Source organism: Mytilus californianus, unplaced genomic scaffold (genome assembly GCF_021869535.1).
Source record: "Mytilus californianus isolate M0D057914Y unplaced genomic scaffold, xbMytCali1.0.p SCAF_50, whole genome shotgun sequence".
NCBI lineage: Eukaryota > Metazoa > Mollusca > Bivalvia > Mytilida > Mytilidae > Mytilus > Mytilus californianus.
The window spans coordinates 278,810-350,898 of NW_026262702.1; the positions used below are offsets into that span (position 1 = coordinate 278,810).

The window sequence follows — 72,089 nt, forward strand, 5'->3', positions numbered from 1 at the left end:
TGTGTTGTGAAATAAAACTACTTATTATATTTTGATATGTTCATAAATAAAAACTTAAACTATGTTCCGATACGATTAATATACTGAATAGTTTTTTTTTTTAATTTCAGGACTTTCGTAATTAAATTACATGACTGTGTGGTTGTTTAATATTTTAATCTAAATCTTAAGCATGTCTTGATCATTTTTGCATATAATATATGAAACATCTGTTCTCAACTGACTTTTATTTCATATTTAAAGCAGCATCAACATGCAGTATAACTCAATTTCAATATGACATCAATTCAGGTGCTACTCGCAGTCTTTGTGATCCCCGCTGTGTGTGGAGCAGGTAAGAGCAATGTATTAGCCATTTTCTTTATTGTTTATGCCTACCTTGATTCAGTTTTGCATCGGTAATGTGCTCAAAAAATGTATTATACCAGTTTTAAAAAATATAGCATAAGGTAAGAGCCAACAATTTTGATGACCAAATTCTAAAAGATTTCTTCTGGAATTATTTCTGTCACATTTTAAATTTTTAGGTTTTGATTTCAAATTTCACTGATTATTTAATGAATAAAATAACATTTTGCTACAGAAGCGCTCTTCTGGATTTACCTTCATAACGAACACTCAAACTCTTACATTTGAAAGCAAATGATGTAAAAATAAAATGAACGTTAAGACCTATAGAAAAAAGTAAAATAACAAAAATACGGAACTCCAAGGGAAATTCAAATCAGAAAGTTCTTTATAAAATGGTAAAAATCAATGCACAAACCTGGTTTTATTGCTGGCTAAACCTCTCACTTGTGTGACAGTCGCATAGAATTCCATTATACTGACAACAATGTGAGCAAAATAAACAGACATAATAGGTAAAAATGTCAACAATTGGGGTACAGCAGTCAACATTTTTATATAATCTTAATCACTATAAAAACAAATAAGTTAAACTATTTCAACAAAGGATAAGAAAATGGCATTTAGACACTTATACTATCATACGGACCTTCAACAAATAGTCAAATTCATCGAATTACATCATTTTTAGGTCCATTTTAATCATATGGCTTTTAGTGTTTCAATGTTTTTAGACAGCACTGGCTTTCAAATATTTAGGTTGAGCATATGTGTGATGTTTCATTTGAACCTCAGTAATACCAATGAAATATTTCCTCTTAAATCTAAGATCATTTATTTACCGATAGATATATATATATATAAAAAACCAACAAAAAAAACCCAAAAAAACTGATCGATCATATATCTTTCTCTGATTGCAGTAAAACGAAGAACTGGAATTCCGAAAATATTTATAAAACAAGCCAACCCTTTTGAATACGGATTTACAACAACACCTCATTTTAGATTAACAAAAAAACAACAACAATAAAAACGCTTCTTTTTTAGTAAACTGTTTTATCCAGGTATAATACCACCATTGATTTCCCTCATTAGTCTTTGTTAAATTTGCACTTATCAAAAAATTGTGCAGAATTTATTTTTATTTCAAAAAATGAAATACTTGGCATGAGTCAAGTTTTATCCTGTCCAGTACTATAGACAAAATTTCATATTTCATTGCATATAAGAAAATAACCATCACTGGAAGTTAATCAATCAAATTTCACCCCCTTTATTTTTCTGTGTACAAGCTTTAGTAACCATGTAACCTCAAGTTTCCAAAATATTCTATAGAAACTCCAAATAAAACAAAAAATAATGATGCTTTGAAACACCCAAGATATATGTTTATGACTGATTTTTTTTAACTGCAATGAAATGTAGGATTAATGTCCCACAACTGTCAAATTCAATGGAATATTTTTTTTCGACCCTTTTTCGTATGCAACCGGATGTGACGTACTATGATTTGGTGGTATTATACCTCCAGTATTTCATACGACTGTGGTTGCATGAACATCTACCCGTTCATTATGCTGAATATTACTTCAAACCAGGGAAAAATTTTAAATTTTGAATGAACAATTAGATGTGATATACTATACTTGTATTCAGTGTAAAGCGGTTTAATGATTCTATGATATTAGGAACTTTACTTCATATGAATATCTGGACGGCATTTAAGCTACTGAATCCCCAATATTACATAAGTTTTCATTCAAAATAGGTCTAAAACCACAGAATAATCCACGTAACCTATTCAAAATATACTCTGTCGGGAATCAAACCAGTCCATCGGGTTATTGTAAAGCTTCCAACAGAAAGCACTATGTAAATCAAATGGGGTTCTTACAAATAACAATAATTTGTGAGAGCGCATACAATCAATATCTCTTTCCCCATGGATGCAACTGTAATAGACATTAGAATTCTTCTCCCTTTACACAAATATGCCTTATTGTTAAAACAAACCCACACAAACACTACAGATTAATCAACACAGTTTTCCCTTGAACAAAACATGAGATGAATCCGATGCTCCAAATTTGAGAGTAACTCTGGCTCACTAGTTGCATCCTATAAAAAGACATACAACTTGAATATGTAACAACCAGCGTTCAATCTTGAACACCTGTAAAAAGGAATGCATAAATTGTGCTCTAAAGGGAAGATGAATAAATGGACGCCGTAAAGAATTACTGTGATCGGAAGTCAAAATCACATTTAGTTTTACACAATGGATATATTGAAAAGATATGATAAAGCGTATCGTTTTAAAATATGATATTAATCCCAATTTCAAACAAATATGAGTGTAACATGACATTGATTGAGAAAAGGTATGTTATTGCATTCAATGGAAGTACTGCATATATTATTTGATTTTTGAATATTTCCACTTCTTTTTAAACTTTGCAAGCAGATATGGCTTAACTTTCTGTAAACACGTTTGGTTTTTTGTTTAAGATAGTAATTTACAATCATCAGTCTCTTTTGTATTTTAATAGACTTTTATTTGAAATTTGTATTGCTTTACTCATACTTCCTTTCATCAACATAACATTTTCTAAATTATATTTTAAAGGTTACTCTAGCGATTATCAGCCAAAATGCTACAAAGTGGGAGGATATTGCGGGATTGGAAGTTGTCGCAAAGGGTTCAAATTTGCCACAAAGTACTCATACGGGTGTTCAAGCAATGCAATATGTTGTCTTATAGGTAATTAGTTATATCAAAATTAAGCATTTTGTACAATCATCGTTGTTGTTTCATTAGAGATGTGCATTTTGTTTGATATTAAATTACAATTTACTTTTGAAAATCTTTTTTATTTACATTTGTCAAAACTATCATCTTGTAGATACATTTTACAACAATTACCAAGGACAACTTGATAACAGAGGTAGAGGATATTGCACTAATAGTGGATGTCGATCGGGATATAATTATTATGACAACAATGGGTATTGTAAATATGGCAATAGGTCTTACAAGTATAATTGCCACTATTATACAGGATGCTGTCTCCCACGTGAGTATTAATAACATTATATATCAATTTTTTACCGAAAGAAAAATACATTCTAGATACTGTTGAAATGCTTGTATTCTAGAACTTCTTCAACATGAAGTAGATTTATTTGTTTAACAAAATCTAATCTTTGTTACCCATCCCTGTGTTAACAAACATTCGGAAATTTTTATCGACAGTGGTCTATACCTTCATGGTTAATTGGCTCTTCTATATTTTTATTTGAGCGCAACAGATGAGTCTCATGTACACAACATAAATTATCAGTATGGTATCTCATCAATTAATAAATATACGAGTCCGAAGACATAATAGCAAACACAAACAATATTTGCCCAAGTTAATTCATGAACATCAGCAAAAACTTTATCATCCTACGAATGAAAGTAACAATATCATGACCACTGTTAAAAATATTACCGGGAAAAAATAAACCAACTTTGAAAATGACTTTTGAAAAGATTCAAGTATTAATTTTATACATCCGTAAGGTGCAATATTTTGGCTACGAACGTTCCTGATTGAGTGATAACTCATGAAAAGCACTTCGGGTGCATAGAAATTTACAGAGTGTTATTTTCATACACTAGGTCGACACCGCTGCTGATGGACTGATAGTACCCAAGGGTTTCACCAATTCAGTAGTCACAGCTTCGGTAATACTGAAATGATTTAAAACATACCATTCTTAAATTGATAAGTTGATAAATAAACAAGATATTAAGAAATAAGGTTTAAGCTCACTCAGGCAAATTTAATCTTAAGTGGACTTGGACATTCTTTTAATGTTACTATCTCTTTTAATCGGACTTATGATTTCAAATGTTCATCTGGTATCTTCATTGTATTTTTATTAAACTTTTATGAAATCAACAATACTTAAAACAAAAAATAAAAAACCTATAGATGTTTTCATACAGTTATTTCAACTCACCTGAAACCTCACCTTCAACTTTACTCAACATTATACAAACGTAATAACAAAGCGTTCTTTTATAAGAGTACAGTTAGATTAACGGCTATACTACATCATTATCGTAATAGAAGTGGACCTAATTCAAGTGAGTGAAAATTACTTGTATACTTATAAACGTCTCGTGAAAGCGTACATGAGAACTACAAACGTAAGGCACGATATACTTTACATCAAAGTGCATAATAATACCCCAAAGTCGTTGAAAAGCTAGCTTAAATCCAATGAAGAAAGAGAGTTATGATAGCGAATTTGTTTTATGTATTATGACTATATTAGGTAAAACATCAAATGTTGATTTTATTCATCCATCACATATATTTAATCATTCATCTTTGGTATGTAGTAAACATCTTAGTAATATTTAAATTGTATTTCCTAATTTTAAACAGTATTCTTTTTCATGTTTTATTTTTATTTTCTTTGGCTTTTAGGTAACCCATACAGCAAACTCCATTACTACTGCACCAACAATTACGGATGTCCGAAAAATTACTATTTTTATAACAACCATGGCTACTATTATTATAATAGCAAGGACTACTACGATTGTCATTCTTACAAAGGATGTTGTATTCGTGGCAAGTAGTTTAATCTTTATTAGTCTATTTTGCCTGATAACTTAACTAGCATTTACTATAAAATGCTTATACGGTGACCTATATTTGTTAATTTCTGTGTCATTTGGTCTCTTGTGAAGAGTTGTCTCATTTGCAATCATACCACATCTTCTTTTTCATATTATGCAACAAGTCAGGTGGTTGATACAAACAATAATGAATTTAAGAATCTGTTTTTATTGACCGTTTAAAAAAAACTGGATTTAGAACTAATGTACAAGTGAATCATATTATATAAAAACACCCTTGTCGTTTGGCACTTGTTTTAATAATGTTGATTATGTTATAATTTCCTAATGTTTTATTTTTGTTTTTTAGGTTAGAAAAGGTCAAACCATTATTGAACAGTTCGTCGATGAGACATCTAACAGTGCAGTCGATGATTAATAATGATTTCAAATAAATATTTTAAGTTCCAAGTGGTAATATTAAAATCGTCCGTTCGAAAATTTTACGGACGCCATCACGGACGAGTTGGTTGACCGTTAAGGAATATCTGTTTCACAAAGGACAAAGGATATTGTTCAATTGTCGTAACTACAATCCCGTCCACTTTTCACCAAATTTGACCTACCGAATAAGACTTATCACCAGGTTTGTTCTTACATGAGCAGCACGATGGGTGCCACATGTGGAGTAAGATCTGCCTACGCTTCCGGAGCACCTGAGATCACCCCCAGTTTTTAGTGGGGTTCGTGCTCAGTCTTTGGTTTTCTATGTTGTGTTGTGTGTACTGTTGTTTGTTTGTCTTTTTATTTTTAGCATGGCGTTGTCAGTTCCTGTTGTTTTTTTATTACAACATGAATACATCATTTTGCTTTCCTAAATAATTTGATAAAGACATATATATTATTCGAAAGCACTAAGTTATGTATGTTTCATTCATCTCTGATACCACTATAGGATTACAAAAGCTACAGTTTAAATCCACGAGGCAAAATGTACCATGAAAAAATGAATAAGGCGAAACGTTGTGGATACGTAGTCAATGATACAATAGCAAACCAAACTTTACAGATCATCATCTTCTCATTTGAAACCTTTTTTTTTTTTTTTTTTTTTTAAAGTTTTTGCTATAATATTGTTTACATCAGTTTATGAATGTATGATATGTCTTTAAAAGAAAAGTCGAAATGATATTGAAAATAAATAATCACCAAGGAATTATGATGTAGCTTTAAAATGCACATGACAACCACCTTCCGAGCATTTTAATTCATCATTTTGCTTTCCTAATTAATTTGATAAATAAATATTCATCGAAAGCACTAAGTTTTGAATGTTTCGCTCATCTCAGATACCACTATAGGTTTACAAAAACTACAGTTTAAATTCATGAGGAAAAATTTACCATAAAAAATAATATTATTCTTTGAAAATATATAAGACAAAACGTAATACGTAGTCAATTATACAATAGCAAAATGTCGTCATTAGACCGATATCTGTACAATATGTTAAGTGTTTGTCATCAAAATTAATATATTTAAAAGTTACCATAAAAATACGTCATCATCATCAATTTGCCTAATGGCAACATTTGAGGGCAAAACGACAACCACTCTTTAGGTGCCTGACTTTAGGTAGACACGTGATCATGCGACGGGGGTGGACTAGTATTTTGCAAATCAGCATCTTCTCATTTGAAACCTTTTTAAAAGTTTTTGCTATAATGTTGTTCACATCAGTTTATGAATGTTTGATATGTTTGTTAAAAGAAAAAATAAAATGATATTAAAAATAAATAATCACCTGAATTATGATATAGCGTTCAAATGCACACGACAACCGTCTTCTGAGCGTTTTAATAGCTTCGCCATTTATTCCTGATTGCTCGCCTGTTTTAAGCGTTGTGGCTCCAATTCCAATTCTAAAAAAAATGCAATTTAGGATTATGACTTTTGATATAGCTGGCAGTTGATTTCGGGTAAAAGATGATAAACTGTCAAAATAAATATAAAATTATCACTAACTGAAACCAAATGACGGGCATATAAAAACCCATCAAAGATACCAGGCTGATAATACGTACTTCAAAGATAAGACTGGACAAATAGTTGCGTTATCTGTATATTCATTTATGACGATGCACGTCGAATGACCACTCTGATCTGTTTAATTTTCTTAATGTCAATTTTGAGTTGATGATCCTGACAATTACAGTCCTGCAGTACTAGAGACAGATCTATTACTTGTTGCAAAATCACTCACACATAACATGGCAAAAAATGCTACTATAAATGAATATTGATAATAAAGATTAATAAATTGATGTACAAATACTAAGGGAGCATCTGCTATCCGTCGTAGGAATGATAAAGTCATTAGTGCCGTGTAGTCTTATTGTAGGTTTGTTCTAGGTAAATCCTTATGTATTTTCGATATGACAAAGTTCTTTGTAGTATCCCTTTGGTTAAGTGCATTGTGAGAAAAAAATGTGCCACTTAGATAGGATCTAACTGAAGCTGCATATAAATGTATCAAGGATAAATAAGCTATGAATTGGACTAACTGTTCCACATGAACTGGCAATACTTTCTCCAGTGTGTAATGAAGAGGGAATGAAGCAAGAACAGTTCTAGCTCTTGGATAGCTTTTCGGTGTATTTTGAATAAAGAATCGGAAAATAGTCGAACAGATTTCACTTTTATAGATTCCATAAATATAAGAAGATGTAGTATGAGCGCCAACGAGACAACTCTCCATGCTTGTTTTGAAATTGGAGTTTGTTTCATAACTGCATTTGAAGCTGCCATGTAATGTCAAGAGCTAATCCACTTTGGCTGTAAAAAAGGATGTCGCCGAGGGGCATATAAATGCTTAAATGTAGCACCTGAATGCACAGCATTATGCAACTGTTCATCGGAATGTGAGAGAGAAACTTCATGAGACTGTGCTTAAAGTTGGTTACACTGCATTTGGATATTATTTAATTTTTTTTTAACTAATTTGAATATGTTTTAAAACAATTGTAATGCTAAATAATTACTTTTGAGGCGCCATTTTTATTGTTGTCTTCTTATTGAAAAAGTAATACTTGTGTTGTATCATAAAAGGATTTTACGCATAGTTTTTTCATTGCAAGTAAATTGAAAGATTTCTAAAGTCAAGTAAACATTATTAACTTTAACTGTGAAAATGTCCACCTGATCATAGGCGCCATATTGAAATCATTGTATACCACATCAATAATGTATATGCACATATAGTCAGATTTTGACATTTTCGACTGCGCCATTTTGAGTTTTACCGCCATTATGAAATTAATATATGTTCCCTGGTATTGTTAATACAATGAAGAGCTGTGCCAATATCAAATGCTATGTTTCACGAATTAGTTAACTCTCTATACCACATTGATAGTGTATATATACGAATACTATCAAACTTTGACATTATTTTGCGGCGCCATTTTGAATATTGGCACCATTTTGATGATTGTCTGTCATTATAAGATTGATGATATATTTTTTCTACTGCACTCTTACATATTGTTAGACTTAATCAAAGGTAAATTTGGTGTTGAAAACCTTATGTCAGCCATTTTTCATTTGGTGGCCTTATTGGATTTTTTTCGTGCCACCATATCTGTCTATATCGCTTATTCTTTCACTTTGCCAAGTGTCATGCTTTTATTTAATTAGACACGTGATCATGCGACGGGGATAGACTAGTACTTTACAGATCATCATCTTCTCATTTGAAACCTTTTTTAAAGTTTCTGTTATAATGTTGTTCACATCAGTTTATGAATGTTTGATATGTTTTTAAAAGAAAAAATGATATTAAAAATAAATAATCACCTGAATTATGATATAGCGTTCAAATGCACACGACAACCGCCTTCTGAGCGTTTTAATAGCTTTTTGTTTTATAAAATGACCATAAACCCACTTATTCATGGTATGGCATCAATATTTCTGACCTGACACTACGTACTTTTTATTGCTTAATTCTTTAGAATTTAATATGCAATGTTTTGGGTTCTTTCGGGAATGTTCCCAGGTAAACCCTCATCAGTGACCGACCTTTATGTATTTATTTCGTATCTAGTATAGTAGATAGATGTGTGTCTGTTTCATAACAGGTTTTTTTTAATTTATTAACTACACGTGCATATAGGTCTACGTTGTAGCTAGTCTTTTTACAGACTGAAGAAACTGACCAAGTTGATCAACACTATTGTTTAATTATTCATATATATATAAAGACTTATTGTCTTTTTTTTTATCACTAATTAATTCAACATTAGTCTACACGGGATCTAGTAGAGATAGTATTTATCAATGTTATATTGTTGAATTCAGGGTATACAGACACACATCTATCTACTATACTAGATACGAAATAAATACATAAAGGTCGGCCTCTAATGAGGGTTTACCTGGGAACATTCCCGAAAGAACCCGAAACATTGCATATTAAATTCTAAAGAATTAAGCAATAAAAAGTACGTAGTGTCAGGTCAGAAATATTGATGCCATACCATGATAAGTGGGTTTATGGTCATTTTATAAAACAACATTGCATATTAAATTCTAAAGAATTAAGCAATAAAAAATACGCAGTGTCAGGTCAGAAATATTGATGCCATACCATGATAAGTGGGTTTATGGTCATTTTATAAAACAACATTGCATATTAAATTCTAAAAAATTAAGCAATAAAAAATACGCAGTGTCAGGTCAGAAATATTGATGCCATACCATGAATAAGTGGGTTTATGGTCATTTTATAAAATAATTAAAGGAGAAGGGACTAGAATTCTTAGAAATACTAGCAACAAGGACGAAATTAATAAACGTATTAAACTGTTTAATGATAAATTATCCAGACGGGGATACACGAAAGAATTCGTCAGTCAAATATCTTAGAAATACTAGCAACAAGGACGACGTATTGCTGATCGAGACACTATACTATATGCACAATGTAATAGTATACATTTCTATATGTATATAATACGGTACATCTTTCTTTATGTATATAACACTGTACATCTTATACAATAAACATGTAACTAGTTATGTAAATAACATAGATCTACTATATAGCTATCACTATTTACATAAGAAACAAAGATATACCTGAAGCATTAAATTAATGAATAAAAATAAAATAAAATAATACAGAAACAAAATGTATATATATAACATAAAAGACACTGATATATATATATACTGGAAAATGATACCGAATCATATTTGACTAAAACATGGAAGTTATACTATTATATAGCAAACAACCTTATGTCATCACTATAACATAGTCCTTAAACATACTTGAAATATTTGCAATTGGACGTTCAGCAACAAACAATCAATAATTCATCACTCTGAAAACCTAAGAAGGTAACATGGAAAATAACTACAAACTAATATGATTGTCAATGTACTATGGAAGTTATACTATTATACTAACAAACAACCTTATGTCATCACTTTATCATAGTCCTAAACAAACATGAAATATTTGCCACTGGATGCTAAGCAACCAACAAATCTTTAATTCATCGCTGTATCATGTCAAACCTTAGAAGGTAGCATGGAAACCTACTACAAACTAATATGATTGTCAATGAACTATGGAGGTTATACTATTATACTAGCAAACAACCTTATGTCATCACTATATCATAGTCCTAAACATACATGAAATATTTGCCACTTGATGCTTAGCAACCAACAATCGTTAATGTATCGCTATATAATGTCAAACCTTAGAAGGTAGCTTTGAAACTAACTACAAACCAATATGATTGTCAATGAACTATGGAAGTTGTACTATTATACTAGCAAACAACCTTATGTCATCACTATATCATAGTCCTAAACATACATTAAATATTAGCCACTGGATGCTAAGCAACCAACAATCTTTAATTTATCGCTATATCATGTCAAACCTTAGAAGGTAGCATGGAAACTAACTACAAACCAATATGATTGTCAATGAACTATGGAGGTTGTACTATTATACTAGCAAACAACCTTATGTCATCACTATATCATATTCCTTAACATACATGAAATATTTGCCAATGGATGCTAAGCAACCAACATTCGTTAATTTCTCGCTGTATCATGTCAAACCTTAGAAGGTAGCATGGAAACTAACTACAAACTAATATGATTGTCAATGAACTATGGAAGCTATACTATTATACTAGCAAACAACCTTATGTCATCACTATATCATAGTCCTAATTATACATGAAATATTTGCAACTGGACGTTAAGCAACAAACAATCTTTAATTAATCGCTGTATCATGTCAAACCATAGAAGGTAGCATAGAAACTAACTACGTACTAATATGATTGTCAATGAACTATAGAGGTTATACTATTATACTAGCAAACAACCTTATGTCATCACTATATCATAATCCTAAACATACACGAAATACTTGCCACTGGACGTTAAGCAACCAACAATCGATAATTTATCGCAATTTCAAAACAAAGAATGTTACATGAACTAATTACAATCTAATATGATTGTCAATGAACTATGGAAGTTATACTATTATACTAGCAAACAACCTAATGTCGTCACTATATCATAGTCCTAAACATACATGAAATATTTGCAACTGGACGTTAAGCAAACCACAATCAATATCTCATCAATATGTCAAATCTAATAACGTAACATGGAAAATAACTATAAACTAATATGATTGTCAATGAACTATGGAAGTTATACTATTATACTAGCAAACAACCTTATGTCATCACTATATATATCATCGTAATAAACATACTTGAAATAGTTGCCATTGTTCTTTAAGTAACCACAATCAATAACGCATCGCTGTATCATGTCAACCCTTAGAAGGTAGCGTGGCAACTAACTACAAACTAATATGATTGTCAATGAACTATGGAAGTTGTACTATTATGCTAGCAAACAACCTTATGTCATCACTATATCATAGTCCTAAACATACATGAAATATTGGCAACAGGACGTTAAGCAACTACTATCGATTATTATTATTATGTCAAGCCGTTGAAGGTAACATGGAAACTGATCACAAATAAATATTATTGTCAATAAACAACGAAAGTTATACTATTATACTAGCAACAGCTCGTTGGCGTTTCAATGGGCAGAGTTGCCTCTCTGGAAATATTTGAATATTGCTATAATATATATATAATTATAGACATAAAACAGAGAAATATCCTACAAAAATAATATTAAATTCCACTAAAGAATGAGAATTGATGGATTTAATATATTTAATGAAGAAGGTGAACAAGGTGAACAAGGTGAACAACTATTTGAAATATTACATTGTTTTAATTCCTTCTGAAGGTACGAAAATTCTTAGAAACAATAGCAACATGTACTAATGAATAATCGTATTTATGCGGTCTATAGTGTAAATGTCTTGCAGATTTCACCCTAACAAAACAATTAGACTAAGTAAGCATAGATGCTGACAGCAACTTCGAAAGAAACCAAATATTAGAAAACAAATGGCAGAAATATTTTGAATATATTAAGACGGTAATAACAAAATGTTGGTATATAATTCGGAAAGATCCGATTGCCAAAAAATAAATAAAAAACTATCTTAATCTAAACCAGATATTGGTTTAAAAAACAATAAGAATATTGGCAACATGATAATGAATCATTAAGCCGAAGACATTGATTCACAATACCCCACCACGGGAGGCTTTATTATACAATCATTATACTGTGAAACAGATGTAAAATACGTGATGCCGATTTATTTCAAGAGATCACGTACAAGGGATAACAGAATGGTTCCTGTTATATTCATGCATATACCCGACATGGTATCTACACAAACCTCTTTAATTGTTAAACATGGAGACATTTGTATATTATCGACAGTCTACGGTGAATTCAACAGTATAGCACTGATAACTACTATCTCTATTAGATCTCGTGTAGATTTATGATAGAAAAGATTACGAGAATAAAGACAATTAGACTTCTCGTTATATATATGAATAATTAACCAAAGGTGCTGATCTACTTGGTCAGTTTCTTTAGTCTGTAAAAAGACTAGCTACAACGTAGACCTATATGCACGTGTAGCAAATTTGAAAAAAAAACTGTTATGAAACAGACACACATCTATCTACTATACTAGATATAAAATACATATATAAAGGTCGGCCTCTAATGAGGGTTTACCTGGGAATATTCCCGAAAGAACCCGAAACATTGCATATTAAATTCTAAAGAATTAAGCAATAAAATGTACGTAGTGCCAGGTCAGAAACATTGATGCCATACCATGAATAAGTGGGTTTATGGTCATTTTATAAAACAAAACAAAAAACAAAAAAAAAATATTTTTCCTATTGATTTAATATGTTTTATAGATAACCTATGCAGCAAATTAAGTTATTACTGCACCATCGAGTCCGAATGTCCATTTACTATTTCTATTACAACAAAGGCTACTAATAATTTAAAAAGAAGGACTACTTAAATTGTCGTTTTAACAAGAGACTTTGCATTTGTGGCAAGTAGTAATATAAGACAAGGAGATGCGGCGAGACAACTATTCACCAGAGTCCAAACAACGTCGATGTAAGCAACTATAGGGAATCTTACGACCTTCAACAATAAGCAAAACCTATATTGCAGTTAGCTATAAACATGAAAAACGTGAAACAATTCAAACAGGAAAACTGACGGCCTTATTTATAACAATACAATTTGCGAAAAACAAATATGACAGACATGACGCAACCATAACCACTGAACTACAGTTTTTTGAATTTGGGACAGGCACATCGAATGTGGTGGGGTTAACCATGTTTGTGAGTGCTCAAACAATCTCCCTCACCTGTGACAATGATGTAACAGTACCATATAAGAACAGACGGTCAAAAGCAGTTGTAATTGGATAAACTCAATAGAGCGGTACGAAGCAAAACTGAAGCAAAATTTAAGTAATGTCTTTATTAGTCCGTTTTCTCAGACACCTTTACCTCTAATTTTGTCCGAGTTCATACTGTAGATATCAATATATAAAGCTACATTATTGATTATATTTAATGATATGCTTTATTTAGCGTTCCTTATTGATTCAACCAAGAAATTTGCACCAAACTGTTTTCACTAACACTTTCGATTTACAAACAACCACAGTAAATTGATATCAGACAGGCAAAGATTACCGTCAAGCATAAGCTTTTATTTCATTACGAACAATGAGAGCTATTGGAATATGTAAATTAGAAAAACAACTCATGATAAATATAAAGAAAAAAAGACGAGCATTTTCAACTATATATTGGTCTCTATACAATATATAAGGGTGTGGTTCTACAAAAACGTGTAAATAAATAAATGACTTCATAGTCACCAAAGATCTACCATCAACACAAAATTCTCAAAAATTTAAAAAATGGTTTTTATTCTTTTTAAAATTTCAACCCTCTCCTTTTAAAAGCAACCAGTGTTTCAATTAGGTTTGCTGCTTCCCATATGTTTATTTGAATTTCTCATTCCAAACTTTCGACAATGTAATGTCTGAAAGTAGATAATTCAAACTGTATAAAAATAAAAGAACAAGGTTTAAATGTCTACCGCTTAGCACGTATGTTATCTGTCAAAGGGCAATTACAAAAACAAATATATTAATTTGTTTTTTACAATTTAAAATTTCCCCTATAATTAATATTTCCAAGGGTATAACTTTTTAAGAATAGTTGATCGTCACTGATTTTCGATCTTGTCCGATATATTGCTGATCTAAACCTTTGATATGAATTTCATAATGATTTGGCAAGAATTGTACACTTACAAGACCTGACGGACGGACGGACGCCCAGTATGTCTGTGTCTCCCACAACGCGACGAACGGGAACGTTAAGAAGAAGCGGTATGATTTCCAATGAGACAACTATTTACCGCAGATCAAATGACATAGATTTAAGCATCTTTTGATCTCTGTGTGGTCTTCAATCATGAGCAAAACCCATACCGTATAAAAAGCTATAAAACGTCCTGGCATGAAAAATATGAACCGATTCAAACGAGAGATCTAACTGCCTAATTGAGTACAAAACAATGGACAAAAACAAATATGAACAACAGCGACCAACGAAATCACTGCATTACATGATATTGACTTGGAACAGGTATATACAGGTATATACTGAATGTGGTGGGGTTAAAAATGTTTAAGTGCTTAACCCTGCCCTCATTTTTGACAATGGTGTAATAGAACACCGAAAGATCAAACTCTGATTTATATTTGATGCAGCAATTGATGGTAATTTTTACTTTGCTTGACTTTTTACCATTCAAGAATATTTTAAACGAGCAGTCTTATATAACACTTCATAGAAATACACAAATATTGCGTCTTGACATATATAATTTGTAAAAAATGGACAAAAGCAATGCTATTCATTAATGTTAAACAAGAATAAATTCCAAAATTTTTAAACAGTGTTGTTGTGTATACAATACACCTATTTTATGAATGAAATACGACGTGGGAAATCGTTTTTTGGATGTACAGGATGACAAAGTATTTAAATAATTTTTTTAGACGTCAGTGCTGCATCGATATGCTAAAAATATGTTTATTCATATTAATTCTCTGAAGAAAAAAAACGCAGATGAGCACTTACAAACAACTGAATTTTTAATTTTCTATTTTGGCATTGTGGTATCTCGTTAAATCATAGGTTCCAATTCGAATAAAATTCAGATCTATTTTTACTCGTTTACTTGTCAAAGCATATTCTTGTCATCGTTACAATTTGCATAGCGAAATCTTAGAGGTTAAATTAGTTTCATTAGATTGGTGATTAATCATCACTGACATCAACAGAGCAACAGATAAAAGGTAAAAAAGACCGTTACATGTATTCCTTTTTTTCCATAAAAACAATGAACTATAGCTGGTATTATAAGTTAATGTGTGATATATATATATATATATATCACCGACTGGTAATTGAAGGTATGTATGTATATAAAACAGTGCTTGTTTTACGCATGAATAAATAAGAAAACACTTGTAAAAATTCGAGAAAAATAAGTTTCATGCAGATGAAGAAAAAGAAACGTTTAATATTATTTGTAAAAAAGAGATGTACAAATGCTTGGAAAGCTAATTGATAAATTACAAAAAAAGTAATGAATACAAGTATAGAAAATGGAATTATATGTACTAGTACTTATCCATCAATAACTACCATACGTGTACTACCTAAATAAATCTTATATTACCTTTAGGTATAATACAGTCTTGCTTATAATATATTTACTGTTATACTTAAATTGTCGTGAATAATTACAAAATGAAAATATACTTTTGCATAACTATGTTATTGCATTAAAATGCGTAAAAGGTAGATTAAATCAAGCAACAAATATTTCATAAATGTATCCAATAATGTCAAATAAATTACTTGAAATCAGTTTAAAAATTTCTAAATCCGGTGTACCGGAATCATGTTGTACTTTGAATAATGAAAATGATTCTGGAATCATCTTGTCTTTTAAATAAATGAAAATCAAATGCATTTCCATTTAATAGTGGTCGTGCGACGAAAGAGTTGCGTTCGTTTTACTGACTTCACCTTTGTAAATATAAAAGTGTCATCTATCCCTAGTTTTGACCGAAATCAGATTACCAATTTGAAGAGAGAATTGCATTAGGGGATGAATGGGATATACAGGTAATACGAAAATGAGGTAAAAACTAAACGAGACATACGGAGGAAGGTTAAAGCTGTTCTACAGTAAAAAGGCTATTTATTCATAAAAGAAATCATTAAAATTTGAAATTTTTTGAATTTTAGTCAAGAAACTATCATACCCAGAACTAATTTTGATCATCCCTTATAGCATCCAAACTTTTAATTTCTGGTGTCTCAGAACCCCCACCTGGTAACCATGGTAACGGGCGACATTCAAAGATGGCGTGTGAACTTTCAACTTCAAGAGCCCGGTGCATCCCAAAAAACTACACCAATGAATGAAAATAAAGTTGTATTTGGTGCATAAGGATGTTATCTTTCCTGTAACAGCTGTTTCTTTCTTAAAATATGCCCTTTTCTAATAAAAAAATAACAGAATTGCCATACAATCCAACCATGCCCACACCAAAAAACAACTTCCTTGTCAATCTCAAAAGTGTAATGTTCATTTAAAAAACAAGAAACAGCAATCTTGGTATTCATGAGCTTTCCAAGAATAAATAATAAAGTTTTATAGAGATTAATAAATATTAACGGGGTGCGCAAATGCAATCTTTATAAATGAATGATACTCAAGTCCTTTCACGGCGAAATTTAAACACTGAAATGATTCAAATCGATTATTCCCCTTTACGGTGTCAAAGTGCCGGGAAAGAAATAAACGACATTTTGATAGTTTTTGACTAGAAATGGACACATTAAAGATGAAAATCAAAGTTATTTTTTTCATTTTATACTTGAATGTGTTCATGAATCTTGAAAGAATCACGGTGCATACGAATGTCATGAGGGGAAAAACAGTGGTGAAACTCTAACGTTATACTTTGTAATCGTGAGCTTTCGTTACCTTATGTTCATTTCTAACTCCACATATGTGCCGACTGTAAGTAAAATTAACTTGGTTAATTTCTTTACTTCAATTCTCATAGGCCTTTTTACGACTTTAAGATGACCGAGGATTGGTATAGAAAGATAACTATCCTTGACGGCAATAAAGTCTTTCTAAAACAAAATGATTCTCCTGATAAGAAAAAAATACATTTAAACAGCACTAGTGCATGGAAGTATGAAGTCCCTTCTATCAAACTCATGTTTCATGAGAAATATTAATCTGCTCAGCCCTGATAAAGTTTTTTTTTCAATGTTTTTTAAAAACATTTTCAAATAGGTAGTTCACTGAAACTAGTATGGATCAGAAAACTGTAACATGTGTAAATGGATCTTTTTAGAAACAATATCGACTTTAAGATAGAATTTCTAGAGCTATAGATCATTTGTTGAACATGCATCATTCATGCATTGCAGTCTCTTCAGTATAAAACATTGTGAATCAATAAATTTGAAAACATGTACATGCATTGGTCCAGGATTAAAACCAGAAAAAATATAATACTAAGTCATGCAGGTAAAAAAGAACTTATTTTCTATTGTTATAGAAAAAAATTAAAATAAGAGATTTCCTAAAAGAGATGAAACTATTTGTTTATTCAATAAAGTTGTTTGCATGTGAAAGTCTTTACTTCTTGAGTTCATTATGAGTATTAATTGATTATTAAATACATAATGTCTATTTCAAAAGTATCATAAAAATATTATGATAATTTTTCATTCATTTCAAATAGTTTTCTCAAAATTAATATCAAAAGCATTGTATATGTCTCATTAAACTGATAATCCTTATCACAATACATACAATACTTTTTTGTGGTTTTCTGTGATCCATAATAAATGCAGACATATATCATCCTGCTAATTTTCATATGTTTATGTTGTACTGGAAAATTCTTTTTTCCTTGATTCATATTTCAATTCACATATAACATGCAAAGAATATTCCTGTATACATGTAATATATTGTGAATTACAATATATATATCAGTAAGCACATACAGTTACCAGCCTGCCAAATATGATGTTTGAATTATAATTCTCAATCATTTCACTGTTTATGTTTATATCCAAAATCATCTCAAAAACTGCCTTATGATAAATAAATTAATGATGTGAACATTTCCTTTTATGTGTTGATCTTACAAGAAAGAAGTGCACAGTCATTTCCTCTGATTTAATACTTTTATTTCTTTGTCTTCAATGTTCCAGAGTCAGTTTGAACAGTTATGTAATTCTTCCCTTTGTTATCATACTGAAAATTGCTTCATTCCACTAGTCACATGTAACATGGCATGGGTTATTTCATATTCAGCACTGTTATAGTTTTGTTATATGTCCTCAAGCTTTTATCTTTAAAACATTCATTTCACTTTTTTCATGCATAGATATAAAACTATCTCAATATATGGTTATAAATTGTCTGACAATTTCTGTGTGTGTGTTGATCTTCAAAGAAAACAAGTGGTTTCTCTTTTTCTCTGATTACTTTTTCCAATTTCAGTTTGTAAAAACTTTTATAACATTATTGCTTCCAAGTCATCTTAATACATGAACTGAAAAAAATTATGTAAACATTTAGTGGCATTTTAAAGTTATTGGTATTCATGTTATGATACAAATAGAAAACTTCAGTCAAAATTTTGTGTTCCTAAATCATTATGGAATTCATAGTAAACTTGGAAAAAAGTTCAACATTGATTTTAAATGAACTTTTGATTTATGAGTTTTCTGTAAAAGTGCAGTAAAGTTTTTAACTACAGCTTACTTTAACTGATATCTACCCATCACAATGCTTTACTAATGTGTTATTAATTAATATGACTTTTTCAATATTGAGTGGATGTAACTCAATACATCAGAAAAGTTATATATACACCTAACATATGAGGGTCTGAATGGTGTTTACAGAATAGATAATAATCCTTATGGGCAAAAAGTGCAGAATAAAGGGATAACAAATTAAAGAATAAAAAAGGACCAATAATAAAAGAAAATAATGGGGTGTTAAAATACAGAGAATAGAGAATAATGGGCAAAATAGATAAAGAATAGAGAAAATGGTATAAAAAAAGAATAAAGAACTGAAGGACCCCCAGCAAGATTTGTACATTATAATATTAATACTTACATTGTGTAGACCTCTTGTTTGATAATATAGAAACTACATGTCTTTAGGCATTAACATGTCAATTTCATGTGTGCATGGTGTAAATAAATCTGCAAAAGAAGTTACAATAATTACTGAAAGGTTTCAAACTAAAATTTATACACACCAAATTGTAACTAAACATAAATAAGATTGATGTAAATTGTTTTAAAAGATGCTTGTCAAAAAGTAAAATCACAAAAATACTGAACTCCGAGGAAAGTTCAAAAAGGAAAGTACCCAATCAAATGACAAAATCAAAAGTTCAAACACATCAAACGAATGGATAACAACTGTCATATTCCTGACTTGGTAAATGCATTTTCTTAGGGGATGAATGGGATATACCGGTAATACGAAAATGAGGTAAAAACTAACCGAGACATACGGAGGTAGGTTAAAGCTGTTCTACAGTAAAAAGGCTATTTATTGATAAAAAAAAATCATTCAAATTTGAACTTATTTTGAATTTTAGTCAAGAAACTATCATACCCAGAACTAATTTTGATCATCCCTTATAGCATCCAAACTTTTCATTTCTGGTGTCTCAGAACCCCCACCTGGTAACCATGGTAACGGGTGACATTCAAAGATGGCGTGTGAACCTTCAACTTCAAGAGCCCGGTGCATCCCAAAAAACTACACCAATGAATGAAAATAAAGTTGTATTTGGTGGATAAGGATGTTATCTTTCCTGTAACAGCTGTTTCTTTCTTAAAATATGCCCTTTTCTAATAAAAAAATAACAGAATTGCCATACAATCCAACCATGCCCACACCAAAAACCAACTTCCTTGTCAATCTCAAAAGTGTAATGTTCATTTAAAAAACAAGAAACAGCAATCTTGGTATTCATGAGCTTTCCAAGAAAAATAAACAATAAAGTTTTAAAGAGATTAATAAATATTAATGGGGTGCGCAAATGCAATCTTTATAAATGAATGGTACTCAAGTCCTTTCACGGCGAAATTTAAACACTGAAATGATTCAAATCGATTATTCCCCTTTACGGTGTCAAAGTGCGGGGAAAGAAATAAACGACATTTTGATAGTTTTTGACTAGAAATGGACACATTAAAGATGAAAATCAAAGTAATTTTTTCATTTTATACTTGAATGTGTTCATGAATCTTGAAAGAATCACGGTGCATACGAATGTCATGAGGGGAAAAAAAGTGGTGAAACTCTAACGTTATACTTTGTAATACTCTTCAGTATAAAACATAGTTAATCAATAAATTTGAAAACATGTACATGCATTGGTCCAGGATTAAAACCAGAAAAATTTTAATACTAAGTCCTGCAGGTAAAAATAAACTTATTTTCTATTGTTATAGAAAAAAAATGAAATAAGAGATTTCCTAAAAGAGATGAAACTATTTGTTTATTCAATAAATGTGTATGCATGTGAAAGTCTTTACTTCTTGAATTCATTATGAGTATTAATTGATTATTAAATACATAATGTCTATTTCAAAAGTATCATAAAAGTATTATGATAATTTTTCATTCATTTCAAATAGTTTTCTCAAAATTAATATCAAAAGCATTGTATATGTCTCATTAAACTGATAATCCTTATCACAATACATACAATACTTTTTTGTGGTTTTCTGTGATCCATAATAAATGTAGACATATATCATCCTGCTAATTTTCATATGTTTATGTTGTACTGGAAAATTCTTTTTTCCTTGATTCATCTTTCAATTCACATATAACATGCAAAGAATATTCCTATATACATGTAATATATTGTGAGTTACAATATATATATCAGTAAGCACATACAGTTACCAGCCTGCCAAATATGATGTTTGAATTATAATTCTCACTCATTTCACTGTTTATGTATATATCCAAAATCATCTCAAAAACTGCCTTATGATGAATAAATTAATGATGTGAACATTTCCTTTTATGTGTTGATCTTACAAGAAAGAAGTGCACATTCCTTTCCTCTGATTTAATACTTTTATTTCTTTGTTTTCAATGTTCCAGAGTCAGTTTGAAGAGTCATGTAATTCTTCCTTTTGATGTCATACTGAAAATTGCTTCATTCCACCAGTCACATGTAACATGGCATTGGTTATTTCATATTCAGCACTGTTATAGTTTTGTTATATGTCCTCAAGCTTTTATCTTTAAAACATTCATTTCACTTTTTTCATGCATAGATATAAAATTATCTCAATATATGGTTATAAATTGTCTGACAATTTCTGTGTGTGTGTTGATCTTCAAAGAAAACAAGTGGCATGGTTTCTCTTTTTCTCTGATTACTTTTTCCAATTTCAGTTTGTAAAAACTTTTATAACATCATTGCCTCCAAGTCATCTTAATACATGAACTGAAAAAAATTATGTAAACATTTAGTGGCATTTTAAAGTTATTGGTATTCATGTTATGATACAAATAGAAAACTTCAGTCAAAATTTTGTGTTCCTAAAACATTATGGATTTCAAAGTAAACTTGGAAAAAAGTTCAACATTGATTTGAAATGAACTTTTGATTTATGAGTTTTCTGTAAAAGTGCAATAAAGTTTTTAACTACAGCTTACTTTAACTGATATCTACCCATCACAATGCTTTACTAATGTGTTTTTAATTAATATGACTTTTTCAATATTGAGTGGATGTAACTCAATACATCAGAAAAGTTATATATACACCTAACATATGAGGGTCTGAATGGTGTTTACAGAATAGATAATAATCCTTATGGGCAAAAAGTGCAGAATAAAGGGATAACAAATTAAAGAATAAAAAAGGACCTATAATAAAAGAGAATAATGGGGTGTTAAAATACAGAGAATAGAGAATAATAGGCAAAATAGATGAAGAATAGAGAAAATGGTATAAAAAAAAAGAATAAAGAACTGACCCCAGCAAGACTCGTACATTATAATATTAATACTTACATTGTGTATTGTTTGATATTATAGAAACTACATGTCTTTAGGCATTAACATGTCAATTTCATGTGTGCATGGTGTAAATAAATCTGCAAAAGAAGTTACAATAATTACTGAAAGGTTTCAAACTAAATTTTATACACACCAAATTGTAAATAAACATAAATAATATTGATGTAAATTGTTTTAAAAGATGCTTGTCAAAATGTGAAAAGATCTACACAAAGAAACAGAGACTTCAGATACAAATTTTTATGTGAATCAATGTTACAAATAAACATTTTATATAATCTTATGACTATATAAACATAAGAAACAAGAACCAATGAATAAAGACAAAATTTAAATGTACACAAAAAGGGATGATTCAAAATGATAGTATGATGACTATCAGATTTAAAACCATAAATGAAAAGTTGTTTAGCAGTTATGGCCATGATAATAAATAAAAGTTCTAATTTTTAACATATCTTAACATCTCACGTGCCTGCCAAGCCATTAGTATGATTGCATGCACAGTGTCATTTATGCATATATTTTTTGTTTTTTGTTTGTTTTGTAATATATTAAACATTGGAATAAACACCTAGAAAGGAAATAATTTTCATGTGCAATCAGCACAATCTGAAGATTTATGCTCAAATATACCTAAAAGATCTTTTAAAAAATGTTTAAGTGTTTGCCTCCAACATAAAATTCGAATCAGGACATGCATAAGAGGCGAATTAAGAGGAGAGGGGGAAAAGGGGGGAGGGGGCTGGCGGGCATTGTGCTTGGACTTTTAACAAATTCCATCCCTTACGTTGCATTGTTGATAGCCATTAAGGGCCCCTATTTAAATGTGCATGGCAGGCACTACAAAAGTCAAAAAGTCTGAAAAGACCAGTTTTTGTCTGAATTTGCATGAATTTTTACTCGACATTCTTAATTTGTCTGAATAATTTTTAAAAATTCTTGACATAGTATGAATTTGTCTAATAAGGTTTCGTGATTTTTCTTGACAAGTGTCTTGACAGTATGAACATTGTCTTAAAATTTCTCGACACTTCCTGTATCATCTGATAAGAGTCTGGATTAGTCTCGACCAATTCTTGACTGTCTTAACTTTGTCTCGATCTGTCTTGACATATTCTTGACATTCTAAATAATGTCTGAATATGTCTCGACACATTCTTGACAGTCTTAAATATGTCTTGACACTATCTCAACAGTATAAATTTCGCCTGAAATGTGAACAGACTTATTCTGCACTGTTAATGACATTCTATTGCTTTTATATACTCCTTTTTATTATGGCTAAACTAAACTTTGAAGAATCAAGGATTAATTTGGTATAGTAAGATACCCTTTTGGTATACCCTGAATGTAGTTTAATTTTGATTTATTTTTATTAAACATTGAAGTAATTGTTTTCACTTGGAATATTAGTCCCCATGTAGTTTAATTTTGATTTATTTATATTAAACATTGAAGTAATTGTTTTCACTTGGAATATAAGTCGAAGATATTGACAAACAGCATTTAGATTTTTGCCGTTCGCTAAACTGCCAGTCAAATTTGCTTAACTAAAATAGGTGTCTTGTATCTCTTTTGGATCCCACAATTCATCTTTTGGGTTTGTGTGGCTAAAATAAGAGGGGGGGGGGGGGGGGGGGGGGGGGGGGGGGGGGCTTTCGTTTAGGTCAAAGAATTTGTTCCCATCTTGATTCAAAAACCTTATTCATTTTTTAGAACAACCCAAAAACATTTTTTATTCAAATTTGAGTGGTGAATTTTATAATTTTTTATCAAAAATAAATATTTGTGATAACTCCTTTCTGAAAAGAAAAAAATGTTTAGATCTATATTATGCATGTCTGTTTAAGAACCATTTCATAAGACCGATGATTTCTATAGAAATCATTGATGGGACTCATTATAAATACATTTTTTTATTATTCCTGGAGTAGATAATAATTTTCTTTTAATCTTTGGGAATTATTCATTTTGTTTTTATGTTAAAATAATTAACTTCATAATTTTGATGAAGAAAATCCATTTCAATTCAATTTTTTTTCATCAAAATGATGATTTTCATTTTCATCTATCAACAAACTTTTTAAATTGTAGTGGCATGGTCGGTCAACTGATAAGTTGTATGGCTGATTACAGGTAAAGCAATAACTTCTATTTGACAGTTGCGTGTACTCTGGGGTGTGGAATACCTAAATTTTATGGGGAACATCCTGTCCATGTGTAATACTTAATATATTCCAACAGATGACATTACACAAATTTTTCTTCTGTTAAATGAATGATTTGTATATCATCATAATTTGCTATTTATATAAACCACATTTTGGTATAATAATTATTTACCATATCAACATTGAATATTATGAATGTAGAATGAAATATGTTTACAGTATGATTGGTTTGAATCATTTAATTTATAAGATTTAGGAATCAAAATTTGTAATTATTTAAAAACCCACATTGAAATTGTTTTATATCAACACACCCACATTTGAATTATTTTATACTTTAGATTTCATAGCCATATTTGCATTTGTAAAAATATTTATATACCCAAATTTTCAATTACTTCATGTACTTTACATGCCCAACTTTTAATTTTGTTGTAAAGAAGTGTAACTTGAAACAACAGTAAATCATATAAAGAGTAATAAAGATTAAAGTTATATCATGAATATTGGTCATGATTTGTAAAACTCAGAACTATCAAGTAAATTTAAGACACCATTCAAAATGTTCAGAATATGTCAAGCCATACTGAGAAAAAATAAGAATGTCGAGAATATGTCGAGAAATTACAAGACAGTATTCAAATGTCAAGAATTTGTCAAGAAATCTTAAGACTATATTCAGAATGTCGAGAATATGTCGAGTAAATTTCATACAAATTTAATATAAATGAGAATTTGTCAAGAAAAATTAAGACACAAGTCATACTTTTGGAGAATGTCGAGTAAAAGTTCATGCAAATTAAGACAAAAACTGGTCTTTTCAGACTTTTAGACTTTTGTAGTGAGGACAGTCTGCAAAATGTCGACATAAAATAACTTGGTCAATGCCAATGGTCAATGAAGATATAATTGTTTATAAGCGAGTTAAATAGTGTTTACTTGCATAAATAATTCATAGGAAGTTTGTCTATACAGACTTCCCTCGTCATGTTGACAGAGAAACGTATAACAAATAACCCCGTTTTTTAAGTAAACAATACGACTTTCTCTACATTCATACTACTCAATCGAGACTCAATCATCAGTGAAATGAATATCGACGATCCTCGGTAGTAGAAAGCTAAAATAATTTAAAACAGACTTACCTCAAAATATAAGCAACATTCTTCTATATTAACGTGTTTGGACTGTTGACACTGACTTCTATCATAACAAGGTGCCCGATCAGCTGTTCGTGACAAGCTCGAACTTGACGTCGACGAAACGTGTTAGCCAATCACGTGTCGAATAGTTTAGAAAATGACGTCATATTTAGATTGCGATGCGATCATCAAAAATTAGTGCCTATTTTTTTAAAAGTGCATTAACCTGCCTGAGTAAATCCAAAGAACACGAGAGGTCGACATTCGATCTTAAAAATACACTTCTGTTTTTAAATCGCCCAAAATCTTCAAAGTACTTATTATTTTTTTTCTAGATTTCAACCATACCCATTAAAACTTTTATTACTGTAAGCGAAAAACAAAAACATGAAATGACAATTAGTGTAACAAAACAAAAAAAAACTATATTAAACATAAAAAAAAATTAAACAATCAAAGAATGCTCGAATTTTTTAAAAAGTTTACCTATTTATATATTTGATGCTGTCAAATATCTAATATTGGTGACTGCACGCCATTGTACTAAATTCATACACAAGATTGCAATAGCAAAGGCATAAACAGAACAGGAAAACACAATCGTAATACATGCCAAAAATGACATTTTTTATAGATATTCAATGAAATAAATTTATAATTCAGATAATTCAGGTGTCTTCCAAACTATAAATAAGCGAATTTATGTTCAGCCTCTAACATACAAGTGTATCGGTTGAATAACAACGGTATGGTTACAATCTGGTCAAAAAAGGATTAAATAGAAAAATTTTAAAAACAATTCCTAAAATTATAATCTTTATTAATTCATATAAAGGTAAACAAAAGTTGAGAATATCGTTTTATTTTGTGTGATCGTCTTTTTTCCTTTGGATATGTTGTTGACTAACTTTCTTCGACTATGGGGTTTTCCAACCCCCATCCCCCTATTGGTATCTTTCTAGCGTTTTAAACTCCAAATTTATTTCCCTTCTAACCAATTTCGTTTAGCGCAAATCATTTCCTGAATTTCGAGCTGTCCCTGTATGTGATTTTCTTTTACCCGTATGAAATTAGAAATGATAAAAATGTATCGTTCACACAGAATTAAAATTCCTCAGACTTAGAAAAATACCAGAAAAATATCAAAAAAGAGGTTTTGTTATTAAGAACTTGCTTTAAAATGAACTGGATTGAATTCCATTCTTGCATCCAAGATTCGTGGAAAGAATGCCTTGTCACAAAAATTAAGAGCAAAATATTAAAAAGTTGCGTTATCTCAAGAAAAATTGTACTTTCACTGAAATACCGGAATGCCCCATTCATAAAGAAGATATAATCCGATCCATTATTCTTATCTTTAAAAACATAAATTTTGAATGCTTGATTTGTTTGTTTTATATATAAGTGTTAAATTGTTTCCAATTAAGTGAGAGAAAAACATTTGCATACTGTAGATTCATTTTTTTTTTCGAGGGACAACCAATTTTCGTTGATTTCGTGGTTCTAGGTTAACCAGTCATTAATACGTCCAGCAATATACACATTTCCACAGTCTTGTATGCAGATTTAATCAAAACCACGATATCAAATATCTACGAAAATAAAATTAATTTTCCTCATTCCACGAAAATTAGTACCCACAAAAATAAATGAATATATCAGAACAGGTTCGATACTTACTTACCTCTTACATATACAAATACTGCTGATTTCAACCAAAACTTCGTTTTCATTTTTTGCAATTGACATACAAAGTAGACCCATTGAAATATACGAAGATAATTCGTCATCAACAATAACTGAATTCGCTTGGTGATTTGATCATTATAACGAAAAATGGTCTAACATTAAATAAACCCATGTTAGATTGAATGAGAAAAATCCAAATAAAAAACATCATAAAATATTCCTTTTTGTTAAAAGATTGACCTTTTTGCAGTTCAGAAAATATCATAAGTTCAAAAATCGTAATAAGAAATATACCGAATTCCAAGGTTGATCAAAACAGGAAAGTCAGCTAGAACAGACAAAAACAAAACGCTCGACTATATCCACGAAATGAGCTAAACATGTCATATTCATAACTTTGAAGAAAATGGGGGTTAAACTTGGTTTATCAGCAACTAGTCCTCCCACTTGTATGGCAATTGAATAGGAGTCTAAAACTAGTTTGTTTAAACTAATAAAACCTGGCTTGTAAATATTCTCCTGCCGACTGTCTGAAACCTAGAAAATGCATTGATTTTACTTTTGTTAGATTCCCACCTGATTGTTATGATTCATCTTTGTCCCGATGAAATAAGTTTTTGCAGAATGTGCAGTATTCTTCTTGTTTACTATTGTTTATACGTGAACTGGTTGTGCAGATACCTGGAGTAGTAAATTTTGTTCAGGCCTAGATATGCTTTGATTTATTCATGGCTTTGTACTACAGTTAAGGGTTCAACAGAATGTGATGAAAATAAAATTGTCATCAGTTATGTGTAGAAATGAATTTGGCATATTTTGTAATCATATTGTCATAAATTCTGAAACTGCAGATTAATTTTATGTTTTGCATGCACATTGCACGCAATTTCATACTGATAATTGCTTCCTTTGTTAATGTGTTGTGAAATAAAACTACTTATCATATTTTGATATGTTCAAAAATAAAAAACTTAAATTATGTTCCGATACGATTAATATACTGAATAGTTTTTTTTTTCATTTAAGGACTTTCGCATTTGAATTACATGACTGTGTGGTTTTTTAATATTTTAATCTAATTCTTAAGCATATTTTGATATTTTTTGCATATAATATGTGAAACATCTGTTCACACCTGACTTTTATTTCATACTTAAAGCAGCATCAACATGCAATATAACTCGATTTCAATATGACATCAATTCAGGTGCTACTCGCAGTCTTTGTGATCCCCGCTGTCTGTGGAGCAGGTAAGAGCAATGTATTAGCCTTTTCTTTATTGTATATGCCTTCAGTGTTTCATGTTTGCAATGGTAATGAACACAAAAGATGTATTATACCAGTTTTAAAAAATATAGCATAAGGTAAGAGCCATGATTTTTATTAACCAAATTCTAAAAAATATCTAAATATCATTTGCATTTTTTAGGTTTTGATTTCAAATCTCACAGATTATTTAATGAATAAAATAACACTTTTCTACATAAGCGCTCTTCTGGATTTACCTTCATAACGAACACTCAAACTCTAACATTTGAAAGCAAATGATGTATAAATAAAATGCACGTTAAGAGCTATTGAAAAAAGTGAAATAACAAAAATACCGAACTCCAAGGGAAATTCAAAATGGAAAGTCCTTTAGAGAAAGCTCAAACACATCAAACGAATGGAAAACAACTGTCATATTCCTGACTTGGTACTGGTATTTCTTTATGTAGAAAATGGTGGATTAAACCTGGTTTTAAAGCTAGCTAAACCTCTCACTTGTATAACAGTCATATAGAATTCCATTATATTGACAACCTTGTGTGATCAAAAGAAACATACATTATAGGTAAAAATGTCAACAATTGGGGTACAGCAATTAACATAGTAATATAATCTTAATCACTAGAAAAACAAAAAAACTATTTCAACAAAGAAAAACACAATGGCATATAGACACTTATACGACCATACGGACCTTCAACAAAGAGTCAAATTCATCGAATTACATCATTTTTAGGTCCCTTTTGATCATATGGCTTTTAGTGTTTCAATGTGTTTAAACAGTACTGTCTTTCAAATGTTAAGGTTGAGCATGTGTGTGTTGTTTATTTTGAATCTCAGTAATACCAATGAAATATATCCTCTTAAATCTAAGATAATTCATTTACCGATGGATTTATATAACACAAAAAAAAAAAAAACAACAAAAATAAAAACCCAGATCCGTCATATATCTTTTTTCGATTGCCATAAAACGAAGAACTGGAATTCTGAAAATATTTATAAAACAATGCAACCCTATTGAATACCTCACGTCTATAAACAGTGGGATTCAGATTTACAATAACACCTCATTTTCGATTTAGAAAAAACACAATAAAAACGCTACTTCTTTAGTAAATGTTTTATCCAGTATTTTTTATGAATGTGGTTGCATGAACATCTACCCGGTAATTATGCTGAATATCACTTATCAACGAATTTTTTAAAACCAGAGAAAGTTTTATATTTTGAATGAACAATTAGATGTGATATACTATACAAATATTCAGTGTAAAGCGGTTTAATGATCCTATGATATTACAAAATTTACTTTGTATGAATTTCTGGACGGAATTTAAGCTACTGAATTCCCAATATTACATAAGTTTTCATTCAAAATAGGTCTAAAACCACAGAATAATCCACGTAACCTATTCAAAATATACTCTGTCGGGAATCAAACCAGTCTATCGTGTTATGGTGAAGCTACCAACAGAAAACACTATGTAAATCAGATGGGGTTCTTACAAATGAAAATAATTTGTGAGAGCGCATACAATCAATGTCCCTTTTCCCATGCATGCAACTGTAATAAACATTGGACTTCTTCTCCCTTTACACAAGTTGCCTTATTCTTAAAACAAACCCACACACACACTGCAGATTAATCAACACAGTTTTCCCCTAAACAAAACATGAGATTACTCCGATGCTCCAAATTTGAGAGTAGTTTCGGCTTACTACTAGTTGCATCCTTTAAAAAGACATAAAATTTGAATATGTAACAGCCAGCGTTCAATCTTGAACACCTGTGAAAAGGAATGCATAAATTGTGCTTTAAAGGGAAGATTAATAAATGGACGCCGTAAAGAATTACTGTGATTGGAAGTCAAATTCACATTTATTTTCACACAATGGATATATGGAAAAGATATGCTTAGACGTATCGTTTTATAATATAATATAAATCCCAATTTCAAACAAATATGAGTGTTACATGACATTGATTGAGAAAGGGTATGTTATTGCGTTCATTGGAAGTAGTGCATATATTGTTTGCTTTTGAATAATTCCACATCTTTTTAAACTTTGCAAGCAGATATGGCTTATCTTTCTTTAAATACGTTTGTTTTTTTGTTTAAGATATTAATTTTTAATCATCAGTCTTCTTTGTATTTTAATAGATTTGTATTTGAAATTTCTATTGCCTCTTTGCTCTACTCCTACTTCCCTTCATCAACGTAATCTTTTCTAAATTTTATTCTAAAGGTTACTCTGGCGATTATCAGCCACAATGCTACAAAGTGGGAGGATATTGCGAGATTAAAAATTGTCGCGAGGGGTTCAAAGCTGCCACGAAGTACTCATACGGGTGTCCAAGCGACTCAATATGTTGTCTTGTAGGTAAGTAGTTATATCATAATTAAACATTTTGTACAATCATCGTTGTTGTTTCATTAGATATGTGCATTGTGTTTGATATTAAGTTACAATTTACTTTTGAAATACTTTCTTATTTACATTTGTCAAAACTATCATCTTGTAGATATATCTTACAACAATTACCAGGGACATTTTGATAACAGAGGTAGAGGATATTGCACTAATAATGGATGTCAATCAGGATATAATTACTATGACAACAATGGGTATTGTAAATATGGCAATAGGTCTTACAAGTACAATTGCCACTATTATGCAGGATGCTGTCTCCCACGTGAGTATTAATAAAATTATATATCAATTTTTTACCGAAAGCAAAAACCATTCTAGTTACTGTTGAAATGTTTGTATTCTATAACTTCTTCAACCTGAAGTAGATTGTTATCTGCTCTTTGGTCGGGTTGTTGTCTCTTTGACATTTTTCCCATTTTCATTCTCAATTTTATTATTTTTTTAATAAAATTTAATCTTTGTTACCCATCCCTGTGTTAACAAACATTCGGAAATTTTATTTGCAGTGCTCTACAACTGCATGGTTAATTGGCTCTTCCACTTTTTTTATTTGAGCGCAACTGATGAGTCTCATGTACACAACATTAATTATCAGTATGGTATCTCATTAATTAATAAATACACGAGTCCGAAAACATAATAGGAAACACAAAAAATATTTGCTCAAGTTAATTTATTAACATAAGCAAAAATTTTATCATCCTACAAATGAAAGTAACAATATCATGACCAACGCTAAAAATATTACCGGGGAAAAATAAACCAACTTTGAAAATGACTTTTGAAAAGATTCAAGTATTAATTTTATACATCCGTAAGGTGCAATCTTTTGGCTATGAACGTTCCTGATGGATTTAACTCATGAAAAACACTTCGGGTGCATAGAAATTTACAGAGTGTTATTTTCATACACTAGGTCGATACCGCTGCTGATGGACTGCTAGTCCCAAAGGGTTTCACCAATTCAGTAGTCACAGCTTCGGTAGTACTGAAATGATTTAAAACATACCATTCTTAAATTGATAATTTGATAAATAAACAAGTTTTTTAGAAATAAGGTTTAAGCTCACTCAAGCAAATTTAATCTTAAGTGGACTTGGACATTCTTTTAATGTTACTATCTCTTTTAATCGGACTTATGATTTCAAATGTTCATCTGGTATCTTCATTGTATTTTTATTAAACTTTTATGAAATCAACAATACTTAAAACAAAAAATAAAAACCCTATAGATGTTTTCATACAGTTAATTTCAACTCACCTGAAACCTCACCTTCAACTTAACTTAACATTATACAAACGTAATAACAAAGCGTTCTCTTATAAGAGTACAGTTAGATTAACGGCTATACTACATCATTATCGTAACAGAAGTGGACCCAATTCAAGTGAGTGAAATTTACTTGTATACTTATAAACGTCTCGTGAAAGCGTACATGAAAACTACAAACGTAAGGCACGATATACTTTACATCAAAGCGCATAATAATACCCCAAAGTCGTTGAAAAGCTAGCTTAAATCCAATGAAGAAAGAGAGTTATAATAGCGAATTTGTTTTATGTATTATGACTATATAAAGTAAAACATCAAATGTTGATTTTATTCATCCATCACATATATTTAATCATTCATCTTTAGTATGTACTCATCTTAGTAATGATTAAATTGTATTTCCTAATTTTAAACAGTATTCTTTTTCATGTTTTCTTTTTATTTTCTTTGGCCTTTAGGTAACCCATACAGCAAATTCCATTACTACTGTACCAACAATTACGGATGTCCAAAAAATTACTATTTTTATAACAACCATGGCTACTATTATTATAATAGCAATGACTACTACGATTGTCATTCTTACAATGGATGTTGTATTCGTGGCAAGTAGTTTAATCTTTATTAGTCTATTTTGTCTAATAACTTAACTAGCATTTACTATTAAGTGCCTATACGGTGACCTATATTTGTTAATTTCTGTGTCATTTGGTCTCTTGTGAAGGTTGTCTCATTTGCAATCATACCACATCTTCTTTTTCATATTATGCAACAAGTCAGGTGGTTGATACAAACAATAATGAATTTAAGAATCTGTTTTTATTGACCGTTAAAAAAAAAACTGGATTTAAACCTAATGTACAAGTGAAACATATTATATAAAAACACCCTTGTCGTTTGTTTTAATAATGTTGATTATGTTATAATTTCCTAATGTTTTATTTTTGTTTTTTAGGTTAGAAAAGGTCAAACCATTATTGAACAGTTCGTCGATGAGACAATCTAACAATGCAGTCGATGATTAATAATGATTTCAAATAAATATTTTAAGTTCCAAGTGGTAATATTAAAATCGTCCGTTCGAAAATTTTACGGACGCCATCACGAGTTGGTTGACCGTTAAGGAATATCTGTTTCACAGAGGACAAAGGATATGTTCCAATTGTCGTAACTACAAACCCGTTCCCTTTTCACCGAATGTGACCTACCGAATAAGATTTATCACCAGGTTTGTTCTTACATGAGCAGCACGATGGGTGCCACATGTGGAGTAAGATCTGCTTACGCTTCCGGAGCACCTGAGATCACCCCAAGTTTTTAGTGGGGTTCGTGCTCAGTCTTTGGTTTTCTATGTTGTGTTGTGTGTACTGTTGTTTGTTTGTCTTTTTATTTTTAGCCATGGCGTTGTCAGTTTATTTTCGACTTTTGAGTTTGATTGTCCCTTTGGTATCCGTCGCCTCTCTTTTAAGACATGTTGAATAGTCTTAGTGCATACTATTTTTAAATACCAACAGATAAACAACTTTGTTTTTTGTGTTTTTTGCTGCGCACTTACTGATTTTGTGTCGTGTATGGATTCCCCATATCCTGTAGTTTTTTTTATTACAACATGAATACATCATTTTTCTTTCCTAAATAATTTGATGAAGAAATATATATTATTCGAAAGCACTAAGTTATGTATGTTTCATTCATCTCTGATACCACTATAGGTTTACAAAAGCTACAGTCTAAATCCACGAGGCAAAATATACCATGAAAAAAATAATTATTCTTTGAAAATGAATAAGACGAAACGTTGTGGATACGTAGTCAATGATATAATAGCAAACCAAACTTTACAGATCATCATCTTCTTATTTGAAACCTTCTTTTAAAGTTTTTGCTATAATGTTGTTCACATCAGTTTATGAATGTTCGATATGTCTTTAAAAGAAAAGTCAAAATGATATTAAAAATAAATAATCACCAAGGAATTATGATATAGCGTTACAATGCACATGTCAACCATCTTCCGAGCTTTTTAATTCATCATTTTGCTTTCCTAATTAATTTGATAAATAAATATTTATCGAAAGCACTAAGTTTTGTATGTTTTGCTCATCTCAGATACCACTATAGGTTTACAAAAACTACAGTTTAAATCCATGAGGAAGAATTTACCATAAAAAATAAATTATTCTTTGAAAATAAATAAGACAAAACGTAAAACGTAGTCAATTATACAATAGCAATATGTCGTCATTAGACCGATACATGTACAACAGATAAACAACTTTGCTTTTTGTGTTTTTTCCTGCGCACAGACTGATTTTGTGTCGTGGATGTATTCCCAATATCCTGTCTTTTTCTATTGCAACATGAATACATAATTTTTATTTCCTAATTAATTTGATAAATAAATATTTATCGAAAGCACTAAGTTTTGCATGTTTCGCTCATCTGTGATACCACTATAGGTTTACAAAAACTACAGTTTAAATCCATGAGGAAAAATTTACCATACAAATGAATTATTCTTTGAAATCAAATAAGAAGAAACGTCGTGGATACGTGGTTAATTATACAATAGCAAACCTAACAAAGAATACAAATAAAAACAAACGGATTAGACCGATATATGTACAATATGTTAAGTGTTTGTCAATAAAAATGAATAGATTTGAAAGAGACCATCAAAATTAAGTCATCATCATCAAATTTGCATAATGACAACATTTTTAGGGCAAAAAGACAACCACTGTTTAGTTGCCTCACTTTAATTAGACACGTGATCATGCGACGGGGTCAGACTAGTACTTTACAGATCATCATCTTCTCATTTGAAATCTTTTTAAAAGTTTTTGCTATAATGTTGTTCACATCAGTTTATGAATGTTTGATATTTTTTTAAAAGAAAAATTAAAACGATATTAAAAAAAAATCACCTGAATTATGATGTAGCGTTCAAATGCACACGACAACCACCTTCTGAGCTTTTTAAAAGCTTTGTCATTTATTCCTGATTGCTCGTCTCTGTTGTGGCTCCAATTTCAATTCTAAAACAAATGCAATTTAGGATTATGATTTTTGATATAGCTGGCAGTTGATTTGGGGTAAAAGATAACCTGTCAAATAAATAAATGAGTTATCCCTAACTGAAACCAAATGACGGGCATAAACTGATCAAAGATACCAGACTTATAATAAGTACTTCGAAGATAAGACTAGGCAAATAGTTGCGTTATCTGTATATTTATTTATTACGATGCACGTCGAATGACCATTCTGATTTGTTTTACTATTCTTAATGTCAATTTTGAGTTGATGATCCTGACAATTACAGTCCTGTCGTACTAGAGACAGACCTATTTTTTGTTGCAAAATCAGTCATACAGAACATGGCAATAAATGCTACAATAAATGAATATTTATAATAAAGATTAATAAATTGATGTACAAATACTAGGGGAGCATCTGCTATCCGTCATAGGAATGATAAAGTTATTAGAGCCGTGTAGTCTTATTGTAGGTTTGTTCTATGTAAAGTAAATCCTTATGCAATTTAGATATGACAAAGTTCTTTGTAGTATCCCTTTGGTTAAGTGTAACTGAAGCTGCATATAGATGTATCAAGGATAAATAAGCTATGAATTGGACTAACTGTTCCACATGAACTGGCAATACTTTCTCCAGTGTGTAATGAAGTGGGAATGAAGCAAGAACAGTTCTAGCTCTTGGATAGCTTTTCCGTGTATTTTAAATAAAGAATCGGAAAATAGTCGAACAGATTTGAATTTTATAGATTCCATGCTTGTTTTGAAATTGGAGTTTGTTTCATAACTGCATTTGATTGCTGAAGCTCCCATGTAATGTCAAGAGCTAATCCACTTAGGCTGTGAAAAAGGATGTCGCCGAGGGGTATGTAAATGCTTAAACGCAGCACCTGAATGCACAGCATTATGCAAATGTTCATCAGAATGTAAGAGAGAAACTTCATTAGACTGTGCTTAAAGTTGGTTACACTGCATTTGCAAGTAAATTGAAAGATTTCTAAAGTCAAGTAAACATTATTAACTTTAACTGTAAAAAATGTCCACCTGATCATAGGCGCCATATTGAAATCATTGTTTACCACATCAATAATGTATATGCACAAATAGTCAGATTTTGACATTTTTGACTGCACCTTTTTGAGTTTTACCGCCATTTTGAAATTAATATATGTTCCCTGGTATTGTTAATACAATGAAGGGCTGTGGCAATATCAAATGCTATTTTTCACGAATTAGTTAACTCTCTATACCACATTGATAGTGTATATATACGAATACTGTCAAACTTTGACATTATTTTGCGGCTCCATTTTGAATGTTGTCACCATTTTGATGATTATCTGTCATTATCAGATTGATGATATATTTTTACTACTGCACTCTTACATATTGTTAGACTTAATCAAAGTTAGATATGGTGTTGAAAACCTTATATCAGCCATCTTTCATTTTGTGGTCTTATTGGATTTTTTTCGTGGCACCATATCTGCAATTTGTCTATATCGCTTATTCTTTCACTTTGCCAAGTGTCATGTTTTTACCATAAAGTGGTCAATTGCTCTGATATCCGCTGGACTATTATTCATTTAAGGTATAAGTAATGATTTTGATTTAGGTGCGAATTGTGCACTGTAATATTTCTCAATTTTTCCTATTGATTTATTATGTTTCATAGATAACCTATGCAGCAAATTAAGTTATTACTGCACCATCGATTCCGAATGTCCATCTGCTATTTCTATAACAACAAAGGCTACTATTAATTTAAAAAGAAGGACTACTTAAATTGTCGTTTTCACAAGGGACGTTGCATTTGTGGCAAGTAGTAATATAAGACAAGGAGATGCGGCGAGACAACTATCCACCAGAGTCCAAACAACGTCGATGCAGGCAACTATAGGGAATCTCACGACCTTCAACAATAAGCAAAACCTATATTGCAGTTATCTATAAACACAAAAAACGTGAAACAATTCAAACTAGAAAACTGACGGCCTAATTTATAACAATACAATTTACGAAAAACAAATATGACAGACATGAACCAACCATAACCACTGAACTACAGGTTTTTGATTTGGGACAGGCACATCGATTGTGGCGGGGTTAACCATGTTTGTGAGTGCTCAAACAATCTCCGTCACCTGTGACAATGATGTAACAGTACAATATAAGAACAGGTCAAAAGCAGTTGCAATTGGATAAACTCAGTAGAGCGGTACAAAGCAAAACTGAAGCAAAATTTAAGTAATGTCTTTATTAGATATAAGAAGATGTGGTATGAGTGCCAATGAGACAACTCTCCATCAAATATTAGTCCGTTTTCTAAGACACCTTTACCTCTAATCGCTACCAAGACAAAAATGATCATATAAACACTGAGTTTGTGAGTTTGTGAGTTTGAATTCTGCATGTGGCAGGTGCGTTCGACTCGAATCTCAAATGACTATTTAACTGATGTAGTAAAGTTATGTTTCTAAACTTTTAGGAAAATTTGAAAGTCATTTCGGGAACCCATGCTTGAGGTAAAAAACGATATTACACTTTGATTGACAAATGCACACATTATCATGCGTTGTACGACCTCATGCATTCGTTGTCCTAAAGTTATACAATGAAGACGTAGTACATTAAATTCTAGGAAGTTTTTAAAGAACATTTCGTCATGCAAAATGATTAAAATGTTTTGAAATTACACAGTTATTCCTCATATTAAGTAAAACAAATTTAATTGAATTAGCTAAACTTTGTTAAATAAAAATGATTGACTAACGTGAATAAAAAGATCTTGTTTCAGTGACGACAATTTTACTCTTTAGAAAAACACCTTGATTCTAACAAAAAGTTCTCTGAAGCTTAATCTACAAAAATGCTTGAATTTTGGATTGAATACATATTTGTTTGATGGTCGTTGTTTTCAAATGTCAATTGCAATTTGAATTGTTTGAAAGAGAGGCCATAGATACCAAAAGGACATTGAAACTCATAGATCGAAAATAAACTGACAACGCCATGGCTAAAAAAGAAAAGACAAACAGACAAAAAATAGTACATAAAATACAACATAGAAAACTAATAACTGAGCAACAAGAACCCCACCAAAAACCAAGGGTGATCTCAAGTGCGGCGGGAGGGTAAGGAGATCCTGCTCCACATGCGGCACCCGTCGTGTTTCTCATGTTAGTACAAACACGGTAATAAGTCTAATTTGGTGATCACATTCGGGGAAAAGGGGTAATTGTAGTTACGACATTTGGAACAAATCCGCTATCATCTGTGAAACGGATATTCCTTAACAGTCAAACAACTCGTGATGGCGTCCGTAAAATTTCCGAAAGGATGATTTCAACTTCACCACTTGGAACTCTTGGTTAAATAGCTTCATTGTGAGCAGCGACCTTCCTTCTATCTAGGAAATCATGATAGGAAATACAGGCCCTGAAATATGGTATCAACTGGGAGATATATACTCCGTATTCAGACGCTGCTGGAATGTTGCTACATAGAAATGGAAAGTTCACAATTGCGAAGCTGAAATCATCTCTTTAGTCGTAAAGTTTTGTTTTCAACAGACCCTCATGTATAAGGTATACTTCTACTCATTGCTATACACGGAACATGATTCAAAATATACCTTTCCACGTATTTGGTCTGATAAATCAAGAATGTTCTACTAGAGTTTTCTGAAGAAAGAAATCAAATTACTAATAACTTTTTACATGAATAAATAATACACTTGTAGTACGTTAAAGAGAGATGAAAGATATAAAATTGATATTCTAACTCATAAGTCGAAAACAATGGTAATTTTAAACATTAAAGTGGTCTTTATTTTACAGAAAAAGCCCTTGCAAATAAATATTGAACGTAGATCGTGTAAATGGGCAGCTAAAAGTGATGTCGATAATAGAGTATGATTTCAAATTCAGGATTTTAGAATTTGTAATTCGTCTTGTTGCATATGATTTTTCTAAAATTTTCAATATATAAAGCAGCGACATGTATAAAGACTAAGGTCTTGTTTAATAGGTGTTTATGATAAATTATATTAAGGTATATGCATCAACTATTATCTAATATATTTTTATTTCGTTTTTCAGAACCGAGACCGTATTGAAGAATTTTCGTCTAAATATCAGCTGCAAGTGAAATCAATAGATGTAAAGATTCCAATTAACGTATTTAGAAATGTTGAATTTGTCCGAGTTCATACTGTATTTTAGATATCAATATATAAAGCTACATCATTGATTAGATTTAATGATATGCTTTGTTTATCGTTCCTAATTGATTCAACGAAGACATTTGCACCAAACAGTTTTCACTAACACTTTCGATTTACAAACAACTACAGTAAATTTATATCAGACAGGCAAATATTACCGTCAAGCATAAGCTATTAATTTCATTACGAACAGTGGGAGCTATTGGAATATGTAAATGAGAATGCAACTCATGATACATATATAGAAAAAAAGACGAGCATTTTCAACTATATATTGGTCTCTATACAATATATAAAGTTGTGGTTCTACAAACACTTGTAAATAAATAAATGATTTCATAGTCACCAAAGATCTACCATCAACACAAAATTCTCAAAAATTTCAAAAAATGGTTTTTATTCTTTTTAAGAATTCAACCCTCTCCTTTAAAACTCAACCAGTGTTCCAATTAGATTTGCTGCTTCCCATATGTTTATTTGAATTTCTCATTCCAAACTTTTGACAATGAAATGTCTGAAAGTAGATAATTCAAACTATATAGAAATAAAAGAACAAGGTTTAAATGTCTCCCGCTTAGCACGTATTTTATCTGTAAAAGGGCAATAACAAAAAAAAAATATTAATTTGTTCTTTAAAATTTTGATAGATATGCAATTTCCTTATAATTAATATTTCCAAGGGTATAACTTTTTAAGAATAGTTGATCGTCACTGATTTTCGATCTTGTCCGATATATTGCTGATCTAAACCTTTGATATGAATTTCATAATGATTTGGCAAGAATTGTACACTTACAAGACCTTACAGACGGACGGACGCCCAGTATGTCTGTGTCTCCCACAACGCGACGAACGGGGACGTTAAGAAGATGCGGTATGATTTCCAATGAGACAACTATTCACCGGAGATCAAATGATGTAGATTTAAGCATCTTTTGATCTAAATCATAGGTTTGAATAAAATTCAGATCTAATTTTACTCGTTTACTTGTCAACGCATATTCTTGTCATCGTTACAATTTGAAAAGCGAAATCTTAGAGGTAAGTTTCCTTTGATTGGTGATTAATCATCACTGACATCAACAAAGCAACAGATAAAAGGTAAAAAAGAGCGTAACATGTATTCCTTATGTTCCATAAAACAATGAACTATAGCTGGTGTTATAAGTTATTTTGTGATATGTATATATATATATATATATATATATAAACAAGTCTAAATTGAAAACAACGTTCAAACCTATGATTGCGTTGGATAAAAACCGCAATTTTTATACGTGTGCATGCAAAACAAATTTCTTGGTAGAGGGGTCTACAGCACAAACAACATTTTCAAAAGACCAAAAAAGTGAAAAAGTATATTTTAATAAAACGCATTTGACTAGCAGGTCGAACAACAGATGTTCCTAAACCCTGCTGACTGCCATTGGCGATTGCCAAATAATTGGATCACCAGATGTAACAAAATGGATCTTAACTATTAATTTAATACCAAACAGAAAACAATAAACTTAAGCTTGCGGAAAAGATGGTAAACCGCAAACAAAAGGTGCAAAAATTAGTACACCATATCCGGATTTCGACAATTAATGTCTCTTCAGTGATGTTTGGAATCGAAACGGTATTTGGAAGGCCATATAATTTACCTCAATTTAGGATAGACTCTTGAATTTTGAAGAGTCGTAATAGGATGAACGGATCATATAAACCCGAAGGCAAATATAATACAAGCCCAAACGAAAAACTATAAACAAGTCTAAATTGAAAACAACGTTCAAACCTATGATTGCGTTGGATAAAAACCGCAATTTTTATACGTGTGCATGCAAAACAAATTTCTTGGTAGAGGGGTCTAAATACAGCACAAAGAACATTTTCCAAAAGACCAAAAAAGTGAAAAAGTATATTTTACCAAAACGCATTTGACTAGCAGGTCGAACAACAGATGTTCTTAAACCCTGCTGACTGCCATTGGCGATTGCCAAATAAACGGATCACCAGATGTAACAAAATGGATCTTAACTATTAATTTAATACCAAACAGAAAAAAATAAACTTAAGCTTGCGGAAAAGATGGTATACCGCAAACAAAAGGTGCAAAAATTAGTACACCATATCCGGATTTCGACAATTAATGTCTCGTCAGTGATGTTAGGAATCGAAACGGTATTTGGAATATATATCCATGACTGGTAATTGAAGGTATGTATGTATGTAAAACAGTGCTTGTTTTACGCATGAATAAAAGAGAAAACACTTGTAAAAATTCAAGAAAAATGAGTTTCATGCAGATGAAGAAAAAGAAACGTTTAATATTATTTGTAAAAAAAGAGATGTACAAAAACTAGGATAACTAATAGATAAGTTACAAAAAAAGTAATGAATACAAGTATAGAAAATGGAATCATATGTACTTATCCATCAATAACTACCATACGTGTACCACCTAAATAAATCTTATATTACTTTGAGGTAAAATACAGTCTTGCTTATAATATATTTACTGTTATACTTAAATCGTCGTGAATAATTACAAAATAAAAATATACTTTTGCATTATTATGTTATTGTATTAAAATGCGTAAAAGGTAAATTAAAGCAAGCAACAAATATTTCACATATGTATCCAATAATGTCAAATAAATTACTTGAAAAATTTCTAAATCCGGTGTACCGGAATCATATTGTACTTTGAATAATGAAAATGATTCCGGAATCATCTTGTCTTTTAAATAAATGAAAATCAAATGCATTTCCATTTAATAGTCGTCATGCGACAAAAGAGTTGCGTTCGTTTTACTGACTTCACCTTTGTAAATATAAAGGCGTCATCTATCCATAGTTTTGACCGAAATCAGATTACCAATTTGAAACGAGTATTGCATTAGGGGATGGAATGGGATATACAGGTAATACGAAAATGAGGTAAAAACTAAACGAGACATACGCAGGTAGGTTAAAGCTGTTCTACAGTAAAAAGGCTATTTATTCATAAAAAAAATCATTAAAATTTGAAATTATTTTGAATTTTAGTCAAGAAACTTTCATATACAGAAATAATTTTGATCATCCCTTATAGCATCCAAACTTTTAGTTTCTGGTGTCTCAGAACACCCACCTGGTAACCATGGTAACGGGCAACATTCAAAGATGGCGTGTAAACCTTCAATTTTAAGAGCCCGTTGCACCCCAAAAAACTACACCAATGAATGAAAATAAAGTTGTATTTGGTGGAAAAAGATGTTATCTTTCCTGTAACAGCTGTTTCTTTCTTACAATATGCCCTTTTCTAATAAAAAAATAACAGAAGTGTCATACAACCCAACCATGCCCACACCAAAAAACAACTTCCTTGTCAAAGTGTAATGTTCATTTAAAAAAAAAAGAAACAGCAATCTTGGTATTCATGAGCTTTCCAAGAATATATAAATAATAAAGTTTTAAAGAGATCAATTATTATTAACGGGGTGCGCAAATGCATCTTTATAAATGAATGATACTCAAGTCCTTTCACGGCGACATTTAAACACTGAAATGATTCAGATAGATTATTTCCCTTTACGGTGTCAAAGTGCCGGGAAAGAAATAAACGACATTGTGATAGTTTTTGACTAGAAATGGACACATTAAAGATGAAAATCAACGTTATATTTTTTCATTTTATACTTGAATGTGTTCATGAATCTTGAAAGAATCACGGTGCATACGAATGTCATGAGTGGAAAAAATGGGTGAAACTTTAACGTTATACTTTGTAATCTTGAGCTTTCGTAACCTTATGTTCATTTCTAACTCCACATATGTGCCGATTGTAAGTAAAATTAACTTGGTTACTTTCTTAACTTCAATTCTCATAGGCTTTTTACGACTTTAAGATGACCGAGGATTGGTATAGAAAGATAACTATCCTAGACGGCAATAAAGTCTTTCTAAAACAAAATGATTCTCCTGATAAGAAAAGAATACGTTTAAGCAGCACTAGTGCATGGAAGTATGAAGTCCCTTCTATCAAACTCATGTTTCATGAGAAACTTTAATCTGCTCAGCCCTGATAAAGTTTTTTTTCAATGTTTTTTAAAAACATTTTCAAATAGGTAGTTCACTGAAACTAGTATGGATCAGAAAAATGTAACATGTGTAAATGGATCTTTTTAAAAACAATAATACTTTCATGTCTTTGTCTTCAATGTTCCAGAGTCAGTTTGAACAGTCATGTAATTTTTCCTTTAGTTGTCATACTGAAATTGCTTCATTCCACTAGTCACATGTAACATGGCATGGGTTATTTCATATTCAGCACTGCTATAGTTTTGTTATATGTCCTCAAGCTTTTATCTTTAAAACATTCATTTCACTTTTTTCATGCATAGATCTAAAACTATCTCAATATATGGTTATAAATTGTCTGACAATTTCCATGTGTGTGTTGATCTTCAAAGAAAACAAGTGGTTTCTCTTTTTCTCTGATTACTTTTTCCAATTTCAGTTTGTAAAAACTTTTATAACATCATTGCCTCCAAGTCATCTTGATACATGAACTGAAAAAAATGATGTAAACATTTAGTGGCATTTTAAAGTTATTGGTATTCATGTTATGATACTAATACAAAACTTCAGTCAAAATTTTGTGTTCCTAAATCATTATGGAATTCAAAGTAAACTTGGAAAAAAGTTCAACATTGATTTGAAATGAACTTTTGATTTATGAGTTTTCTGTAAAAGTACAATAAAGATTTTAACTACAGCTTACTTTAACTGATATCTACCCATCACAATCTTTACTAATGTGTTATTAATTAATATGACTTTTTCAATATTGAGTGGATGTAACTCAATACATCAGAAAAGTTATATATACACCTAACATATGAGGGTCTAAATGGTGTTTACAGAATAGATAATAATCCTTATGGGCAAAAAGTGCAGAATAAAGGGCTTAAAAATTAAAGAATAAAAAAGGACCAATAATAAAAGAGAATAATGGGGTGTTAAAATACAGAGAATAGAGAAAACTAGGCAAAATAGATGAAGAATAGAAAAAATGGTATAAAAAAAAAGAATAAAGAACTGAAGGACCCCCAGCAAGACTCGTACATTATAAAATAATACTTACATTGTGTAGAACTCTTGTTTGATATTATAGAAACTACATGTCTTTAGGCATTAACATGTCAATTTCCTGTGTGCATGGTGTAAATAAATCTGCAAAAGAAGTTACAATAATTACTGAAAGGTTTCAAACTAAATTTTATACATACCAAATTGTAAATAAACATAAATAATATTGATGTAAATTGTTTTAAAAGATGCTTGTCAAAATGTGAAAAGATCTACACAAAGAAACAGAGACTTCAGATACAAATTTTTATAGTGAATCAATGTTACAAATAAACATTTTATATAATCTTATGACTATATAAACATAAGAAACAAGAACCAATGAATAAAGACAAAATTTAAATGTACACAAAAAGGGATGATTCAAAATGATAGTATGATGACTATCAGATTTAAAACCATAAATGAAAAGTTGTTTATCAGTTATGGCCATGATAATAAATAATAGTTCTAATTTTTAACATATCTTAACATCTCATGTGCCTGCCAAGCCATTAGTATGATTGCATGCACAGTGCCATTTATGCATATATTTTTTGTTTTTTGTTTGTTTTGTAATATATTTAACATTGGAATAAACACCTAGAAAGGAAATGATTTTCATGTGCAATCAGCACAATCTGAAGATTCATGCTCAAATATACCTAATAGATCTTTTAAAAAATGTTAAAGTGTTTGCCTCCAACATAAAATTCGAATCAGGACATGCATAAGAGGCGAATTAAGAGGAGAGGGGGAAAAGGGGGGAGGGGGCTGGCGGGCATTGTGCTTGGACTTTTAACAAATTCCACCCCTTACGTTGCATTGTTGATAGCCATTTAGGGCCCCTATTTAAATGTGCATGGCAGGTCAGTCTGCAAAATGTCGACATAAAGTTACTTGGTCAATGTCAATGTTCAATGAAGATATGATTGTTTATAAGCCAGTTAAATAGTGTTTACTTGCATAAATAATTCATAGGAAGTATGTCTATACAGACTGCTCTCGTCATGTTGACAGCGAAACGTATAACAAATAACCCCGTTTTTTAAGTAAACAATACGACTTTCTCTATATTCATACTACTCAATCGAGACTCAATCATCAGTGAAATGAATATCAACGATCCTCGGCAGTAGAAAGCTGAAATAATTTAAAACAAACTTACCTCAAAATATAAGCAACATTCTTCTATGTTAACGTGTTTGGACTGTTGACACTGACTTCTATCATAACAAGGTACCCGATCAGCTGTTCGTGACAAGCTCAAACTTGACGTCGACGAAACGTGTTAGCCAATCACGTGTCGAATAGTTTAGAAAATGACGTCAGATTTAGATTGCGATGAGATCATCAAAAATCAGTGCCTATTTTTTTTAAAAGTGCCTTAACCTGCCGGTGTAAATCCAAAGAACACGGGAGGTCGACATACGATCTTAAAAATACACTTCTGTTTTTAAATCGCCCAAAATCTTCAAAGTACTTATTGTTTTTTTTCTAGATTTCAACCATACCCATTAAAACTTTTATTACTGTAAGCGAAAAACAAAAACATGAAATGACAATTAGTGTAACAAAACAAAAAAAAACTATATTAAACATAAAAAAAAATTAAACAATCAAAGAATGCTCGAATTTTTTAAAAAGTTTACCTATTTATATATTTGATGCTGTCAAATATCTAATATTGGTGACTGCACGCCATTGTACTAAATTCATACACAAGATTGCAATAGCAAAGGCATAAACAGAACAGGAAAACACAATCGTAATACATGCCAAAAAAGACATTTTTTATAGATATTCAATGAAATAAATTTATAATTCAGATAATTCAGGTGTCTTCCAAACTATAAATAAGCGAATTTATGTTCAGCCCCTAACATACAAGTGTATCGGTTGAATAACAACGGTATGGTTACAATCTGGTCAAAAAAGGATTACATAGAAAAATTTTAAAAACAATTCCTAAAATTATAATCTTTATTAATTCATATTAAGGTAAACAAAAGTTGAGAATATCGTTTTATTTTGTGTGATCGTCTTTTTTCCTTTGGATATGTTGTTGACTAACTTTCTTCGACTATGGGGTTTTCCAACCCCCATCCCCCTATTGGTATCTTTCTAGCGTTTTAAACTCCAAATTTATTTCCCTTCTAACCAATTTCTTTTAGCGCAAATCATTTCCTGAATTTCGAGCTGTCCCTGTATGTGTTTTTCTTTTACCCGTATGAAATTAGAAATGATAAAAATGTATCTTTCACACAGAATTAAAATTCCTCAGACTTAGAAAAATACCAGAAAAATATCAAAAAAGAGGTTTTGTTATTAAGAACTTGCTTTAAAATGAACTGGATTGAATTCCATTCTTGCATCCAGGATTCGTGGAAAGAATGCCTTGTCACAAAAATTAAGAGCAAAACATTAAAAAGTTGCGTTATCTAAAAAAAAATTGTACTTTCACTGACATACCGGAATGCCCCATTCATAAAGAAGATATAATCCGATCCATTATTCTTATCTTTAAAAACATAAATTTTGAATGCTTGATTTGTTTGTTTTATATATAAGTGTTAAATTGTTTCCAATTAAGTGAGAGAAAAACATTTGCATACTGTAGATTCATTTTTTTCGAGGGACAACCAATTTTCGTTGATTTCGTGATTCTAGGTTAACCAGTCATTAATACGTCCAGCAATATACACATTTCCACAGTCTTGTATGCAGATTTAATTAAAACCACGATATCAAATATCTACGAAAATAAAATAAATTTTCCTCATTCCACGAAAATTAGTACCCACAAAAATAAATGAATATATCAGAACAGGTTCGATACTTACTTACCTCTTACATATACAAATACTGCTGATTTCAACCAAAACTTCGTTTTCATTTTTTGCAATTGACATACAAAGTAGACCCATTGAAATATACGAAGATAATTCGTCATCAACAATAACTGAATTCGCTTGGTGATTTGATCATTATAACGAAAAATGGTCTAACATTAAATAAACCCATGTTAGATTGAATGAGAAAAATCCAAATAAAAAACATCATAAAATATTCCTTTTTGTTAAAAGATTGACCTTTTTGCAGTTAAGAAAATATCATAAGTTCAAAAATCGTAATAAGAAATATACCAAATTCCAAGGTTGATCAAAACAGGAAAGTCAGCTAGAACAGACAAAAACAAAACGCTCGACTATATCAACGAAATGAGCTAAACATGTCATATTCATAACTTTGAAGAAAATGGGGGTTAAACTTGGTTTATCAGCAACTAGTCCTCCCACTTGTATGACAATTGAATAGGAGTCTAATGTGTTTAAACTAATAAAACCTGGCTTGTAAATATTCTCCTGCCGACTGTCTGAAACCTAGAAAATGCATTGATTTTACTTTTGTTAGATTCCCACCTGATTGTTATGATTCATCTTTGTCCCGATGAAATAAGTTTTTTCAGAATGTGCAGTATTCTTCTTGTTTACTATTGTTTATACGTGAACTGGTTGTGCAGATACCTGGAGTAGTAAATTTTGTTCAGGCCTAGATATGCTTTGATTTATTCATGGCTTTGTACTACAGTCAAGGGTTCAACAGAATGTGATGAAAATAAAATTGTCATCAGTTATGTGTAGAAATGAATTTGGCATATTTTGTAATCATATTCTCATAAATTCTGAAACTGCAGATTAATTTTATGTTTTGCATGCACATTGCACGCAATTTCATACTGATAATTGCTTCCTTTGTTAATGTGTTGTGAAATAAAACTACTTATCATATTTTGATATGTTCAAAAATAAAAAACTTAAATTATGTTCCGATACGATTAATATACTGAATAGTTTTTTTTTTTCATTTAAGGACTTTCGCATTTGAATTACATGACTGTGTGGTTTTTTAATATTTTAATCTAATTCTTAAGCATATTTTGATATTCTTTGCATATAATATGTGAAACATCTGTTCACAACTGACTTTTATTTCATACTTAAAGCAGCATCAACATGCAATATAACTCGATTTCAATATGACATCAATTCAGGTACTACTCGCAGTCTTTGTGATCCCCGCTGTCTGTGGAGCAGGTAAGAGCAATGTATTAGCCTTTTCTTTATTGTGTATGCCTTCAGTGTTTCAGGTTTGCATTGGTAATGTACGCAAAAGATGTATTATACCAGTTTAAAAAACATAGCATAAGGTAAGAGCCAATAATTTTCATGACCAAATTCTAAAAAATATCTTCTGAAATGATTTCTGTCTCATTTAAATTTTTTAGGTTTTGATTTCAAATCTCACAGATTATTTAATGAATAAAATAACACTTTTCTACATAAGCGCTCTTCTGGATTTACCTTCATAACGAACACTCAAACTCTAACATTTGAAAGCAAATGATGTATAAATAAAATGCACGTTAAGAGCTATTGAAAAAACTGAAATAACAAAAATACCGAACTCCAAAATGGAAAGTCCTTTAGAGAAAGCTCAAACACATCAAACAAATGGAAAACACCTGTCATATTCCTGACTTGGTACAGGTATTTCTTCATGTAGAAAATGGTGGATTAAACCTGGTTTTAAAGCTAGCTAAACCTCTCACTTGTATGACAGTCATATAGAATTCCATTATATTGACAACCTTGTGTGATCAAAAGAAACATACATTATAGGTAAAAATGTCAACAATTGGGGTACAGCAATTAACATAGTAATATAATCTTAATCACTAGAAAAACAAAAAAACTATTTCAACAAAGAAAAACACAATGGCATATAGACACTTATACGACCATACGGACCTTCAACAAAGAGTCAAATTCATCGAATTACATCATTTTTAGGTCCCTTTTGATCATATGGCTTTTAGTGTTTCAATATGTTTAAACAGTACTGTCTTTCAAATGTTAAGGTTGAGCATGTGTGTGTTGTTTATTTTGAATCTCAGTAATACCAATGAAATATATCCTCTTAAATCTAAGATAATTCATTTACCGATGGATTTATATAACACAAAAAAAAAACAACAAAAAAAAAACCCAGATCCGTCATATATCTTTTTTCTGGTTGCCATAAAACGAAGAACTGGAATTCTGAAAATATTTATAAAACAATGCAACTCTATTGAATACCTCACGTCTATAAACAGTGGGATTCAGATTTACAATAACACCTCATTTTCGATTTAGAAAAAACACAATAAAAACGCTACTTCTTTAGTAAATGTTTTATTCAGTTTTTTTTACGAATGTGGTTGCATGAACATCTACCCGGTAATTATGCTGAATATCACTTATCAACGAATTTTTTAAAACCAGAGAAAGTTTTATATTTTGAATGAACAATTAGATGTGATTTACTATACAAATATTAAGTGTAAAGCGGTTTAATGATCCTATGATATTACAAAATTTACTTTGTATGAATTTCTGGACGGAATTAAAGCTACTGAATTCCCAATATTACATAAGTTTTCATTCAAAATAGGTCTAAAACCACAGAAACCTAACCACGTAACCTATTCAAAATATACTCTGTCGGGAATCAAACCAGTCTATCGTGTTATGGTGAAGCTACCAACAGAAAACACTATGTAAATCAGATGGGGTTCTTACAAATAAAAATAATTTGTGAGAGCGCATACAATCAATGTCCCTTTTCCCATGCATGCAACTGTAATAAACATTGGACTTCTTCTCCCTTTACACAAATATTCCTTATTCTTAAAACAAACCCACACACACACTGCAGATTAATCAACACAGTTTTCCCCTAAACAAAACATGAGATTACTCCGATGCTCCAAATTTGAGAGTAGTTCCGGCTTACTAGTTGCATCCTCTAAAAAGACATAAAATTTAAATATGTAACAGCCAGCGTTCAATCTTGAACACCTGTGAAAAGGAATGCATAAATTGTGCTTTAAAGGGAAGATTAATAAATGGACGCCGTAAAGAATTACTGTGATTGGAAGTCAAATTCACATTTGTTTTCACACAATGGATATATGGAAAAGATATGCTTAGACGTATCGTTTTATAATATAATTTATATCCTAATTTCAAACAAATATGAGTGTTACATGACATTGATTGAGAAAGGGTATGTTATTGCGTTCATTGGAAGTAGTGCATATATTGTTTGCTTTTGAATAATTCCACATCTTTTTAAACTTTGCAAGCAGATATGGCTTATCTTTCTGTAAATACGTTTGGTTTTTTGTTTAAGATATTAATTTTTAATCATCAGTCTTCTTTGTATTTTAATAGATTTGTATTTGAAATTTCTATTGCCTCTTTGCTCTACTCCTACTTCCCTTCATCAACGTAATCTTTTCTAAATTTTATTCTAAAGGTTACTCTGGCGATTATCAGCCACAATGCTACAAAGTGGGAGGATATTGCGAGATTAAAAATTGTCGCAAAGGGTTCAAAGCTGCCACGAAGTACTCATACGGGTGTCCAAGCGACTCAATATGTTGTCTTGTAGGTAAGTAGTTATATCATATTTAAGCATTTTGTACAATCATCGTTGTTGTTTCATTAGATATGTGCATTGTGTTTGATATTAAGTTACAATTTACTTTTGAAATACTTTCTTATTTACATTTGTCAAAACTATCATCTTGTAGATATATCTTACAACAATTACGAGGGACATTTTGATAACAGAGGTAGAGGATATTGCACTAATAATGGATGTCAATCAGGATATAATTACTATGACAACAATGGGTATTGTAAATATGGCAATAGGTCTTACAAGTACAATTGCCACTATTATGCAGGATGCTGTCTCCCACGTGAGTATTAATAAAATTATATATCAATTTTTTACCGAAAGCAAAAACCATTCTAGTTACTGTTGAAATGTTTGTATTCTATAACTTCTTCAACCTGAAGTAGATTGTTATCTGCTCTTTGGTCGGTTTATTGTGTCTTTGACATTTTTCCCATTTCCATCCTCAATTTTATTATTTATTTAATAAAATTTAATCTTTGTTACCCATCCCTGTGTTAACAAACATTCGGAAAATTTATTTGCAGTGCTCTACAACTGTATGGTTAATTGGCCCTTCCACTTTTTTTATTTGAGCGCCACTGATGAGTCTCATGTACACAACATAAATTATCAGTATGGTATCTCATTAATTAATAAATACACGAGTCCGAAAACATAATAGGAAACACAAAAAATATTTGCTCAAGTTAATTCATTAACATAAGCAAAAATTTTATCATCCTACAGATGAAAGTAACAATATCATGACCAACGCTAAAAATATAACCGGGGAAAAATAAACCAACTTTGAAAATGACTTTTGAAAAGATTCAAGTATTACTTTTATACATCCGTAAGGTGCAATCTTTTGGCTATGAACGTTCCTGATGAATTTAACTCATGAAAAGCACTTCGGGTGCATAGAAATTTACAGAGTGTTATTTTCATACACTAGGTCGATACCGCTGCTGATGGACTGCTAGTCCCAAAGGGTTTCACCAATTCAGTAGTCACAGCTTCGGTAATACTGAAATGATTCAAAGCATACCATTCTCAAATTCTCCGTTGATAAATAAACAAGTTATTTAGAAATAAGGTTTAAGATCACTCAGGCAAATTTAACCTTAAGTGGACTTGGACATTCTTTTAATGTTACTATCTCTTTAAATTGGACTAATGATTTCAAATGTCCATCTGGTATCTTCATTGTATTTTTATTAAACTTTTATGAAATCAACGATACTTAAAACAAAAAATAAAAACCCTATAGATGTTTTCAAACAGTTAATTTCAACTCACCTGAAACCTCACCTTCAACTTTATTTAAAATTTTACAAACGTAATAACAAAGCCTTCTTTTATAAGAGTACAGTTAGGTTAACGGCTATACTACATCATAATCGTAATTGAAGTGGACCTAATTCAAGTGAGTGAACATTACATGTATATTTAAAAACGTCTCGTGAAAGCGTACATAGAAACTACAAACGTAAGGCACAATATAGTTTTATCAAAGTGCATAATAATACCCCAAGTCGTGGAAGAGCTAGCTTAAATCCACTGAAGAAAGAAAGTTATAAAAGCGAATTTGTTTTATGTATTATGACCATATAAGGTAAAACATCAAATGTTGATTTTATTCATCCATCACATATATCTAATCATTCATATTTGGGTTGTAATAAACATCTTAGTAATGATTTTATTTTATTTCCTAATTTTAAACAGTATTCTTTTTGATGTTTTCTTTTTATTTTCTTTGGCTTTTAGGTAACCCATACAGCAAACTCCATTACTACTGCACCAACAATTACGGATGTCCAAAAAATTACTATTTTTATAACAACCATGGCTACTATTATTATAATAGCAAGGACTACTACGATTGTCATTCTTACAATGGATGTTGTATTCGTGGCAAGTAGTTTTATCTTTATTAGTCTATTTTGTCTAATAACTTAACTAGTATTTGCTATTAAGTGCTTATGCAACAAGACAGGTGGTTGATACGAACAATAATGTATTTAAGAATCTGTTTTTATTGACCGTTACAAAAACTGGGTTAAAGACTAAAGTAAAATTGAATCATATTATATAAAAACACCCTTGTCGTTTGGCACTTGTTTTAATAATGTTGATTATGTTATAATTTCCTAATGTTTTGTTTTTGTTTTTTAGGTTACGAAAGGTCGTACCATTATTGAAACAGTTCGTCGATGAGGCAATCTAACAGTGCAGTCGATGATTGATAACGATTTCAAATAAATATTTTAAGTTCCACGTGGTGGAGTTGAAATCGTCCGTTTGTTAATTTTACGGACGCCATCACGAGTTGGTTGACCGTTAAGGAATATCTGTTTCACAGATGACAATGGATATGTTCCAATTGTCGCAACTACAATCCCGTCCCCTTGTCCACGAATATGACCTACCGAATAAGACTTGTCACCGGGTTTGTACTAACAGGATCTGCTTACCCTTTCCGGAGCACCTGAGATCATCCCAAGTTTTGATTGGGTTCGTGTTTCTCAGTCTTTGGTTTTCCATGTTTTGTTTTGTGTACTGTTGTTTGTTTGTCTTTTTCTTTTTAGCCATGGCGTTGTCAGTTTATGTTCGACTTGTGAGTTTGATTGTCCCTTTGATATCATTCGCCTCTCTTTTAAGACATGTTGATTAGTTTTATTCCCTACTATGTTCAAATACCAACAGATAAACAACTTTGATGGTTGTGTTTTTTGCTGCGCACATACTGATTTTGTGTCGTAGATGGATTCCCCATATCCTGTCTTTTCTATTACAACATGAATACATAATTTTGCTTTACTAAGTAATTTAATAAAGAAATATATAATATTCGAAAGCACCAAGTTTTGTATGTTTCATCCATCTCTGATACCACTAAAGGTTTTACAAAAACTACAGTTTAATTCCATGAGGCAAAATGTACCATGAAAAAATAAATTATTCTTTGAAAATGAATAAGACGAAACGTTGTGGATACGTAGTCAATGATACAATAGCAAACCAAACAAAGAATACAAATAAAAAACAAAACGGACCGATATCTGTATAATATGTTAAGTGTTTGTCAATAAAAGTGAAAAGATTTAAAAGAGACCATCACAAATAATTCATCATCATCAAATTTTCCTAATGGAAACATTTGAGGTCAACAAGACAACCACTGTTTAGGTGCCTGACTTTAATTAAACATGTGATCATGCGACGGTGTTAGACTAGTACTTTACAGATCATCATCTTCTCCTTTGAAACCTTTTTAAAGTTTTTGCTATAATGTTGTTCACATCAGTTTATGAATGTTCGATATGTCTTTAAAAGAAAAGTCAAATTGATGTTAAAAATACATAATCACAAAGGAATAATGATTTAGTGGTCAAAATGCACATGGCAAACACCTTCAGAGCTTTTTAATAGCTTCGTCGTTTATTATTCGATTGCTCGCCTCTGTTATAGCTCCAATTCCAATTCTATAACAAAGTGCGATTTAGGTTGATGATTTTCTCAATATAGCTGGCAGTTAATTTTGGGTAAAAGATAACCTGTCAAAATAATTAAATAAATCATCACAACCTGAAACCAAAGGACGGGCATATAAAAAACTGATCAAAGATAAGACTGGGCAAATAGTTGAGTTATCTGTATATTTATTATTGACGATGCAAGTCGCATGACCACTCTGATCTTTACTAAATATCAATTTTGAATTGATGGTCCTGACAATTGCACTCCTGCAGTACTAGAGTCAGATTTATTTTTTTGTTAAGGAGCGTTAACAGCTGTCATGTTTATGTTCACCAATTCGACTTAAATCTCATATTTTATCTATAGCATACTGCACAACTATGATAATCTACTTGCCGACTTTATTCATATGAGTCAGATTTCATGCAGGAGCTTCTACTGAAGAATAGAATGAAGCTAGTTTTATCCTTTCACATCACCCCCAGTTTTTGGTGGGGTTTGTGTTGCTTAGTCTTTAGTTTTCTATGTTGTGTCATCTGTACTATTATTTGTCTGTTTGTCTTTCTATTTTTTGGCTATGGCGTTGTCAGTTTGTTTTCGATCTATGAGTTTGACTGTCCCTCTGGTATCTTTCGTCCCTCTTCTTCAACGTCCATCCAAATTACAAAACTTCATAAAGAAAAACATTACAATGCATGAACTCGTTTTAATGTAACGAACTTTTATGTGTATTTTAGAATTGATGCTAAGTAATTAACTGTCGAGATGATCTCATGAGAATTCCGTACGTCATATGATCTGATGTAAAAATAGATAAGCAAGTACGTGCATTCGTATAATGAGGAATGTTTGATTTCATGTCATAGATAAAAACAAATATGAAAACAATCGTTTTACGACGTATTTGAATGATTTATTGTGGGTAGAATCAGTCAACGAAGGGATCTTTGCAGTGGCTGCATTGTATCACTTTTTGTTGTTGATATTGTTTTCTTTTAAAAAAATAAACATGCTTAGCCCATACGTAGCCTATCTTAGATAAGGGCAAAATTGAAGTTTGCGTAAATACGGAATCAAATGAGTTGAATTATTGACTTGAAGGCCAATAGTTCATCAGAAATGAGTCTGACATTGTCAAAGTTCTTGATTTCTTGAGTTTGTAACATTTGGAGGACGTGATTTAAAAAACACAATCGACTACCCGTTGCACGAACTATGATAATCTACTTGCCGACTTTATTCATATGAGTCAGATTTCATACAGGAGCTTCTACTGAAGAATAAAATGAAGCTAGTTTTATCCTTTAACATCAAATTCCGCTATAAAGATGGTGTCCTTTCACTAAATAACTGAATGTTTGGTGACTATGTGGAATGCATCTAGTCAATTGGACTTGAAATAGAGGATACCATAAATACAGTTAAATATGCCTCATATCTTGACTTACATCATGGGATTACCAATAAGAGTCGGTTGAGAACAATACGTTTAAAAGAAGGGACCATGATTTCAGCTTTCTAAGTCTATATAGCAATATTTCAGCAGGGCTTGCATATTGAGTACATATCTCCAAGTTGATGCGATATTTCATAGATTGCGTTTCCTATCATGAATTCAACACGACGGTGCCACATGTGGAGCAAGATCTGCACACTATTCCATAGCACCAGAAATCAACACAGATTTTGGTGGAGTTCGTGTTGCTCTGTCTTCAGTTTCAGTAATTCAATCGAAAAAAAAATTGACCTGAACTGACGAAGAAAATTTAAATTTTATCATAAGAAAGAAAATGTTTTACATTAAAACAGATGTTATTTTATAATGAACTAGAACACACCCGCGACATCCCGGGTCCGTGACTGGATTTTTAGTATTCATATTGTCATCTGATAAAGTCATGCTGATTATAAGGTGCACAGCTTTCAAAATCTTTCTGTTTGAACCCATGCTGGTTTTCTTACGACAACCGGAAACTACATGTGACATATACCATTTTAAAACCATATGTAGACTTAAACTAAAAATGCTGTACATTGCGTTTTCTTATAGGTGGTGGGTAGATGTGGATATAACTGTGTTGTTGTATAGACTATATTCTACTGTGTAGTTCCAAAGACAGTAACTTATACCTGCACATGCAGAAGAAGTTTTATAATACGCATTTTTTAAATCCGTTGCGCTGCTACACAGATATTCTATGGTACTCCAGATAGTGGAAGAATTTTCTGCAAAGAAAGAAAAGAAAGAAAAATTAATATCGGTATCAGATTCGACCCGGAACTTGTTAATTATTGATTCAATTAATTATATGGAAAACAAAAGGGCCTGGAATGGTGTAATTTCTAATCAACACCATTGTCCTATATTAGTTATATATATAGTTTAATTTTTTTTTAAATATTTTCTTAAATAAATGATGCTCGATTTTGGTAAATGTTCAGATACCTTTTATCTGAAACCTAGATGGTATAACGATAAAATTATGAACATGTCATGTTTGATCTCTTTTCCGACGAAACAAGTTAATATGAAATACTTTTTGTTTTGACAGATTATACATTAAACTTATTTGCAGATTGTTGGAGCCAAGACATTTTTTAAGACAAGCAATACCTTGATATAGAAGAAATGTGAAAGATACCAAAGGATATCCAAAGAAACTATAAAGTCTAAAACAGACTGACAATGCCATAACAAGAAAAGAAAAACGACCAACAGACAAATAACAGTATACAAAAACTGAGCAACACGCACCCCATCAAAAACCAAGGTGCTCTGGAATAACAGATCCTGCTCCATATGTGGCATTTTGTGTCTTAAAAAGAATAATAGAATAATTCTACTATAACACCGCTTATCTAACATCACTATCTCTCTTATATTATGACCATAGTTTATTGATTTCATCATGCATTTCACTTGGTAAAATGGGAAGTTACACTTAGATTTCAAATTAAGGATTTTAGAATTATTTTATTGTTGTTCTTATATACAGCTACGTGAATATAAAATACAAGTGTAGTCGCCTATTAGACGCCCTCCAGGTATGCAGATCATACATTAATAGTTTTAAAAATCACATTTACGATATTTATTTTCACCTAAAAAAATAAAGCTGTTTTTTGTTTGTTTCTACCTTACATTTTTGAGTCGTAGTGGCACAACATGCTGTATCGAAATCAATTTCTCTCGTGCATGTTAATATTGCACGACATTTACAGTCATTAAAAATCGAAATCAATTGCTAATTTTCTCTCGTGCATGTTAATATTGCAAGCCATTTACAGTCATTAAGAATCAATCAAACAAATTACTTTTAAACCGGGTATAAATCTTACTTCAAGCAAGCTTGTTTGTTTGTATAAACCAAACAGTGCTGAAATATCTATGAAAGGCGTCGAAATATTTGAGGTAAAAATGGGTTTGTTTTAATATATTTTGTTGTTATTGGTTAAATATCTTTTAATTAGATTTGAATAAGTAATGATTTTATTTTCTGATATATAATATTATGTTATGGACAATTTTGAGAATTCTAACGTATATTCCGTATAAAAAAGTGTTCCCATTCCTTTAAACACCTAATAAAAACAAATCTAAATTTGGTGAAAATAAATATAAAAAAAAACAAACTTCCTTAAATTGAAATTATTTACAAGCAAACAGTAACATGAAAGCGATAAAATTACTTTGTAACTATTATACATTGAATATTTTTATTTCAGTTTGTTTACTTTTTGTGTTGTTTTAATTCAAGAGATACAACTGTGTGACTTTTGTTACACTAATAAAGCATCTAAAATCACACTTTAAAACTCATAAAGCGATAGACAAATATCACTCTTGTTTTTGTATATTCATTTTAAACCAATGATTAAGAACTCACACAAGCATTCACTTACGACTTGTCGTTTATTTAATAACCAAGGCAACTAAAATTCAAAACATCTTGTCTTCCCTTTTGCAAAAGCCTTTTGATTCTATTTCTTCATTTACAATTTAATTGCATTTAAAGACAATAGGGAATAGATATTTGCCATGTAACAGTTTTGGTTAAAAGTACTAACAAATTCATATCATTAATGATATAATGGTGCAGTGTAATTAAGAACCTTTAATATTTCATTTAGACTTATTATAAAAAGTTGATACTAAGAACGTTTTTACGATAACAGTTCAAATTCTACAGCACCTTTTAGTCAGTTAGAAGAGAATTGCAGTTTCTTAACGAGGTAAACGCGCAGGATTTATTGCTTTTGGTGCGGCAGAATATACTTGTGAATGAATTTGATCGAACATCATTGGAAGTACAAAAAACGATCCTGTGCTCTGCCTTACTCAAATTCGTGTGCTAAATTCTAATACATACAAGAAAGTAATTTTAACATTACAGTCGTGTTACATACTGTAAATTTGCTACTTGATATCAACCCTAAAATAGAAGGTATGATGATTTCACAACAGCATATTACTAATTTAAATAATCTTTACCTACCAGAGCTACTTGTTTTTAATCAAGCTTTCTATGAATCTTACAATGTACAATGTTTAGTTTTCTATGTACCTTAAAAGACTTTGTTAGTCGTTTTGTCTTTTTTCTTTTTTACACAACAATTTTTCTTCTTCTTTTATTTAGGTTTTTAGTGCCTCTTTGCTATATTCCTGTGTTTCTTTGACAAACATAAGCTTTCCCATGTTTTATCGTTAAGATTCTTCTGATTATTATGAAAGAAAGCCGGATTATTATAAAGCAAAGCCAGATTACTACGACTCAAAGCCAGAGTGCTACAAAAAGGAAGGCTATTGCGAACATTACAGCTGTCGCAAAGGATACGTTTTTGACATAAATAACTCACATGGGTGTCCAAGAGAATGAAAATGTTGTCTCCCAGGTAGGAAGTGATATAAGTTTGCAAATTTCAGTATTAGTGGAAGTATATACACTACTTATGCCTGTCAAAAACGTGTATTATGATAAATTCTAAAGAACATTTAGTTTTATCTGTTTTTTTTTTAACTTTCATCCTCTCTTGTAGATGAATTGTACAACCCACAAATAAAGTGCTACAGTTACCCAACTTTCTTTCCAAACAATTGTTGTATATTAATATACGTGGAACATGCTTCAAAGTTTACCTTTGCAGTTATTTTGTATGATAAATCAAGAATGTTTTATAAAAGCTTTCTGAAGAAAGAAATCAAATTACTAATAAAGTTTCACATTCATGTGTAATAACACTTGTAGTGCGTTAAAGAGAGGCGAAAGATAACAAAGGGATATTCTAACCCATAGGTCGATAACAATAGTCATTTCAAACTTAAAAAAAAAACGAACCAAATAAATATTGAACGTAGATCGTCAATAATAGATTATGATTTCAAATTAAGGATTTTAGAATCGGTAATACGCCTTACTGCATATTTTTTTAAAACTTTCATTATGCAAAGCTGCTTCATGTCTTAAGATTAGGGTCTTGTTTAATGTGCGTTTATGATTAATTGCATTAAGATATATGTATCAACTATTGTCTAATATATTTGTTTTTTGTTTTTCAGAACCGAGACCGTATTGAAGAAAATTCGTTTAAAAATCAGCTGCAAATGAAATCAATAGATGTATAGATTCAAAATAAACGTATTTAGAACATTTGATTTGTCTGAGTTCATACTGTATTTTAGATATCAATATAAAAAGCTACAATCATAGTTTAAGTGTAATGATATGCTTTATTAATCGTTCCTTATTGATTCAAACAAGGAGAAATTTGCACCAAACAAAGCACAGTTTTCACTTAAACTTTTGATTAACAAATAAGTACAGTAAGTTTCTTATCAGACAGGCAAATTTAAACGTCAGACATAAGCTATTATTTCATAACAAATAGGGGGAGCTGTGGGAATATGCAAATGAGACTGCGACGCACGATACAAATATAAAAATTGACTGCCATTTTTAACAATATACTGGTCTTTATACAATATGTAAAGTTGTAGTTTTATAAAACTTGTAAATAAATAAATGACTAAACCAAAGATCTACTATCAACATAGCTTCTCCAAAATTAAAAAAAAAAAATGGTTTTTATTCTTTTTTTAAATGTCAATCCTCTCCTTTCAAACTCAACCAGTATTTCAATTGGGTTTGCAGCCTCCTAAATGTTTATTTGACTTTCTCATTTGAAATTTTTGACAATGAGATGTCTGAACGTAGATAGTTTAAACTATATAAAAATAAGAATATACAGTTCAGATGGCTCCCGATTTACACATATTTTATCTGTGAAAGGGCAATAGCTGAAACAAAAACAAAATATTGTCTTGCTTTTTTAAATTTGATAAATATGCAATTTTCCCATATAATTATTATTTACAAAGATATAACTCTTCGTGAATAGTTCATTGGCACTGATTTTCGATTTTGTCCGAGACATTGCTTATATAAATCCTTTATATAAATTTTGTAATGATTTAGGAAGTATTGTACACTATGTCCCCTGCAACGTGTCGAGCGGGGACATTAAGAAGATGTGTTATTTTTTCCAGGAAGACAACTATTCACAAGAGATCAAATGACGTAGATGTAAGCAACTATAGTCATTATGCGGTCTTCAACAATGAGCAAAACCAATACCGTATAGAAAGCTATAAAACGTCCTTACATGAAAAAAAAATATGAAACGATTCAAACGAGAGATCTAACGGCCTAATTGAGGACAAAACAATGAACAAAAAAACAAAAAAGACCAACAGAGACCAGCATAATCACATCATAATATAATCCTGACTCAGAACCGGATATGTGGTGGGGTTTAAAATGTTTGCAAGTGCTCAACCGTGCCCTCGTCTCTGACATTGGTGTAATAGCACAACACAAGAACAGACTCTGATCCATATTTGATGCAGCAAGTGATGGTACTTTTTACTTTGTTTGGGATATCGTTTTGTGCATGTACAGGGTGACAATTAAAGCATTACAATAATTTGAGCACTTACAAACAACAGAACTTACAGCTAAAGAAAATTTTGAATTCTTGATTCTGTTAATCTTCGGTATATTTGCAATGATTCATAATTTTACAATGGAGTCTTGCAAGTTGGTTACTTTTCGATTTTTAATTTTCCTTTTCGTCATGATGGTACCTTGTTAAACCATAGGTTCCAATTTGAATAATATTCAGATCTATCTTTACTCGTTTACTTGTCAAAGCATATTCTCGTCGAAGCTACAATTTGTATAGCGAAATGACAGATGTTGAATCATTACCGACATCAACAAAGCAACAGATAAAAGGTAAAAAATATCATAATATGTATTCCTTTTTTTCAAACAATGGATTATAGCTGGTGTTATAAGATAATTTTTGATACCTGCCTTTTGGAATTGGTATATATACATATCCACGACTGGTTATTGAAGGTATGTATGTATGTTAAACAGTCTGCTTGTTTTACGCATGAATAGATATGAAAACTTGTAAAAATCAGAACAAAATAGGTTTCATGCAGGTAAAGAAAAAGAGACTTTGGATATTAAAATTATTTGTATAAAAAGAGATGTAAAAAAGTTACGAAAGCTAATAGATAAGTTAAAAAAAAGTAATGAATAAAATTATAGTAAATTGAATTATATATATTTATCCATCAATAAAAACTACCATACTGTTACGATACAGTCTTGCTTTAAAAAAATTACTGCTATACTAAAATCGTCGTGAACAATAACAAAATAAAAAATATACTTTAACATAATTATGTTTTTGCATTGAAACGCATAAAAGGTAAATCAAATGAAGCACCAATATTTCATAAATGTATCCAATAATGTCAAATAAAATACTTGAAATCAGTTTAACAATTTTCTTAATCCGGCGTACTTGGAAAAAAGAAATTATCAAATACTGCACTTTATGACCATGTCTAATTCCTATATTTCTTTAAATTTGGTACCTTTTCAAACTTTATTTAAACTTAACCAAATGTGTTTCTCATTTTTATTTCGATCGTAAAAATATACAACCGGAATCATCTTGTATTTTAAATAAATGAAAATGATTCCGTAATCATCTTGTCTTTTAAATACATGAAAATTGAATGCATTTCTATTTAAAAGTGGTCATGCGACGAAAGAGTTGCGCTCGCTTACGTGACTTCACCTTTGTAAATACAAAGATTCCATCTAACCCTAATTTTGACCGAAAGCAGATGACCAATTTGCAGAGATTATTGCAATAGGGGACAAACTGAGATATACAGATATATACGACAATGAGGTAAAACCAAACGAGACATAAATCCAAAAGGACATGAGAGGTCGACATACGATCTTCCAAAATACACTTCTGTATATAAATCACCCAAAGTCTTCAAAGTTGTTTTTATTTTTTTTTTTAAATTTCACCATACACATCGATTTTTTTATCACTGTAAGCGGAAAAAAAACACGAAATGACAAAAAGTGAGTATTAGTTTTATAAAACAGGTATAAACAAACAAAAATACGGAAACAAAACGCAAAACCCCATATTAAACATTTATAAACAATCAAAGAATGCTCGAAGTTACTGAAAGCGAGCTCAAGTTTAGCTATTTATATATTTGATGCTGTCAAATATTCTAATATCGGTGACTGCAGGCCATTGCACTAACTTCATGCATTAGATTGCAAACAGCAATATCTGCAAATATCCACGAAATTACAATTATTTCCCCATTCCACGAAAACTAGTACCTACGAAAATAAATGAATATATCAGAACAGGTTCGACTCATTGTCTTACAAATACTGCTGTGTTTAACAAAAAAAAAATTTTTTTTTGCAATTGATATACAAGGTAGACCAATTGAAATACTTGCAGATAATTAATCAACAACAAATACCAATAACTCTTTCGCTTGCAGATTTTATCATAACCACAAAAAAGGGTCTAACATTCTGAAATAAAATTGAGAATGGAAATGGGGAATGTGTCAAAGAGACAACAACCCGACCATAGAGCAGACAACAGCCGAAGGCCACCAATGGGTCTTCAATGCAACGAGAAACTCCCGCACCCGGAGGCGTCCTTCAGCTGGCCCCTTAACAAATATGTATACTAGTTTAGTGATAATGGACGTCATACTAAACTCCAAATTATACACAAGAAACTAAAATTAAAAATGATACAAGACTAACAAAGGCCAGAGGCTCCTGACTTGGGACAGGCGCAAAAATGCGGCGGGGTTAAACATGTTTTTTTGAGATCTCAACCCTCCCCTATACTTCTAGCCAATGTAGAAAAAACAAACGTACAACAGTACGCACAGTAAAACTCAGTTTAAAAGAAGTCCGAGTCCGATGTCAGAATAGGAAACAAAAGAAAATAAACAAAATGACAATAATACATAAATAACAACAGACTACTAGCAGTTACTGACATGCCAGCTCCAGACCTCAAGTAAACTGATTGAAAGATTATGTCTTCATCATATGAATATCAGGCACAATCCCTCCTGTTAGGGGTTTAGTATTATACCATCATAAAATGTATGAGAAGAACATAACCCGTGTCGTGAAAACCCATTTTAAATTGAATGAGAAAAAATCTAAATAAAAAGACATAATAAAAACTTCCTTTTGTTAGAAACTTGTTTTCTCAGTAAATAAAATATCATAAGTTCAAAAATCGTAATGAAAAAATTAAAACCGAAATCCAAGGTTAATAAAAACTGGGAAGTTAGTTAAAACTGACAAAACCAAAACGCTCGACTATATCAGCAAACTGAGCTAAAAATGTCATAGTCATAATCCTCCCTGTATGGCAATTGAATAAAAGTCTAATGTGTTTAACTAATGAAACTTGGTTTGGTAAATATTCCTCTGCCTACTTTCTGATACCCAGAAAATGCATTGATTTTACTTTCATTAGATTCTTACCTGATTATTATAATTCATCTCTGTCCCAAAGAAATAAGTTGAGACAGAATCTATAGTATTCTCCTTTTTTTCTATTGTTTATATATTAACTTATTGTGGAGATACCTGGAGTAGTAAATTTTGTTCAGGCCTAGAAATGCTTTGATTTATTCACTACTTTGTGCTACAGGTAAGTGTTTAACACAATGTGACTTATATTTGTCATCAGCTATGTTTAGACATGGATATGGTATATTTTGCAATCATATTCTCATAAATTCTGAAACTGCAGATTTATTTTATGTTTTACATGCAGATTGCACACTTCCATAAAAATAATTGCTTCTTTTGGTAATGTATTGTGAAATAAAACTACTTATCATATTTTGATATGCTCATACATCAAAACTTAAATTGTGTTCTGACACGATTAATATACTAAACAGTTAATTTTTTTATTAGAGGAATTTCGGATTTAAATTTTGACATTTGTTTAATCTTTAAATCTAATTTTTAAGCATGTTTTGATCATGTTTGCATATAATATATGTTACATCTGTTCGAAACACTGATTTTTATTTCATATTTTAAGCAGTATCAACATGCAGGACAACTTAATTGCAATATGACGTCAATTCAGATGTTACTCGCAGTATTTGTGATGGCCGCTCTGTGTGGAACAGGTAAGAGCTATGCTTGCAGTGTTTCATGTTTGCATCGGTAATATGCTCAGAAGACGTATAAAAATACTTTAAAAAAATATAGTTAAAGATATGTATGTTAAACAAAACGGATTGATCTTTAAAAGCAAATCCAGATTGCAATACAACAAAAAAGAAATAGATTTCTGAAAATATTTGTAAAACAGATCAAATCTATTGAATATCTCACGTACATAAACAATGGGGTTTATATTCCTTTTATATTCAAATTTACAATAACACTTTATTTTAGATTTAAAAAACAGTAATAAAAGCACTGCTGCTTTAATAAACTGTTTTATCCAGTATGTATGTGGTTGCATGAACATCTACCCCATAATTATGGTGAATATTACTTATTAAGAAATTGTCTAATCAGAGAAAATTTTAGGTTTTGGATGAACAATTAGATGTGACATACTATACTTCAGTATAAAGAGGTTTAATGATCCTAGAATAGTACGAAAACAATTTTATATGAAGATCTGGATCAGCCATCAAGCAACTGAATTCCGAGATTACGGAACTTTTCACACAAAACAGGTAAAAAGTCCCTAGAATATTCCGCGTAACCTATTCAAAATATATTCTAAAGGAAATTAAAACTGTCTGTATAGTTTTTGTAAAGCTTCCAACAGAAAGCACAATGAGAATCAGATGGGGTTCTAACGAATAACAATAATTTAAGAGAGCGCATACAATCAAATTTCCTTTTCCCATGCAATGGTATTAAAACATTAGACTTTTTCAGCCTTTACACATGTATTCCTTTTTGTTCAATACGCTAAGACACTAAAATAATCAACACAGCTTTTCTCTTAAACAAAACCTGAGATGAACTGCGGTGCTCCGAAATTGACACTTGTTCCTGCTCACTAGTTGCATCACATAAAAAGACTTAAAAATTAAATCTGTAATAATCAGCTTGCAATCTTCAGCACATGAACAAAAAAAAAACAAATGCATACATTGTGCAATAAAGGAAAGATATATACATGGACGCCGTAAAGAAAAGCTGTTGATCGGAAGTAAAATATAATTATGAAAATATATCTATATATATCTAAATGTATATCCCAGTTTCACAATAAATGTGATTGTAAATTGACATTGATTAAGAAAAAGTATGTTTTGGCGAGTTACGAAAGAAGTACACAATGTATTATTGCTTTTAACATTTTCATACCTTTTTATACTTTGCGAGCAAAAATGGCTTTTCCTTCTGGAAATATTTATATCAACCATTTTGACGTTAGATAACAATTTACAATTTTCAATTTGAGATTGGAATTGCCTGCTTTCCGTCAACAACGTAATATTTCTTAATTTAATCTTAAAGGTTACTCTGACGATTACCAGTCAACATGTTACACAAAGGGAGGATATTGCGAGAGAAGAAATTATCGCAAAGGATTCATATGTGCCAAACAGTTCTCATACGGGTGTTCAAGCGGCACAAAATGTTGTCTTCGTGGTAAGTAGTTATATCAAAATTTAGCATTTCGTACAATTTTCGTTGTTGTTCCACTAAATATCTGCATTGTGTTTGCTAATAAGTTACAATTTACTTTTAGAAATAATTTCTTATTTACGTTTGTCAAAACTATCTTATTGTAGATGAATCTTATAGCGCTAACCATGGACATCTTAATAGCAGAGGTAGAGGATATTGCACTTATACTCGATGTCGATCAGGATATAATTATTATGACAACATAGGTTATTGTAAATATGGCAGTAGGTCTTACAAGTATGATTGCCACTCTTATGCAGGATGTTGTCTCCCACGTGAGTAATATTAACATTATATTTCATTTTTTTTTACCGACAGCAAAAGCCATTCTAGACACTGTTTAAATGCTTTATCCTAGAACTTCTTCAACCTGAAGTAGATTTTTTTGTTGAATAAGATTTATTCTCTTTTGACTATCCATGTGTTCACAAACATTCGGAAATTTTTATTTGCAATGCTCTTCATTTGTTATTTGGCCCTTCCGCTTTTGTTTTTTATTTCAACACCACTGCTGATTTGAAATGCCCAACAGTTATACTTAAAACAACAACAAAACCCTATAAATGTTTTTTTATACAGTTATATTCAACTCACTTGAAACCTCACCTTAAACTGTATTCAACATCTAAAACACGTAACAACAAAGCGATCTTTGATAAGAGTACAATTAGGTTAACGGCTATTCTACATAATAATCATAATAGAAGAGGACCGAATTCACGTGAGTGAAAGAAAGTTACATGAATAATGTCAAAAAAAGGGACGAAAGATACCAGAGGGACAGTCAAACTCATAGATCGAAAACAAACTGACAACGCCATGGCCAAAAATAAAAAGACAAACAGACAAATAATAGTACAGATGACACAACATAGAAAACTAAATACTAAGCAACACGAACCCCACCAAAAACTGGGGGTGATCTCAGGTGCTCCGGAAGGGTAAGCAGCTCCTGCTCAACATGTGGCACCCGTCGTGTTGCTTATGTTATTACAAATCCGGTAAATAGTCTAATTCGGTAAGTCAAATTCGTGAAAAGGGAAGGGTATTGTAGTTACGACATAAGGAACATATCCGATATCATCTGTGAAACGGTTATTTCATAACGGTCAACCAACTCGTGATGGCGTCCGTAAAATTTACGAAGGGATGATCGTCACAGACACTAAAATGTCTGTATGTATAGCAAATTATATATCAAGTTAACTTACAATATATTGATATGTTCCGTGTTATCTTTACTTTATAATTGTTTAGTATTATTATCCTGATCAATTCAATTTTGCTCAGATGTAGCATCTTCAGGTTCTCACTTAAACGATGACAAGGCTCTCCTAGAACATGCAGTAAGGTTTGGACTTTTTCGTCGTATTGAATGCCTCACTGTGACTTTCAGTTGAAGAACAGATATATAAGCACTGTTCCTGTATTCTCGGTTTAGTAGAGTGCTTGAAGAAAAATTGTTTAAAAAAAGTACATTTCGTTTTTTACAAGTATATAAACTGAAAATGTTTTTAATCGATTTTGTTTCTTTTTCTAACCTTTACTATTACTAGTAATAGCTTATTCAACAATTTAGGTGTTTGATGCCAAAAATAATGAGTTTTAGAATCGGTTTTAATTAACCATTTACAAAAATTAATTTATAAGTAATGTACAATGAAATAAAATAATTTATTTGTTTTATCGACTAGAAATTGGTGTGCAATTACATTCGGTCTTTTTTTTGCACAATTAAATACTTAATAACATATATAATATATCAAAAAGTTGAAACAGAGCAAGTGGAAATAAATCTAACAATTAAAAAAATATTCAAATCATATTAATTTAAAACATCCTTATTAGTTGGGCACTTGGTTTATTAATGTTGATTAGTTTGGACCATTTATTAGAACAACATAACTGATGACAATAATGAATAATGTCGATTTCAATTGAAAAAGGTTAATCGTTATTAAAACCAAAATCTACCTATTGTTTATATTTCCGATAATAAGTGACATGGTCTATAGAGAATATTCAATACATTATGTTATAATTTCGTAATGTTTTTATTGGTTTTTTCAGGTTACAAAAAGTCGACTCCATATTGAAACACTTCGTCAAAGAGAACATCTAAAAGTGCAGTCGATATTTGATAATGTTTCAAATAAATGTTTTGAGACACATGATTTAGTCTTAGTTAATACTATTTTCAAATACCAACAGATAAACTACAACATTTATAATTAATGTTGCTTTCCTAATTAATTTGATAAAGACATATATATTGAAAGCATTAAATTTCTGTATGTTTCACTCATCTCTAATACCCCTATAGGTTTACGAAAAGTACAGTTTGAGGCAAAATTTACCATAAAATTTAAAAATGAATAAAGCGAAACGTCGTTTATACGAAGTCAATGAGACAATAGGCAACCCAAACAAAGAAATCAATAAAAATACAAGCGGACAATATGCCGTCATTATACCGGTATCTGTACAATATGTCCAGTGTATTGTCAATAAAAGTGAATAAGTTTTAAAGAGGCTATCGCAAATATGTCATCATCATCAAATTTGCATAATGGCAACAGTACTGTATAAATCACCATCTAACTTTAAAACGTTTTTCCTGTAGAGTTGTTAACATGAGTCTATGAATGTTCAATATGTGCATTTAAAGGAAAAGTCAAAATGATATTAAAAATAAATTATCGCCAAGGAGTTCTGATGTAGCGGCGTCCAACTGCGCAAGATAACCAACTTCTACGCTTTTTGAAAGCTTCGTAATTTTTTTGTGCGATTGCTAACCTTTGTGGTGGCTTCAATTCTTTAAAAAAATGCGATTTCGGGTTAATAATTTAGAATTTTTAGTGAAATTCTCAATATAGCTGGCAGTTGATTTCGGGTAAGTGATGACCTGTCTAAATGAATAAATAAATAATCACAACCTGAAACCGAAATACATGTATATAAAAACTCGTCAAAGATACCAGATTTATAATGAGTACTTCTTCAAAGATAAGACTGGGCAAATAGTTGCGTTATCTTCATATTTATTCATAATGATGCACGTCCAATAACCTCTCTATTCCGTTTTTCTTTTCTTAATGTCAATTTTGATATGATGTTCCTGACAATTTCAGTGTTGCGGTACTGCCGTTTTGTCTTTTTGTGAGTTACTTCTATGTAAACCTTTGAGCATTTTAGATATGACAAAGTTATTTGTAATATCCTGTTAATAAAGTGCCTTGTGAGAAAAATATATGCCACTTTTAAAGGATTAAACGGAAGCCACAGATAGACTCATTAAAGATAAATAAGCTATAAATTGTCCTTACTGTTCAACTGGAACTGGCCATACTTTTCCCAGTGTGTACTGAAGTGGTAATGAGACAAGAATGGCCTTTTCGTGTAATTTTGAAAATTGAATCGAAAAAAAGTCAAGCAGTTTCTTCTGTTAGAGATTCCGTACTTGTTTCGGGATTGAAGTCAGTTTCATAAATGTATTTGATTGCTGAAGCTGTCATGAAATATCAAGAATTACTCCACTTCAGCTGTTATAAGGATGTCGACGAGGGGTATAGAAATGTTTTACCGAATTATCTTAATGCAAAGCAACTGTTCACCGGAATTTGAGAGAGAAACTTGATGAGACTGTGATTAATGTTGTTTACCCTGCATTTGGATGTTATTTCAATTTCTTAAATAATTTGAATATGTTCTATTATAACTTTTTTGACAAATAGCTACTTTTGATGCGCCATTTTTATGTTTGTCCTCATTTTTAAAAATTGTTGTATCATAATAGGAATTTGAACATACATTCCGTATTTTTATTTCATTGCAAGTAAATTGAATGATTTCTTAATCCATGATAAGATTAACTATAACTGTGAAATTTGCACCTTTTCACAGACGCCATTTTGAATTGCAACGCCATTATTGTAACGTAGCTCATGTCCCTTGATACCAATATCAGTAGGTTGGCCTGTGTCTGTATCTAAATAAATGTTTCATTATCTTTTTATCATTGTATACCACATACTGTATATGCACAAATCGTCATGTTTTGACATTTTTGACGGCGCCAATCTAAAAACAATGCATTCACTCCGGTATTGTTAATACAATATAGGCCTATGTCTATATCAAATGATAAATTTCACGAATTAGTTAACTTTCTATACCAAATTTATAGTGTATATATCGGAATTCTTTCAAACTTTGACGTTTTTAACGGCCGCATTTTGATGATTTTCGGTCAATATAAGGTTGATAACATATTTTTTGTAAATTTGTGATATCTACTTAACGCTTGCATATTGTTAGACGTCATCAAGTGTATATATGGTGTTGTATGTCCAGTGCCTTATGTTGGCCATATTGGATTTTTTCGTCGCTCCATATCTGAACTTTGTCTATATTTATTAATCTTTCACTATACTAAGATTCATGCTCTACCATAAAATGATCAATTGCTCTTATATCCGCTGCACTATCATTTATCTAAAGTATAAGCAATGATTTTAATAAAGTGGCAAATTGATAACGGTTATCGTTCTCAATTTTTCCTTTTGATTTATTTTGTTTCATATGTAACCTATACAGTAAAAGAGAGGCGGAATATACCAATGGACATGCAAACACATAAGTCGAAAATAAACTGACAACGCCACGGCTAAAAAAGAAAAAAAGAGTAAATTAATTTATTACAGAACCAGCGATAACAAATGTCCGAGTACTATTTTGATAACAACAAAGGCTACAACTGCCGTTTTTTTCTACAAGGGATGTTGTATTCGTGGTAAGTAGTAATATGAGATATGGCGAGACAACTATTCACCACAGTCCAAACAACTCCGATGTAAGCAACTATAGGGAATCTTATGACCTTTAACAATGTAAAAAACCATATCGCAGCCAGCTATAAGATGAAAAATGTTAAACTAATCAAACGGGAAAACT

General features: G+C 30.9%; 1 protein-coding gene across 6 annotated transcripts; it reads left to right on the top strand.

Annotated features, from left to right (window-relative positions):
- The first annotated feature begins 218 nt into the window (after positions 1 to 218).
- Positions 219 to 53,826, top strand: LOC127703780 (keratin-associated protein 21-1-like). 6 transcript variants are annotated; one of them, XM_052207861.1, is made up of 5 exons: positions 219 to 334; positions 2,978 to 3,112; positions 3,255 to 3,425; positions 53,317 to 53,463; positions 53,725 to 53,826. In XM_052207861.1, exons 1-5 carry the CDS (start codon positions 277 to 279, stop codon positions 53,748 to 53,750), a joined length of 537 nt encoding a protein of 178 aa, XP_052063821.1. In that variant the 5' UTR covers positions 219 to 276; the 3' UTR covers positions 53,751 to 53,826. The 6 variants fall into 6 exon arrangements, with proteins under 6 accessions (XP_052063821.1, XP_052063823.1, XP_052063824.1 ...); XM_052207863.1 differs by lacking the exon at positions 3,255 to 3,425 and adding an exon at positions 31,498 to 31,668; XM_052207864.1 differs by lacking the exons at positions 53,317 to 53,463; positions 53,725 to 53,826 and adding exons at positions 33,138 to 33,284; positions 33,635 to 33,736.
- The last annotated feature ends 18,263 nt before the right edge of the window (positions 53,827 to 72,089 follow it).

Bases quoted from the DNA above. Each gene is read 5' to 3' on its own strand.
- LOC127703780 (XM_052207861.1), top strand. From the start codon at position 277: ATGACATCAATTCAGGTGCTACTCGCAGTCTTTGTGATCCCCGCTGTG. The intron at 335-2,977 runs GTAAGAGCAATG...TATATTTTAAAG, and splicing joins CCCCGCTGTGTGTGGAGCAG to GTTACTCTAGCGATTATCAG. The intron at 3,426-53,316 runs GTGAGTATTAAT...TTTGGCTTTTAG, and splicing joins TACAGGATGCTGTCTCCCAC to GTAACCCATACAGCAAACTC.